Here is a 66,460-nt window from a genome sequence, read left to right on the forward strand (position 1 = left end):
CTACTACATGATCATATCCATAATACTTGTAGGCAACTTTGTGACTGGTTGCAAGGTGCCTAGCTTTTATCACGATGCATGTATATCCATAGATATGTTTGTGCATGATCTCTCCCTCCTCTATAAAGAGATGTTTTCCAGTCAGAAAATTCCCAGAATTCATAGCCGTCCCATGCATAATCCATCAACACCATATTGCTTGTCCATCCCCCCAAAAATGGGATTGCCCGGCTATTCATATCTAGTCGCCACCAACGGATCAATACTTCTGTACCATACCAATCATCGTCCTTTTGCCTACCATATCATCACTATTTATATTTGAGTTGGTGAAAGATCATTGTCTTCCAACTTCCACGACCATTGTCTTCCAACTTCCATGACGTACCAAGTCATATTTGAGAACTCCCGCGGAGGATAGGCGCTTCCATGTGGCTATAGCGCTTCTAGACCTGAGCATTTTGAGCTCGGCCCATGAGCCTAGCCGAGCTTGGTGGGTTTCGGCCCGCCCACGCTAGCTGCCGGGCCGGACGTGGTCAGCGAAAACCAAACCCGAGAAAAATCGGACTGGCCTGAGCCTGCACAAACAATTAATTTTATTTATTTTTCAACTAAAAAACGGGAAGCTCGAGCCCATCCTGGGTCCGACCTCAAAACCTGTCTCGGCAATACCCATAGGACTGTTATGGGCACAAAAAAATCGGCCCAAAATAAATCGGGAATTTTTCAGCCCTATCCGAGCCCGACCCGACCTGCAAAATGCTCATGTCTAAGTTCTTCATGTGACTGCAACTTCAGATGTTACCATTGTTCCCGTCGTCCACGCTTAGATATGAGAAGCGAAAGCGGGATATATTGGCACTTACATGCAGCAGGAACTCGCAATTGAAGCTAGTCGAATCATCCTGTCCACGCTTTCCTCAAACGTTGACGGTCTCCTCGATCTACTTTTCTCACACTAGTTGATGGTAGTTGCTGGGCAAAACGATTTCGATTGATGACTTCCCAATAGCGACATAATTGGGCAGAATTAAATCAAAGATATCTTTAGTAGTTTGAAACGGGCTCAAACAATAACTACACACAGTTTAGTATCACATATGGATTCTTTTTCTTGATATATTGTTTTGTTTCCCTTCCAAGACACGTCATGCATGCTTTGTCTTTCTTATTTCCCCCTTTATGTGTGTGTTTCTTTTATTTGTCGTCCATGTTGTTTTCCTTCGTTTTTTCCCTTCACGTGAGATTGATTTTTAATAGTACTACTCACTTAATTTAGGTAACACCGATATTTAGCTTTATATATTTGGTGTGTTTATTAATTGTTTATAACATGAACTTTTTAGATTAATCTAAACCGTGATCATCATAAAATCCAACAATAAAATCCAACATTGTATATTCTTTTCTTTTTCGATTAATGTGCTAATATCTAACATTCTCGGCGAAAACGTATGGAATTTATTATGCACTACATAAATGATATTGACATGTATGGATATGGTTACTTTTATAAAAAAAAGATAAATGATACGTGGCAACTGGTTTGATTAATTATGATTAAATATATATTTACGTTTTCCCTTAAGCTAATATGTTAGAGTTGTATTAGCTTATGTTACCTTAAAACCTGTAAATATTCCATCACATGATGTTTTATGTCCGTTTTGAATTCCAACGGAAAGGATTCCATACTTATTTTATCAATCTTTAGACTAAATCTACAGCACGTTAAATTGTGGGGTAGACCTTCTTTTTTTTTCAACCAGTTAAATTCCTTTTTATGAATTTGATTTTTTATATTTATTAGTCTTATTTGAGTGGGACTCTTTGGGTTAGTTTAAGCCGTTAGATCTTCATCAAACCTGACGGTGCGTATTTTTTTTCTTTTTAGATTAACGTGGTAATTTCTAGACGAACATGGTGTCTTCTTTTAACATTATTGTATTAAGATAATAGATAACATCATCGATCGATCATTGCAGTAAGAATGTAATGTGTTTCTGTTAAATTATTATTGACAGTGTAGGCTTATGGCTGTATTTGTATCCAGCACTTTTAAGTCTGCTAAAAATGCACTTCAACACACATTGTACGCAGCCCACTTTAGCAGAGCTTATCACCGCCGGCCGCCCGCCGCTCCTCCGGCTGCTGCCGCTGGCGCACAGCCTCAGCTGGGACGCCATCGCCTCTCGATCGCTTACACACTTCTCACAAAGTCGCGGACGCCGCAAACTAGCTGCCCCGTTTTGTTCCGAGCGCTAGCTACCTCTGCAGCCGGTAGATTCTGAAGGTCCTGTGAAGAAGAAACCACCCATTGTGAAGGTCCTGTGAAGGTCTAGTCCGCCATCAAAGCCAGCTCTTGATCACGCGGGGCATCCGCGGCCCTCTCCTCTCTTCGCCCCTGCAGGCCGCGGTGCCGTGCCAGCCATGCGCATCTTCGTGCTCTCCGGCCAGAGCAACATGGCCGGCCGCGGCGGCGTGCACCACCGGCGCTGGGACGGCGTGGTGCCGCCGGAGGCCGCGCCGGACCCGTCCATCCAGCGCCTCTCCGCGGCGCTGGACTGGGAGGAGGCCCGGGAGCCGCTCCACGCCGACATCGACACCGCCAAGACCTGCGGCGTCGGGCCCGGGATGGTCTTCGCCCGCACCGTGCTCCCGTGCCTGCAGGAGGACAATCCCGGAAAGGGGGCCCGGACCGGCATCGGCCTCGTGCCGTGCGCCGTCGGCGGGACGGCCATCCGGGAGTGGGCTCGCGGGGAGTTCCTGTACGAGCAGATGGTGTGCCGGGCGCGCGTCGCGGCCGGGTACGGCGAGATCGAGGCCGTGCTGTGGTACCAGGGGGAGAGCGATGCGGAGTCCGACGCCGCAACGGCGGCTTACAACGGGAACATCGAGAGGCTCATCACCAATGTCAGGGCAGATCTTGAGATGCCGCAGTTGCCTTTTATTCAGGTGATGTCTTAGTTCCTACTCCCACTTTGGTGTAATTTAGCTGGGTTCTTGGCGTAATTGCTGTTCTATTCTTGCTAAATGCAGATGGAATTAAACTGCATGCATTGATCTCAACTTTGTGGTAGAAATTCTTGTGCTGATTTAACCAAATCTGATTGACAGACATGGTAGGGAAGACCAGAAAAAAGAGGATGAAAGTTCTCAATTTTACTTCCATAGTCTTTCGGTATCATCTTTCGTCTTGATGCTTTCAAGTTTCAACTAACGCTTGGTAGGCTGGGTGCTGATAAAGTGATAAGGAAGTGAGGAAAGGGGAAATTGTTGAGGGCTGGAAGCAAAATTAGTTATTTGCCCCCATTTCTGATAATTGCTCATAGTGCTGAAGTTTTTTATACTCTGTACCATTTCTTGTTGTTAATATTGCTTAGAATTGAGCAGACACTCACCATTGTTCAACATAATGTAATATTCACATTGCTGTGACTATTTGGTATTTGGATTGCATCTATATTGTTTCTTCATTATAATAAGACTAAATTCTAGAGATCACATGTTTTATGGTAAATATAAGATGCACATGTTTGTTGCCTAGTTACATTCATGGGCGGATCCAGGACCTTGGCTGGGTGAGCTGCAGCCAGGGTCCAGCCCCTATAGCCCCCCTTGCACAACCATGCAGAGGCCATAAATTCACCTAAACTCTGTGATCCTTACTCAAGCAAAAAGTCCCAGCAGGCTGATATATCAGGCTAATTCACGAAACGTTATGTCTGCTGGCTCGTTACCCTCGTGATTTGATCTTCCTGCATGAACACCGACAGCTCACACTAGTCCAGGCTGGGCCATGGTTGATTTCTGGGTCCGCCCATGGTTACATTTAACTCCAGATTTTCTAGTCACAAGGTTTTAGAATTCACCACCCTAACCAAATTGAAGGCCAGGGGGAGGTCCTTCAATCTTCTTGGCTCATGATCCTCTCCATTCATTAGAGTGTGGTTTGTTGAATCTTCTTATATTTCAGTTTTGAAAATTTAAGCTAGGTTTAGATGCCAGTTGCTAACAAATTTATATTATATGATAAACATAAAACCAGGTTAACTGTCATTGACCAAAATGAGAATTGTGGAGTTTTCTGTAACTATAACTGTAAAACCTCCAGCCGACATTTTGGGTTGCGAGCAGCCAGTTACTTTTTGTACGTTGAGATTGAACTTTTGAAAATGGTACAGATAGGGTTGGGTTGTCTAACATTTTTTATAGTAATGTAATTTTGCTGTGGTTTGTAGATATAGTAGGAAACTGGGAATTAGTAGTCAATATCGTGTTTTGAGGTTGTACCAATGCCTTTTGTGAGTTGAGGGAGTAATAACAAGTGAACCTGTTCCCAACCACATAATAGTTATTAGCAAAATTGATAAAATTCCTCTTAAAAGGATGGCACCCTTAATAGAATTTCACTCAAAACATTGAAATTGGTAAAAATGCAACAGTGCACATCAGTTGTGCAGGATCCAAGCAGCTTGTACGGTGTCAGAGTTCATCTCTGGATTTTAGTAGCTATTCAATATTTTTAAAATAATAATTTCCTGGTCATTTTAAATCAAGACACGATTTTCCCCATATTTTGTAGTGTGCCATCAAATTTTGTTTCATCCGTCATCAATAAAGAAAAACTCTTAATTCTGACTGGTAAAGTAATATGTTACTTGGTACTTATAATATTTAAACGCTTGACATTATTGCTTGTATTGTTTAAGTATAAAATGCAGAAGTTGATTTCACAGTTGATATCTCAGTCTTTTCATATTAAGAAATCATCCTTTATGCTCCTAGATATCACCTGCAGTATCTGCTACCAATTTTATCAAGATTGTATATGATGTCAACAGGTTGCTCTTGCATCCGGTGATAAAAGGAACATTGACAAAGTGAGAAGTGCTCAATTTAGTGTTAACCTGCCCAATGTTGTAACTGTGGATGCAATGGGTCTGGCGTTGAAAGAAGACAACATGCATCTTACCACCGAGTCACAAGTAAAGCTTGGTAAAATGCTTGCAGAAGCCTACATTGAGAACTTCTTAACACCAACTTGTTAGGTGAATACAATTAGGTAAATTCTTCGAGGCTCTTATTCATACCGTGACCTGTCTGACCATTTATTTCAATTATATATCATGATCCATCCGTGCAAGTGCTTGGAGATAAGGAGTAAATGAGGCACATCTGTCTCTTAGAGAAGAGTCTATAGCGTATTGACTGAATCATGACTGTTGTCAACAATACAAAGCCTTGGCCCTTGTTTCATTGGTTCTGTACTTTTGCAGGCTGTTCCCATCTTCTTTCCACAGTAAATATGTTTGACAAGGGCACTGCGTTACAAGAGGGTCATGTGCTCGAGCACTTGATCAAAGGCATTGTGGCATCTTATATTCGGGAATTCACCCTAAGCCTCAAATTCATGTATGAAGTCAGTCCTGTATGAAGTGTATAACATTTCAAGTTAAGTTCAGAACGTTTCCCTCCCTATGTAATGATAATTGCTACCCGTTGAGTTTCAAGTGAATGGGAAAGGCAAAAGCCGTTTTCAAGCAACCTGTTTGTGCTTTTGATCCTTTTGCTGTCGAGCCGTGACGGCGACATGCCCTATGGTTTCACCAGTCTTGACTCTTGAGATGATGAGTGGATATACGACTGCGTGCGTAATTAGTTTGAGGCGCTTTCACGCGGGTGCAGTAAGATGAAAAGAAATGGGACTCGTAGATGGATCAGGATTCAGGATATAGGATGCCTGTGGCAGATTGCCGCCTGCAGTGATGATGGACCGACGCAATGAACAGCGTTTTTAGTTCAAAAAAGCATGGATTGGATAACATATTGCTAGGCTTTTGTTAAGGTCTGTTTGAGAGAAAAGGATTTTTTCTTATAAAAGGACTGGAGACCTGAAGGAATTTGACCTATGGACCTGTGTCGTGTGAGTGTGAGCTTCTACTCATCTACTGTTCTAGACTTCTAGTACAGTTCACCTTTTTCAGTGCGGGTTGGAGGTAAGTTTTGGGTTGGCAAAACACGAACAAAAATCGTCGTGCAAACGTGTGTGTATTGGGCTCAGGCAGTATGCGCTCCACCCCTTCCCATAAAGCCCAGAAGGTTGAGAAGGCCGAAATCAGACAGTGGCCCTGGCTGTCATCACCCCAACCAAAGCCTAGGCCCAACTACCACCTCGCTCTCTTCCCCCTATAAGTAATGAGCCAGCGCAAACCCTAGCCGACCCCTTCTCCTCGCGCCGCCGCCGCTCGAAGCGCCGCCGTCGCCATGTCGAAGCGCGGTACGTGTCGCCAAGCTCCATCCGCCATCCCACCCATCCGGTTCCTTCCTCCGTTGCTCCCTTCTCATCTTCGCTAACCCAGCCGTCTTCTGTGTCGGAATGGAACGCGTGCAGGGAGGGGAGGGACGGCGGGGAACAAGTTCCGCATGTCGCTGGGTCTGCCGGTGGCGGCGACCGTGAACTGCGCGGACAACACGGGCGCCAAAAACCTCTACATCATCTCCGTCAAGGGCATCAAGGGCAGGCTCAACCGTCTGCCGTCCGCCTGCGTCGGCGACATGGTCATGGCTACCGTCAAGAAGGGGAAGCCCGACCTCAGGAAGAAGGTCATGCCCGCCGTCATCGTCCGCCAGCGCAAGCCGTGGCGCCGCAAGGACGGAGTCTACATGTACTTCGAAGGTAACTAATGACGCCTCCTGCTATCGCTCGATCTCGATGTGCCCAACTGGATTCGTAGTGGTTTCTGCTTTGATGCCTAGTTGCTTGGTTTCTGATTTGTGATGTGCCTCTTTGCCGTTTGGTTGTTTGTAGTGTATTGCATAGAACGACCATGCGTGTGAATATCAGTCCAGCCCTAGATTGTGTAATTTGGCGAAGACCATACCTATCTCCTTTTATGATCAGAAGCAGTATAGGAAAGGTGTTTGATTGGTTCATCCGGGATCTGAAAGCGGCTGCCGATGATTGTAGTGATTCGATATTTGCTATGCTTGATTTGTCAATACTACTCTTGCTAGCTTGATAAGGATTTTTAACCTCCTGCATTGTGTTGTCATGATCCTAGGGAATACATAGATGCTTTTCCTTAATTACTCGTTCACAAAGAGCTTACCATTATGAATTTAACTCATCTCTTAGTTTCTTCTACTCGAATGTGTTCCTAACTCACAAACGTGCTTATACCTCATTGTCTCATAGCTTGCTCTGCTTGGTGCTCACACTTCATTGCTTGTTTAATTCTTCTCTGGATTTCAGTAGTATGCATTAAATAACTCGATGGAAGGACCATGAGGTTCTTCAGCTTTACATGGAGCAAACTTGCCATGTTTGCATATTCCCAAGCAAACATCATAAAGGGGGTGTTTGGGAGGGGGGTGCTAAATTTTAGCACCCCCATTTTAGTCACTTTTAGCCCCTCCTCCTCCCAAACACCTAGGCTAAAATGGAGGGGCTAAATTTTAGCCCCCCATAATCCATTAGCCCTCCAAGAGGTGCTAAAATTGACTAGAAGTGCTAAAAGTGGTCCCCCTCCTCCATTTTTCCACCGGTACCCTCCCCTCTTTCCTCCCCCGCGCTCCTCTCTCTCCTCCACGCCCGGCCTCTGTGCCCCGCGCCGCTCGCCCGCTGCGCCGCCGCCCAGCCTCCGCCGCCCGGCCTCGGCGCCCCGCGCCGCCGCCCGGCCTCCGCCACCCGCGCCGCCCGCCCGCCCGCCGCCCGCCTCCGGCCGGCCCCGCCCGCCCCCGTCGCCTCCGCGCCAACCCCCGCCTCCTCCAGCCGGATCCGGCGGTTGCTGCTGCTGTTGCCGGTGGCGGCGCTCTTGACGGCGGAGAAGAATCCGCCTCCACCTCCACCGGGAACGTCGTGCGGGCGGCGCTTCTTGTTCTTGGCATCGCCGTCGTCCCGCTGGACGGACGTGCACAGCGCCCTCCGCCGCCGCCTCCGCCCGCCGCTGCCGCCGCCGGCCGGCCCCGCCCGCCCCCGTCGCCTCCGCGCCAACCCCCGCCTCCTCCAGCCGGATCCGGCGGTGGCCATGCCGGCACTGGCCATGGCGCCGGCGCCCGCGGCCACGGCGACCGGCGCCTCACCGGAGGGCAAGCAGCAGGCCGGCACCCTTCTGCGACCCGGGGAGCGCTTCGGCTCATGCCCTGCCCTGCCGCCGCGTTCCGCCGCCTCCTCGACGCGCTGGCCGGCTGAGAGGGAAATGGTAGGAGGGGCAGCACAGCAGGGGCATAAGGGACATTTTACAGAAGAGGTGCTAAACTTTAGCCCTCTTCCCAAACACCCAATGTGCTAAAGTTTAGCCCTTTCATTTGAGAGGGTTAAAGTTTTAGCCAGGGCTAAATTTTAGCCCCTTCCTCCCAAACAGGGCCTTAAAGAAGCTTCTTTATGTTGAGGCATTCTTCTCTGTAAGAATATCTCCATCTGGAAGTGGTCTCATATTCCATCGCCTTAGGTAGCGGTGTTGCTGCCATAAAACTTTGGGACTGGCCATGAGACATATATTTCTTATACGCCACTATATGGTGCCTCTTTCAGTTGGTATATATATTATTTAGTTACAAAATTCTTGTGATATTGCTGTTGTCTGTGCATTTAGGACATTTTGATTAGCTTATTGCCAATCCACAATCTGCCTGATTGTGTATGTTTCTTTGTGAATGCGATTTTCTTGATTATTTGGTTAGTAGCAAGCACTTTAGTTCTTGTTTCGTTCATTTTCCTGTTGGCTTTCATTTGTCGATAACATTCAATGACGGGAGGACTGAGGTTCTTCAGCTTTATATGGAGCAAACATTCAATGTTTGCATATTCCTAAGCAAACGTCATAAAAGAAACTTCTTGGTGTTGAGGTTTTCTTCTTGTAAGAATTTCTCCATCTGGAAGTGGTCTCATATTCCATTGCCCTAGGTAGCAGCGTTGCTGCCATGAAACTTTGGGACTGGCCATGAGACATATATTTCTTATATTCCACTATCGGTTGTTTGTGCATGCATTACTTCTTTTTAGCTTATTGTTAATCTGCAGCCCCTTGATTGTGCATGTTTGGACATTTTTCTTTGTGAATGTGAATTGCTTGATGTACTATTGGCTAGTACCAAGTACTTCATTGCTGTTTTGTTGTTTCTTGTTGGCTTTACTTTAGCAGTATGGATTCGGTGACAGTCAATGACGGGGACCATGAGGTTCTTCAGCTTTGTATGGAGCAAACTTTGCATGTTTGCATATTTCTAAGCAAACGTCATATATGAAGCTTCTTGGTGTTGAGACTTTCTTTTTTTAAGAATTTCTCTGTCTGGATGTGGTCTCATATTCCATCGCCTTAGGTTGTGGCATTGCTGCCATGAAACTTTGGGACTGGCCATGAGACATATATTTCTATTATTTCAGTGTATGATGTCTCCTTAGGTTTTGACTAGTTACACAAAATGTTAGATATCTGTACTATCTAGGACATTTTGTTAAGATTCTTGTTGATGGTCTGCCTGATAGTGCAAAATGTCAGATATTGTATGACATTTGGATTAGCATTTTGTTGATCTGTGGTCTGCCTGATCGTGCATGTTCTGTTTAAATGCCTACCAAGCTTCATCTTAGCTATATCCTTTTTTTCATCTTTTTATAGATGTTTTAGTTGTGCCTGAATGTATTACACCCATCACAGTTGTGATTTTAGTGATGATCTCATGTGGATCATGTTAGAGCCGAAAATGCACTCTTTATGGAATGTGTATTCTCGTGACTGTGGTACTTGTCTCCCATATGGACAAGTATCAATCATGTTGTGGTTTATTGTAGCTATTAATTCCATATTGTGCTATATGACTTAAGAACTTAACAGTTGTTGTAAATTTCTTTTGCAGATAATGCTGGAGTGATCGTCAACCCCAAAGGCGAGATGAAAGGTAAGAGTGGCATGCTTCTCCATTCAGTGACTTAATTCCGGAGGCTCTGCGTTGCTGAACACATGGTTTTCCTTTTGCAGGATCTGCTATCACTGGACCCATTGGCAAGGAGTGTGCTGACCTTTGGCCTAGGATTGCTAGCGCAGCCAACGCCATTGTCTGATATCATGATGGGGCAAGGTTGAGAGTTTCGTGTGCTCCTTATTTAGGTCTATTCGATGCAGTTTTGTACCTGAACATCTGTGGTGATGTACTGTTCCTGGAAATGTTTTATGATAATTGAACTCAAGGAAAAGCACACAAGTAAGGGCAAGAAAGTATAAACTTATGTTTGGCAATGGGTTGGCAGGTGTTGTGACTCTGATCCTTTTTTTTTCTCGTTCAAGCCGAGGCTCGGAGCCACTTGAGCATTTGTGTTTTCATGTTCCTTTCAATTTGCGCTTTGTCCGTCCCCGCAAAAAAGAACAGTGCGCTCTGTACGTTTGTTTTCAGCAATGTGTGTTTGGGCAGCTCCAGTGTAGAATTTCAGAGGAGAGGAGAAAGAATCTTTATATTTGTTAGTGTGCCTCTGGGAAATGGTGCTCGCTGCTGCAACCTGCTGCAATAGTTGCAGTAGCAGTGGCTACTGCATCTGATCTCGGTTCCAATCAATTTTCTAGCACCAGTAGCAGTGGCTGCTGCATTTGATCTCGGTCCCAATTTTTGATAAGCTAGCACCCCGTGCGTGGGCCTCATCTTAGCGCAACAGAGAGTGCATTCGTGCAATGTTCTAGAGCTGCCCTTAATCACAGCAGAAGGCTGTCCTTCTACTTGAAAAAAAAAACATGTGATCCCATTAATTTGTACTTGTAAAAACATGTGATCCGAAGCTCTCTTTCTATTAAGAAGGTATATATATCCTCAACACATGCGTTATTTTCTTCAAAACTCTGAACCACCCTGGTTCTTTTGCATGATGCAAACTACGGGCTATTGTAAGTTTGTAACAGGGTGAAATCAGATTGGCATACTGTAACAAGTAGATCTATAGCAACTCAAAGCTGAGCACTGCACTTTATAACCTATACAAGATCAATTATTCCATGGCACCAAATAACCAAAAGGCTCTGTTGAAATCTGCACAAAATTAGGAAACCAAAACGGAAACATTAGCCATCGTCCTGCATGCTCTACATCCAGGATTCAACCGTGTGGTTGTACATGTAGGAGTTCATCCCGCTGAGGTGCGCCTGCAGGGCGTCAGGGTCGAGCATGTCTTCTCCCTTCAAGCCGGCCTGAAAACAGTTAAACAAAGCAATGCAATCAGGTTCTACGTCGTCCAGAATTGCATCGCGTTCGTGTAGTTTTGTAATATTTTATTACTCGGATCACTTACAATCTGATCATACTCGTCGTGGTTCTGCATCGCCCTCGACGGCTCGCCGTAGTCGTCGTTCTTGGCGAATCTGCCGCGCACGCGGGGCCTGCTGTCCGCCAGGGTCTTCCTGCAAGCGTACTGCCATTGTTGGGGGCGCAGGCAGCAAGAACACAATGCCGTCAGAACCATGCATGGCTCGATCTGAATCTGAATCCACAGAATGCTGTTCGTGTTCGTGGCGTCACCTTGATCTTCTTGCTGAAGTTGCGCTCGTTCCGCTTCTTGATGTACCTGTGGATCTTCTCCCGTCTCTCCTCCGTCGAGATGCGGGCGCTCTTGAAGCTCGCGTCCTCCAGGCTCGACGCCTCCGTCACCGCCCCGGCCGCCGGCAGCTGCCCCGGGCTCATGCCGCCGCCCATCTGGCGCGCACCACCAAGAAACGGGTCATGCCTCATGCGCGGGTTCGGTTCATCATGCCGTGTGCTCTGGCGCTGAACTCTACCTGCATTTCCCCGGCGCTGCCGCCGAACGCCGCCATCTGCGCCGCGGCGGCTGAGTCCGCGTCGGCGCTGTGCGTGGCGGACAGCGCGGCGCTGGCGCTCTCCATCATCCGCTGGTACTCGCCGATCTCCTCCATCCCCATCATGGACATCACCATGCCGGTGCAGCCGGCCCCGAAGAAGCCGCCTTGCGCCACCGCGTACCCCTGCGCCGCGGTGTCCATGACGCCGGGCGGGAGCAACGCGCCGGGCTGCAGCGGCGGCTGCGGCTGCTGCTGGCACAGGGCCTCGTCCAGGCCCACGTACCCTCCTCCGGCCATCGCCGCCGCGAAGCACTCGTCGCTGTACCCGGAGGAGGTGAGGTGCATGAGCTCGGACGCCGTGCTGCTCATCTGCGTCTGCAGAGCTGGCTGTTCCGCCGCCGCGGCGGCCACCGGGAGCGCCACCGGGACCTGGTCGAACTGCTGCTCCGGCTGAGGCTCGTCCCCGGCGACCGCTGCCGCAAACTGGTAATCGATGGGGAGGAAGAGTTCGGTGTCGGGAACTGGTGGATCGTCTTCCTCGAGGAGAGCCGATAAGGTGGAGTCCAGCGACGCCATGGGGGAGAAGGCCGAGGCAGCGGCCGCGGCGCCCGACGACACGTTGTCGCCGTGGCTGCAGGGCGCGGGAGGCGTCGTCACGGACGACGACGAGGCATCCTCTGAGGACGCCGTGAACATGTCCGAGGCCGCGTTCACGGCCGCGAACAGGTCTCCGCCGCTGCCATCGTCGCAGAAGTCTAGGATGTGCGCCGCGATGGGGCTCGAGATGCCATCCTGCGAAAATTCAGAGGTTAATCAAGAACATGTCAGCAACATCAGTTTCAGACCAATCTTCTTTCTTTTTTTTATCAATATAAACAACTGCGTATTGCAAACCTGTAGGGTACAAATACTAATCATCATGTAAATTCTAAATTGAGAAATTTTTTCAAGGATACACAAAGATTTGCATGATCCTAAATTGCAAATCGCTAACTGCTAGCCATTCTGTATTGTGAAAACATTTCCTCGATTCTTTTATAGTCTTTCTTTCCAGGGAATCAAATGCTGTACAGTTGTATTTGTAACAGTAATGTTCTATTTGCCATCTCTCTGGGGATGGCAGGAACAGTATAGGGTACGTATGATGGCGAATGTTACTATTGGGATTAGGGAATTCAAGCAAAAGAAATGTCCCAATAATCAAAATTCTCGGCGAAATGGATATAAAGTTCATCGAGACCAACAAGCTAAAACAATCAAGTCGAGGCATCTATTCTCTTGGTACCGCAGGGGGTCCAAAAGCTAAAAGATTTCTTCCCGATCTTGCTTCTTTTTTGCTTTTCTAGGATAGCCACCAGACAATTATTGCACCACATACCCATTGGTCTCTCAAGATCAAAGTGTGCGTGGCATTGCCGATCCAATGGAATCCTGATCAAGAACAAGCATGGGCAACAAGGGGAAAAAATGGCATGCACGCATCAAACCATGCATCGACCAAAAACCCGTTGAAGAAAGGCCTGAAAACACCTTTCTCAGAGATTCTGAAACTCTCAAACAATTCCAGGGAGCACATTGAATTGAGCCTAATGGTAGTCCAGGAGATTTACGGCGAAGGGATGGTCGTCGTCGAGCATGATGGATCGCCAACTCCAGAACCGCTAGGGTGAAGAATTGTGCTTCTCCCTTTCGTTGTTGTTGATGGAGGGTGATCAGATTGGAGAGGATTGAAGACAAGAAAGGGTACGAAAAACTCGTAGATCATGCAAATGGCAACAGCTTCTATTTATAATGACGAGAAGGCGAAGCAACAGAAAGTTTACAGGCTATTTATAGCCCATAAGAGACGGCAAGAACTTTGGATTCAACAAGCAAACAATACTACTTGCTTATTTGGGAGAAGGGTTTACAGACATGTCATATTATTGTCGAAATCTTAATCTGCATGATCTTTCAGCAAAAAACATAGATGGGAAAATAGCTATTTTTGTGCATGCTATGTGTTGTAATTTAGCTCATGAACAACTACTTAACCACCTCGCTGCCTATCCAAGATTAGTTTCCCATACTCCTAGCTCGGTTTTGACCGAGACATTGTTTTATTTTGTTTCACCCTCTGCGAGTAAAAATCGTCAATTTTTTTTTACTCATGATCATTGACAAAGAAAAAAGATGCTTAATTAAGCTATGCATCACCATGCCTCGAGCTAGCAGCCCGCGGTGATGATTGCCACCATCTGGAAGTTTTCATGAGAGGTGATATTCAAAGATCCTACATATCAATGATAACTTTCAAATATACATTGCTTTCAATAAAATAGCATAAAACTCTTCCTGTCCGGGTATAATTTTCCAAAGTATATGTTTCATATTTTTCAAATAATTCTTTGTTATATTTATTGTATAGTAAGCTACAAATATCAACGGAAATCTTGTGTACAAAGACATAGCTAGAGAAGAAAACTGAAAAGACATTCTTGCTTTAGCGTGAGCATCAGCAACCCCTTGGTTGGTGACATATCAAGCCAAGCCATCAGTTTTGGCAGATGCTTCTAAAGAACTAGATGCCGGACGTCACAAAAAGCAGTAAAGAGTATATATGATGTGTACGTGATTATGCAGAAAATCGTAGGTGACTCCATCTCCGGATTTCTTTCATGTAATATGTAACAAGATTCTCTAATAGGTCTCGGGATTTCGACGAATAACCTAATCCTTCAATGCAAAAAAAAAAAGTATGCACAAGACATGAACTGGTCATTGATGGTCACAAAGATAGAATAGAACTACAAAGAAGTGCACGCATACAGTTGCAAAAATTGCATGTTGTCTTCTGAACCAAGGTGCAACGTCGATAATGGTGATGCCATAGAGAGATGCCTAAAGCAAGAATTTGTTCCTGCTCCCGAGCTAAGTGAGACAAAACTTCATAGTACGTGTTAATTAGTTCAAACAAAAACATTTAGATATATGAACATGATATGCACCTTAATGAATTATAAATGCCACAGAAAGTTATAAACAAGCATGCATCTAAATTTCAATAAAATAAAAAACATTGTAGTTGATAACATCATAGTGACATTCAAACTAGGAGATAAAGCCAAAACCAAAGAAGATGTTGGAGTGAATTACACTGCATATTTCATTTGAAGGTGTCTTGATCCTGTTCATCACAAACATCATCCTCACCTAGCAAGAGTGACCACTAGATCTTGTTACCGATGATGTAAATAAGCTAGAGAGAAGGTAGAACATATGGAAAGTGGTGGAAATGAGGAAGTGTTGGAGACAAGTGTTTATACGAGAACACAACCAACTATATATAGGGTTTAGGTACATGCCTTAGGTGGAGCTACCACTGATACCATGGCTCGTAGGTTGCATCTCTAGCATTGATGTGTGCGTGAGGTGGCTGAATTTACATCAACTAGATATTTTACTCCATTAAGTCACCTGGTTAAGTCACTCGATATCAATATGTTATGCTTGATAACAACTGTCAATTTGTGTTTTAGTATATGACTATTGTGACAACATGGTATGCTAATGATTTAATAGACTTTACTTTATAATAGAATTTTATGCTATTTTTTAATCAATTAGTTATATATGATTTACTTCATCAATGCACAAATAGAGTTACGCTCAATATGATATATTTTCATTTTTTTTAATTGTCGGTAAGTGTCGGATTTAGTGACTGGCAGTCCACCAGGGATTACCCACGTAGTAGATTTATAGGCGATTTATAGGCGGGGGAGATCGCAAGACCAAGAACTAGAATGGTAACATAGAGACGCAAGGTTTAGACAGGTTAGGGCCTCCAGAGAGTAATACCCTACGTCCTGTGTTCTGGTGGATTGTATTGTTGGTATGGGATGTGAAAAGTTGAGGTGCCCTCGGGGGTGCCCCTGGCCGTTTTATATAGGCTGACGACCTAGGGTTACAAGTCGGATAGGATCTAATCCTAATCGGTTGTTACATGGAAAGCAATCTTAGTCGGACTACAACATGAATCCCACGATATCCGAGCGGAATCTGTTCGCCCAGCCTCCAAGCTTGTGCTCCACGCATCTTCATGCCTTGCCTCACACGCCATAGTCGGGGCAGGACCCACTTGTCAGACCGGCTAGTATCATGATCGATGGAAACCCATGGGTACCCTTATCCCTCAGTAAATTCACATATAACCTAAGATACATGTATTTAGTTTACTACTACTACAACACAGTTAGTAGGTATAATGATATAAATAAAACATAATCTAATTTTATTTTGTAGCAAAACATATCCAAAACTTGAATGTTGGTGTCTTAGATCTGTGCTATAGGAATAAAATTACCTAAATACCCATTTATGCTTTTAATTTATATTGTAATTTATATTACTTTACATATTTGTTGCAATTACTTCTTTTATGTAAAAAAACTTTTAAAGGTATCTGAGACACCAATAGCAATTCATTTTATTTGTTAGTACAGTGCTTTGAAGTTAGATGGCTTAACAACTGAGCATTAGAAGACTTTGAAACAAATGTTATATAGACATACTCTAGGATCTAATGATCTCTGTGTGAATCTCCATATTCAAATAGTAAGTTCAATTTAAACATTTAACATGCTTTAAAAAGTTAGGTATGGTCAAATGACACTTGGCCAAACTTGCCCACCCATGTTTTTTTTACAGTTGCTAGATACTTCAATAGCACACTTTGAACTTTGAAATGTCATTTGTGGTCCGAATGTAGAATAGCTTGTTGAGGGCGTATCAGGTACTCCTGCACTCTCACATACTCCCGTGCTCCCATGATTAGTAAAACAAAAAAAAGTATGAAAAATTAAACCAAAAATTTGAACGGGTAGAGGATGCAATGATCTATATTCATACAAAGTTTGAAGTAAAAAAAAATGTACAAGGAGAAGCAAAAGAGACCATTTCAGCATGTAATTGGGTTGGATGCACTTTTCATGCAAAATCCACTTCTATTCATATTAATATTTGTCTTTTCTGTTTCTTCTTACACAAACTTTTATTTATCCTGAAACTTTGTATGAATATGAATTATTGCATTATCTATCCATTCATATTTTTCTCGATTCTTTCATACACTTTTTGGTAGATTAGCACGTGGAAGGTTCGGAGCTAATATGTATCCATAGTTCCTAATTACAATGGGGATATCTCCTTCATTGCTAATGAAAATAAGATATCTCCTCCGTAGTTAATAAAAGCAAAGAAGAGTGCTATCTTTATTTGATACTGATTCAAGCCCATCTCCCGTTCCTTTTACACTTGCATGCAAAGTGCTCGTCATCAACATGCACACACGTGTCGCAGATTCTTACCATATCTCTGCTCAAGATATTTGCAGCCGAGACACGGCTCCAGCTTCTACGCGTACATCCTACTTCAGATATATTTTCATTTTTTTTCTAATGGTTGGTAAGTTCATATATGAGCTTAGATACATATATTTAGTTGACTACTACTATAACATAACATAGTTAGTAAGTATAACGATTTGTCCACTTAAATAAAACATAATCTAATTTTATTTTGTAGAAAAATATATTCAATTATATGATACCATGATAGTTTAAAAATGTACGAAACCAAATCTCCAAAACTTGAATATTAGCGTTTTAGATTTGTGCTATAGGAATAAAATTAACTAAATAAATATTTATGCCTTTAATTTATATTGGAATTTCTATTACTTTTACATATGTTACAATCACTTCTTTTGTGAAAAAAACTTTTAAGGGTATTCGAGCAACCAATAGCAATTAATTTTATTTGTTAATACAGTTCTTTGAAGTTGGATGGCTTAACAATCGAGCATTAGAAGACTTTGAAACAAATGTTATATAGATAGCATCTAAGGATCTAATAATCTCCATATTCAAATAGTAAGTTCAATTTAAACATTTAACCACATGCTTTAAAAAATTAGGTATGGTCAAATCGCAAATTTAAGGATCGGGTTCGATAAGAGCCGGGTTATAATAATATATGATTTTGAGCTAAAAATAGACATGACTGAGTTGGATTGTGAAGGAGGCATGAGGGTTATGATCCATTACCACCCCTACCCATATCTTTTATAGTTGCTAGATACTTCAATAGTACACTTTGAACTTGTGTAGTAGGCAAGTTAAGGGTAAAGGCATACCTTCTTGAGGAACTATTGAGGACCTATCAGATACTCCCGCACTCTAACACACTTCTGTGCTCCCACAACTAATAACTAAAAAATGTATGAAAAATCCAACAAAAATATGAATAGACAGAGCTCGCCATTAACGTGCAAACACGCGTCGCGGAATCTTATCATGTGTCCGTCCAAGATATTTGCAGCGGATACACGCCCTAACTTCTACGGGTACATACACGTCCTGCTTGGATATTTGGAGCAGACAGCAAGAGGCATCGATCTCTCTTCCTCCTCGGGGGTCAGACGATTGGATCGACGCCGACGCGTCTCGGATGGCCGGGCGCACGCGCTGCTCGACACCTCGGCTCCGGTACGTGCACACACTGACACACACCCTGCTGGAAAGTGGTCGCGAAAGCGCGGGCGGTGATGATGGAGATGGACGCGGACACCCGGCTGGGAATTGGAATGGAGTGACCCGGCGCCGTCGCGATCGATCGATGGCTCCTGGCTTGCATGAACCCAGGCGATCTCCGATCCCGGCGGCGTCGCTGTTGGGCGATCTCCGGGGTCTGAGACCGGCCAACCAGCGCGCGACATGCCCCTGCGCGAATGGAACCCGGGTCGGCCTCCGCCGCCGTGCCTCGGAGCGATTTTTCAAACCAAAAGCTCGTACGGCGGCGGGTACGTACGTGCGCTTTACGCGTTCGCCCCCACTGGCCGGAGGCGGCGAGGTCGACCGGAAACATGATCAGAGACAGAGATCTTCACCCAGGGATGCAGAAAGGCCGTGACATCCGATTCGATTCCTCATCGCCAATGGATCGGAGGTCGACTTGGGGAGATATCATTGCTGGACCGGATCAGATCATCAGAGTGTTGTGTCCAGGCAAACGGATTGGAGAAGCTAGCATGCGTAGCAGGTAGCACGATGCGCGGTGTTCATGTGCTTATACCACCAAGGAAAGACGAATCGATGCCTTTTCGAAGGATAAAGGATCCTGTAGTAATCTTTGTTTGAATGAAACCCGAAAGAAAAAAAAAAGAAAAGATTACTCCAGCAACGGAGGGCAGCAGCCTGCATATGCAAGTACACCACCAAACGGAACCAATGCCGGCCCTGCTGCCCGTCTGTGTCGTCGTCCGGGCCGGCCTTATCTCTTCCGATACTTGGCCATGCATTGCACGCAAGGATCACGCAACTCCTCAAAATTACCGTTTGGAACGTACGTTATCAGCGGTGTCTATCTTCGCCGGCCATTTCGCGACATGGGATCCGTGCCACACTCTCTCATCTCATGTATTCCCTTTGTATTTTTCTTTTCTGTCCAGGTATAGTTGCAACGTGGGCCACACTCTCATTTTTCTCTCCCCCTCCACCGTCTGCACCGCACTCCGCCGGGCCCCGCTACCGCCGCCTCGCCGTGCACTCCATGTCCAACGATGTCGACCCGCCAGAGCTCCATCCTCACGCTCCCCCATGCAGGGCAGCACTCGTCGCGTCTCTTCAGTCTCCGTATCCAGGGTATTTCTCTCGCTCTTCACGCTGCCTCTCTGCTGCAGTTCTTGCGTGCCCACCCCGTTCCCCTTCATGATCTTCTCGTCATCAGTGGTAGCACATGGTGCTCTATCATGTTGAAATCTGAATCATTCACTTGGAAAACTGCATTCCACGAAGTGTCCTATTGCTCATGGCATTCTGATTCAGAGTCGGCGAGCGGCGAAGGGAGCGGCGGCGGCGGCGCAGGTCTGGGAGGCGAGCGAGGAGGAAGAAGCGAGGAGGGAGAGGACGAGAGACAGGGGATAAAAAGATAAGGCACAGGAAACAAGGATACGTATATGGAAGTATATGTGAAGCGTATATGTAGAAACAAAGAAATACAACATTCCCTTCACTCTGACAACATCTGACATATCTGGAGCACCGTACGCCCGCGGACGGTCTGGATAGCACCTGCTCGGAACGTGCGAACCAAAAACCCGAGTTACACAACTCCTAGCTCAAAGCGCCATGCGCACGCCCGTGCCGGGCATAGCCGGCTAGCTCCGGCCGGGGAATCTGTGTCTGCATGACTAGGCCAAGTCCCCGTGGGCCGTGGCCCAGGACATGTTCAAAGCGAGAGGCGACCTTTTCCGTTATACTGCGACTAACTTGCACGTATAATGCACGCAAGTAGCTCGCGGCATGGGATCCATCCAACTTCGTTCCGTCAAATTTGAGATGAAAGGTGAGAGCCGTCGTACGTTGCTGGCTTGCTGCAAAGTTCAAAGATGCATGTGTATCGATTGTAGGCTAGTGCCTAGCTAAGGCTAAGGGCTAAGGCCACCCAGCTGAAAGATACGCGTGCGCCTTCCCCTGCTTCTTCTCATGCTGCCTGGTGCCGCGGAACTTGGGCGTAGTCGCGTCGTCTCGGCCTCACTCTCGCGCCGGGGCGATGGGAGGTGGGAACGGAGCCGCCGTTCGATCCGGGCTAGCGGGAGGGCCACGATTTTCCGAAACGTGGGTGGGTGTTCACATGTTTGGGAGTCATCGATGAGACGCCCCTGTTAGTGATAACATGTGAGCAATCAAATGCTTGATAAAAATTCTAAAAAAGATATGTACACCCGTGCGTATTTAAAAAAAATCTAAAAAGTATTTTTACGTGCAAACGTTGGTAAAATATGCATCTCATACAGAATTTGGTGCAAAAAATAAATTACACATGTGCAGATTAAGTTTCTCGGAGTAGAATGGAGGGGGTGGCGCGTTTTCGCTGGAAACCTGTCGGAAGCGCGGGGTCGGCACACGCGCACCCCGGGGCCCTGCGCAACGTGCTCCACATATTCCGTTCACGCGATCGAGTGCTGGCTCCGACTTGTCAATTTTGCCTGCGCGCGGGTGTCGATCGCCGGGAGGGGGAGGGACGATGCGCGGGCGTACGGCGGCGGCCGGTTCGTTCCTGCGTGGGACTGGGTTGCTGTCACCACAGTGTACAACGGCAAGGCACAAGGCATGCGTGGTTATCAGATGCTACATTGCCACCAGGGTTTTTTTTTTTTTGGGGGGGGGGGGGGGGGGGGGGTAAAAGTGTGGCAGATTTTGGCGGATAACGATAAATTATGCTGTTCTTTAGCATCCCGGAGTTCCTGACTCTCTCCGCTGTCTTCCCGACAGAATCACGGTTAACAGTAGTGAACGTGGGTTAATCAGGGTGTAACTGTAGGAGTCGTGCGGCCGTACGTGCAGGGGCTCCCTGTTTCCATGTTAGGAGTATATGGAGTATGGAAGCACAAGCACTCGACGAGCACGCTAGAATATATGTAGATGCTGGGTGGCGTGGCATCTTCGTGGTCCCCCTTTCGCCTTTCGGTCACGACGCTTGTCAAAACCGTGGTGGGAACGTGCCCGCTGCACGCCGGATCCGGTCCGGCGGCCGCCGTGGCAAGAACGACGACGGCGACCGGACGGACGATGCGGCGGCGATGGGGACGGCCGGTTTGAACTCAGACGCAGCTTTTGAGTGAGCGAGTTGTTTGAGCTCATCAGAATGCCACGCCGAAGGAAGGAGTCAAACAGGAATTGGCCCAAGGTGTCGTGCATTTCAGCCCACTCTTGCAGCCCTTTAACGGGCGGGCCAGCAGCAGATCAGGCCTACGAAGCCCAACAAAAATTGTCCAGCCTTTTGCCACGAAAAGGACCGCGAAAATTCGAGGGCATGCTTGGGAATTTGCCAGAAGTTGAGAGCGCTCACGTCAATTTGGCGCCGCCACGGGCGCCAACTAGGAGGGCTAAAACGAAAAAGAACACCGGATGACAAAATTTCCCACTCCACTCGAATTAAAACCCTAGCGGCAAAAACCTTTTGCTCCCCGCCGCAGCCGAATCCTCCCGCCCCGCCGCCGGCGCCGCCAACCGCTTCCCGCCGAGGTGGTCGCCGTCCGGGGGGACTCAGCCGCGGCGCCGCGCTCTCTTTCCGCGCCGACCGTCCTTCGCCCTCCCCCGCCGCTATGATCTGCGCGAGTAATGCCCCCCCCCCCTCCCCCCTCCTAACCCTAGCTTATCTGATCCGTCGCCTCTTGAGCTAACTCGTCCAGTGTTGCTTCCCTGTAGTCTCCGGCGAGGTGCCGGACGAGCCGGTGGTGTCCAAGAAGTCGGGGCTCCTCTTCGAGCGGCGGCTCATCGAGCGCTACGTTGAGGTCCGTAGCTTCGTCCCAGATCTCGCGCCGCAATTTTTTATTCGGAAAATTGTTTCCGCTAAATTCGTGTCGTGGCGGTCGCGTTGCAGGACCATGGCAAGTGTCCGGTCACCAAGGAGGAGCTCACCATGGACGATATTGTGCCGGTCAAGACCAACAAGGTAAGGCTTCTCTGGTATGCTAACAAGTTGTTGAAGCAACAGTTTCCAGTAGCATATATGGTGTGGACTGTAGAGTATCACAGTAGCCAATTTATGTCTCGTAAGGTTGCTTGCGATATTTTTGAGCAAGGTAGAGTGGAGATCCTCTAGCATCATATGAAGAAACCAAATTACGCCACAAGGTTCTTGTGCATTAACACACTAACAAGGTGGCACATTGTCAGTATAACTCCCACTACTTTAGTAGGTAAAAGCCTACAAATCATACATCTGAGATTCAAAAGAAAATACAAAAGATTGTGAGGTTAGTGATCAATTTGTAGCCGCCGCATAACCTTTTACCTATCGATATTTTCCTTGGTTATGTGATGTGTTCACTTCAGCTGCCCAGATACAAGTGGGAAAAAGATGATGTTAGGGTTTTAGTTTACCTTCGTAGGAGACTCTATACATGGTCATTCCTAGATCCATATAGGGTTCTTTAATGTTTCTTTTCGCATGATGCTATTGCAACACCCTATCCAGTAGCTGAAAAGGAACATACATATGCTGAAGTTGTAGTTCTACTGCTATTTGCAATGCAAAAATACTTTCTAAAAAATCGAACTTATGAAATCCATGAAATTTCATCAATTCTTTTTTCTGGGCACTTAAAACATTAGATTACTCTTCTGAAGTTTCATGAACTAATTGATATGCTTTTGGAATCAACAGTGGGGTTTGATTTTGTGTACTCTTGATATTTTGCATTTGCATTAATTGCTGTATTTCATTAGGACCCAGTTGTTGTATCACTCATTAGTTTATTGACTCTGGTAGTCTTGTGTAATCCGTAAATATTTTATTACTGCTGGTCCAATCTGCCAAAACTTTTGAAGAACTCTATCCTTCGCAGGTTGTGAAGCCTAGGCCTTTGCAGGCTGCAAGCATTCCAGGACTCCTTGGGATTTTTCAAAATGTAAGGGTTCCAATCTTTGCCAGTAATTTCTACCAGGCTTATTTAGCATATTAAAATTTGATCTGAGCTATCGATAACATTTCTTCAATTGTTAGTGTTAACATTTGTATCCCATAGTGCAAGAAATGTGTGCCTGGATACAGCGCAGCATGACCACCTGCTGCTCCAGGCCCAGTGCGCATTTGCGCAGGTGCACGCCTTTTTGGGCTTAAGCGCAAAGTGGCAGGGTGCAAAGTCTATGACCCACACGTGCCTGGGCATTTCTTTTAACTAATCTGTGACATGTATGCTGTTGAGATTAACTACACACGTGCCTTTTAAGCTTGCACAAGTCTGCCCCCTTATATCCTTATTATCAAGGTTTTAAATAGCGTTTGTAGCAGCATAGCAGCGTGGTGCCAAAATAGACCGTACCACTTATAGTGGCATGTGTAGCTAGCTATAGTGTATCTACAGTATCTACAGCTAGCTATTTAGAACCCTGTTATATATATATGTGTATATATATATATTCAACAGCTGCAGATTAGATATCCCATTGCATCCATCTGTCCTCATTCAAACCATGCATCCATGCTACTGTTAAAGTCTGTGGAGTCTAGCCTAAAGTTAATATCAACAGCAGGTTACAAAAGTTTTAGCTCTCATCATCTACGTCCTAGTAGAAAGCTATTTTCTAAATAAAATGCTAGCTACTGATCCATAATTGTTGTGTAGGAGGCAATTCTACATGTTAGTGTGTGTGCACAAATTGAAGCACTGATTGCTATATTTGGAAGTGAATCTGACAGTTGATCTTATTTTAAGAATAAACTTGTAATAGTTTGCTGGTTCTTTACTTCCATGATTGTGCTGAATCAGCATGGAACTTGGTATCTTTATGTGATCCATATCATATTACTATGGCCTTTCCAAAAATTTTGAATCACGATCCACTCTAGCTCTAAGCAGAACTTGTTTTTCCTGAACTTTGCAGGAGTGGGATGCTCTCATGCTTTCTAATTATTCTTTGGAGCAGCAGCTTCACACAGCAAGACAAGAACTTAGTCATGCGCTCTACCAGGTCTTTCAATCACCTATTCATTTTCCCCATATCCTGTTTAAGCAATATGTTCTAGTTTGCTTGGAACAATATACCAATGTTTATGTTTAGGGTAATATAAGTCTGTAACTTTGGTTGATTAATGGTCTGTTTGGCTGTACTTGAGCTTCTCCATAGCTTTGTAGCTGGAGCGCGGTAGATTCATGTTGAGCATACAACTTCAATTGACGAAACTGACTTTCCCTCCTTATGGTAACACTAGATGTGCTAAGATGCCAAATCATTCTGTAGCTCAACAATGTTTGCTTGCTCCTCTATTTATTTATATTTAATGGCTTATATACTCTTATTTGAATATGTAACCTTTGTTTTAAGATGACTTTTTGAATCAAATTGATGGCCCTGAATTACGATTTATATTTAGATCTATATAATAAGCATTACTCCCTCTGATGATGAAAAAGGTGTAGTTTTGGACATTACCACAAGCCCATCTAGTAGTTTCTACTAGATGTATTTTTTTAATATTTTAAAATTATAATGTTGTGAAACTACTTTTATATTGTATATTTCAGTTGTGCATGTGCTGGAGGATGCTTTGTGTAATGGCTGTTGATTTAATGGCACTCCACATTTATTTCTGGTTTTGAAATTGGTCAGCTGATTATGTTCCTGTATGCTGAACTGTTGGTGTGGAATTCTATTTTTTGTTTCCTTTGCATAATAAGATATACGAAATGTCGAAATGATGATAATGGCTTGGTCTGCAATAATGCTAATAAGCTGAATCTAGGAAACAACTAAATGATAGATATTATTAGCGCTAAACTGCTAAGTCATTTTTAAGGAAGCATGTCTATTGGTCTACAAGCTTTTTGGTAAAGAACTATATTTACCTTGGTTTCTTTGATTTTCAATAAAAAAACTGTGTATGCTATATGCTTCTTTCTTATTACTGCTAGAATTTTCTGCTGTATTGAAGTTCATATGTTAAACTCTTTTCTCAACTAAATGGTTTTGGTTATATATTTTTTCGGAAAAAAGTGAAAAAATAATCTATCTAGCCAATGATGTTTACTTGCCCTTTTTTTTGTCCCTTCCAGCATGATGCCGCCTGCCGTGTTATAGCCAGATTAAAGAAGGAAAGAGATGAGGCTAGAACACTTTTGGCTCAAGCTGAGAGACAGATTCCTGCATCAGTTGCAGCAGCTGCTCCTGCAGCTGTTGTTTCCAACGGAAAAAGAGGTATCAGCTGATTGGTCTTCTCTGTGTAAATTGATAGTTCAGGTTCTAGGTAAAATGATTCATCTTTGTTTGATACAGCAACGGAAGATGAAATTGGCCCTGACGGGAAGAAGATTCGTCCTGGTATCAACCCTGTCATGATTGATGAACTTACAGAGTGTAATACCATGCTTTCAGCACAGCGTAAGAAAAGACAGGTATGCACTATCCTTAGCAGCGTTAAAAAGTAGAACAAGGTTGAAAACATTCATTGTGGTAGTTAATCATGTTCTCCAGATTTAGCTTGTTTCAAGTTCATGTCATGGTGCAAGTTACTTTAAATCTGACACGCTAATGCACTAGTTCCAGACCCTTCCGCTGTAGGTTAAGCTTTAGCTGTGTTTTATTCTTCACTTTGTGACTAATTCTTTCTGTTTTGTCTCAGGTTCCGCCAACTCTGGCGCCGATTGATGCACTTGAGAGATATACTCAAATCAGTAGTCATCCCCTTCATAAGACAAACAAACCAGGCATTTTGTCCATGGACATTCATCCTTCAAAGGTTAGTTTGTTACCGCAACTTGTTCGATACTGTATATATGAACCTACCGAATCACACATTTTTGCTACTGGACATAAGGCTGTACATTGCTTGTATCTGGCAATGTGATGCATTTTGTTGCACCTGGATAAGCAATTATGGACAAATTAGTGGCCCATACAGGGCTCTGTATGCTGCAAATTCATTGTTTTAGCTGACGTAGTTGACTTTAAGCCTGATTTCCCGTGGCACTCCCTGTAAACAATCATTGATAGGGCAGCATTCCATGACACCTCTTGTCATTTTGTTGCCCATTCGGCCATTCCCCTTGTGTCAAAGCGCTTGGAGTGTACTTTGCCTTGATGCGGTATATCCTTGAACAGGGAAATAGTGATGCAAGAACCTTCTGAGAAAATGTTGATATGCTGTGTTAAATTCACTAGTTTTCAGTTATCATCATGATTAATTGATTATCGATGCAATTTTAATTGGAGCATTGCTTATTTCAACGTTAGTTTAGTTAAATTAATGGAGAGTTTTGTTCAATTTATTCAGTTACTTTGTTCTTATCATGGATTCACAGGACATTGTTGCAACTGGGGGTATCGACACAAATGCAGTGCTGTTTGATCGGCCATCTGGTCAAATCTTGTGCACGCTTACTGGTCACTCAAAGAAGGTATTTCTCCACGTGCTTTTGAATTTTACGGTATCTTCTATAGTTGCCGCCAAATATCTTTCTAAGGCTTGTTTGACACTATCCATTCCACAGATAACCACTTTGAAGTTTGTTCCACGGGATGGACTCTTTGTAACTGGATCTGCAGATAAGGTGATTCCCATTTGTTATGGGTTTAAGTAATTGCAAAAAATAATGTCGTCATAGTAACTGGATTACTGATTTATTTGCAAATGCTGCAGACTGTTCGCATTTGGCAAGAGAGCGAGAATGGAAACTATAACTGCATCCATACATTGAAAGATCATACTGCTGAGGTTAGTATTTTGGTGGTCTGATTTCTGTAATGGTTCTTGCATTCTTAATTCCACAATTTCCCCAAGCATAGTTTCCTCGGACATCTATTTGTATGCTCTATGCACACATCCATATTCCTTTCTTTGCATTCAGATTGCCATTGCTGTAAATTTGGCAAGGCTTACAAATATGATATTATTACTTTGTATATCTGATGGAATGACTTATGGTTTGAGGTAACAATAAACTTCTGAGGTGAAATTTGTAATGTAAATTATAGTTTGCAAAATATTTTCTGATGGATATATCTGATATGCTTCTATCACAAAGTCTTGAAATATGATGGTTTTCGATCAAGTTTTCTTGATTGCTGCACTATAAACTGTTTTAGCTGTTTTAATTACAGAAATGTGAAAATGCACCCTTTCTTTTTTCATTTACCATACTTCTATACTACAGCAGTGCTTGGCACCTTTTTATTAGACAGGAACTATAGCTGGACTTGTATTAATCCTTGTCTAATTTTTAGTCACTTTGTTATTAAAAAGCCTATGGTTCCTTTTTGTATTCCTTAGGTTGAAGCTGTTACAGTCCATGCAACTCAAAAGTATTTCGTGACTGCTTCCAAGGATAACTCCTGGTGCTTCTATGATATATCAACAGGATCTTGCCTCACACAGGTCAACTCTTCACTCTTCACACATGAACATAGCACTAACACATTCTATGAATATGCATACCAAATTACCAATACGTGTGATTATTACTTCAGGTTGGCGAGGCTTCAGGACAAGAGGGATATACATCTGCATCTTTCCATCCAGATGGTCTTATCCTTGGAACAGGAACTACTGATGCTGTTGTTAAAATTTGGGACGTGAAGACTCAGGTATGGTTTGTGTTATGTATCACTTTATTCAAGAATATCTTTAGGTGATTGTGCTCTTGAAACATGTCTGATAATGACTATATCTGTAGTCAAATGTTGCAAAGTTTGAGGGGCATGTTGGACCAGTCACTGCTATGTCCTTCTCTGAAAATGGTTACTTCCTTGCTGTAAGTACTTTCCCATAAAAGCAATGCGCACAATGTTGAATTTATTTGGTTTCTAATATTCTCCCACCACTTTGCAGACTGCTGCTCATGATGGTGTCAAGCTTTGGGATCTTCGGAAATTGAGGAATTTTAGGACCTTCTCTCCCTATGATTCAGACACGCCGACGAATGCTGGTAAGTAGCTTACTAGGTTGTGAACAGCGAATGTTGCACATGCTTGCATATTTATAGTTAGAGCTAACTTTACAGGGTTATTTGATTTATGAAATTCACTATCGGCATGTTACCTTGATACTTTATTGCCCTTTGTGGAATTCAGAATGTGCCTGTTTCCTGTAGAATTCATTCGTTCTTTTGTAAATGAAAATTTTCATTCTTTAAAATCAGTTTAAAAATCTGATCTATTACTCTTTTGTCTTGCAGTGGAATTTGATTTTAGCGGAAACTATCTTGCCATTGGTGGTTCAGACATAAGGTAAGTTTCATTAACTTGTAATTACTGGTATTTGAGAGTTCATGTTCCTGACAATGTTATTTGGGGATTCCTTTTGTAATCTAGACAAGTTAGACGGACCTCCAGTTTGCAGGCTGGCTACTTGATCACCTAGTGGCCTCTGAGCACTTTTAGATGGTTTTGCTATACTGCATATTATTTCTTTAAATGTTGTATACTTTTACATTTGTTGCTTTTGATGTGTTTTTGTATAGTACAATCATGCTTATTACACAAGAGACTTCTTGAAATGCCAGAGTTTCTTCCATCGAGATTCATCATTTGTTCGGTTTCTGGCTAGACATTTGCATCGAGATGTTAAACTTGATAGACAATGTTAGACCACATGTGTATCTGCATCATAATATTTCTGTTGCACAAAGAATATAAACTTCATGGCTCCATAGGTAACTTGACAAATATGAAATATTTGAATTGTGCTGTCAGTATTATATACATAATATAATAATATAAGGCTTGTGTTATACAGAAGAATAATCGCTCCTGATAGTGGTAGTCATATTATTATTGTGAAACTGAAGGACTGCCTTCTGATTGTGTCTGTAGGGTTCACCAAGTAGCTAATGTTAAGGTTGAGTGGAATCTTATCAAGACGTTACCGGATTTATCAGGAACTGGTATATCCCTCACTCCCTCTTTTGTCGATGTCTTTGATTACCATCTCATCTTTTAGCACTGATTGACTTAGTGTTGTGGCATTCTTCCATAGGTAAAGTAACTTCTGTGAAGTTTGGAGCCGATGCTAAGTACATTGCCGTAGGTTCTATGGACCGCAACCTACGGATATTTGGACTCCCTGGAGATGACCAAATGGAGGAATCAAACACAGCAGCTGAGTGAGGAAATCCATTGTACTTGATTTATTTCTTTTTTGCGATGCTCCCAATGTCATTTGATGATGGATAGACTGCGTGCCCATGGATACATCAACACAAGAGGGAAGGAAGATCCTGGCGGGGAGCCTGGTCTGGACTACGGTCGGTGTAAACAAGCTTGTGACATTATTGTATTGTAGGGCTTACTAATTTATCTGATGAGGATATGATTTGTTTTGTTCTGAAGACGAGTACGATGCTAAAGTTCCGCGCAAAGTTCAGCGATTCAAAACAAGTTCCTTGTTTCTGTTTCAGTGTCTGTCAGCGAGTGTGACCCAGGTAGTCTCTTCCGTAACGGACTCTAGGGCAGAGATTATCCGCCGTCACCAACGTGCCGGTGTCACTGTCAGTGCTTTTCTTTATAGCGATTTTTGTACGCTATTAGTTGTGCTCGGGTACGGGGAATTTGAAAGCAAGGCTACAACATTTCTATGTTTCTTTTATTTTTAGGAGCCTATAAAGAATAGTTCTTTGCGCTAAATACGGAGGTCCCACAGTGGTCCGCAATGGCTATCAGAAAGCACTCGTTTTAAAGCATCTCTAAAAATGTCTAGAATATGTTCCTAAAAATCTGTTTTGAAAACGAACCAGGAAAATCCAGCTCCAATAGTGTCCCAATCTGTGTTTGACCAGGCTTGGGCTTTGTATGTCAGCATCCTGCAAATTGCCTGTCGTAAATATTGCAAAGTGGTTCATTTGATAGGTGTAGCTGTAGATAATGGTCACTCAGTAAAATTTCGTGTCACATTAGCCGGCTGTTTCACGGCCACATCACTCTAGGATGTTGTTCTGATTAGCTATGAATCAATCACCTATATGCCTGGAAGGTCATGATATTATACGTCCCGATACACGTATGATTAATTCGATTTAAAAATAATAGTTTAATTCGCGATACGATTCCGATACCCAGCGATACGTCGATCTGATACGTTAACAACTCATTTTGAAGCCATTCGCAAAAAAAGAGAGAGAAAAACTCATTCTGAAGCCCAGTTGACGTTGAAGCCCATCTCCACTAGGCCCATCCTAAACCCCTCTCGCTCTCTCAACAAGCTCGGCAGGCAGGAGGGGGGAGACGAGTCGACGAGACACCGGCGGCCGCCCCTATCCCTCTTCTCGAGTTCTTGCTCTCGTCTCCTGCGCCGCCGCCGGGAGGGAGCGCGCCGCTCTCATCCTCTTGCGCCGTCTCTTTGCGCCGCCGCTGGGACGAGCGCGCCGCCGGGATCGAGCGCCTCCGCTGGATCTAAAGCCGCCGGGAGTAGGTAACTTGTGAACTGAAACTCCGTCCCTCTGCATTTCGTCCGTCTTGCTCGTTTGTTTTGCTGCTAGCCTGCGATTGAACTGCTGCTATGTCGTTGCTATTGCTAGTCCTGGACGGCTGGACGTTTTCCACCTATATCATCGTCTTGCATATTGAGATATTGTATTTCGAGGGAAATTTTAATACTTATTTATGTATACTAGACGTATCGGTGGATACGTAGCGAGTGATTAGCCGGGGAGCTTGCATGTTACTGTCCATCAAATTTCCTGCCTGAAATATCATATGATTTTTGGATCATGATCCATGTATGTCTGGGTACTGCTTCTTCTTAGAGAGTTCAGTCCTTGAGTGCAAATGTGGCCAGATGTCATACCTTTGTTGGCATTCCTGTTATTTTCATCTGTTTCAAAATGTCTCCTTTTCTTTCCTTTTCTCTTTCTTGTAGAAAAATAAAACGATTATGCTGCTGCTGAGAGAGAAAAGCTGTGTCACTGGCTAACTCATGTTGCAAATTCGACATAGGTCTCTCCTAGATGTCCTTTGGCTCTGCCCGGGGTCATGTATATACTCAGTAAATTCATCAAGCCAAGTTACATTACTATTTGATCGAACAGTTGTTATATATTTGAAGAATAGCATCTTTCCCTTGAAGGTTAGAATAAGATTTCTGTTTTGAAGGTTTTTTTGAGTGATTGCTCTCTGTGCTTACCATGCAGTGTTCTTGAAGATTCACTGTAGTAGATGATTCCAGTGTTCTTGAAGGTTCACTGTAGTAGATGATTCCAGTGTTCTTGAAGGTTGATTGTAGTAGATGTTTTTTTTTAATCTGTTCCTGAAACATGACTAGTTACACTAGTCATTTTCAGCTACTGCTTCGTTGACTCTGAATGATGATGAATTGATGGAACATCTTGTTATAATGCAGGTATTACTCTGAATGATGGCAGCAACTCTGAAAGATGCTGCAGCAAGGAAACCTGTACTGGCAACAATCCGTCTTATTGTTCCAGCTGGTGCTGCCCGTCCTGCACCTCCAGTTGGTCCAGCACTGGGTTTCTATCGGCTCAATTTGATGGCTTTCTGCAAGGATTTCAATGCCAGGACCCAGAAGTACAAGGCAGAGACTCCAATGCAAGTGACCTTAACTGCTTATAAGGATAGCACCTTCGAGTTTGTGGTCAAGTCACCCTCAGTATCATGGTTCCTCAAGAAGGCTGCAGGAATAGAAACAGCCAGCAGTCGCCCAGGCCACAGCAATGTGTCTTCGCTCACTCTCCGCCACGTGTACGAGATCGCGAAATTGAAACAGGCTGACCCCTTCTGCAAGCACATGTCGCTTGAGGCGCTGTGCAAGTCCATCATTGGCACAGCTAACTCCATGGGCATTGAGATTGTTAAAGATCTATGAGAAGCATGGCTAGCCTAAGTCAGGAAGAATTCCGTGACATTTGCGTGTTCCTAGTTTTGAGTTCGTTCTGGAGAGGTAGAACCGTGTCTCACAGAGCTTTCTACCATCGTGATGTCTGATGCCCTGGCATAGCCTTTGGTTCAGCCTTTTTTTTTGTCCTTTGTTATTTTCTTGGCAGCTTAACTTATGTGGTTTCGCGACGTTGTTTTAAATAATATACATTGCAATGTCTTCCACATCTTTTTTTTAGTTACGTCTTCCACATGGTATGTTATACTTTGCAAATGGTCGAAAGCTCCAGATTGATAAGCTCATCAGGTTCTTGCGCCATAAGTGAGATGCAATTTTTTACGGTTGAGCCGTGATGCGTCAGATGTCATGGCGACCTTGCACTATATTTTCTTGACGTACTTTACTAGCCGTTTTCATAAAGCGTTCGATGCAAAAGCATACACAGAATGAAGAACTCACAGGAAGAGCAAAGGCAAATAAAATAGTTAATAGAAATACACCTGAAACTCAATACATTGATCTGAATAGAAATGGTGAAGTTGACTACTCAGTTATCACTTTGCTCGTGCCAAGGATGTTCCTAAAAGGCTCCCTTGCTACTTCGTTAAGTAGTTGTCAGGCACTAGTAAGCAATCCAGCCCAGCAACTAGAACAGTTCCTGAGCTTCCGGAAAGATGAGGACATTGGAAATCTGTCAGCGCTCAGCACAACATACTTGCTGTCGTTCAATACAACATAAACCAGGTTGCTGGTTGGTGCACATGTAAAAGTCAAATATCAACTAGGGATGCAAATTTTCATTTACAACCAACTCATATGCACCAAGTGCAACTGGTAGAAATCTGAATACTAAACTAGCTGTTGGCTGCTCTGATAGGTAACTTCTCCACAGTCTTGGGCACTCAAGTGTAATAAAAAAAGAGAGAGGAGTCTTAATTGCTGATCTCTTCAAGAACAAGATATTGTAGCGCTACTGAGTACTTAGCTTTTCTTGCTTTCTTGGATTCGCTTTCTGAACTGCCAATATTCTTAAGTATGTAGGATCCTGTGCCGTCACCTACAAAAGGACAAGAAATTAAATTGTGTAAACATGCTAACTCAAGCAATATTAAACATGTATTGAGTCATGAACAAAGTAACTGGAGCTATTATTAAATAAAAGAAAAGGTCATTTGGTTCAAAACAATAATCTGCATTCTGAAGACTATTTGACAGGTAGTTTGACATGTTCACCTGGGCATTTTAAGTTGGATACATATTAACATTATGCCCCAACATGACTTCCAATCTATGTGAATGCAAACAGCTCTACCATCTCAACCATTGAAACTTTTGAGATGATGAGTGGCAACACAAAAGGATTTGCATAATACAAGTAAGAATTGAATGAACAAGAAATAATGTCTACTACAGGATTTACCTCGTATTGCATATATGGAATTTATCCATCTTTTGTAAATGAACAGCGATCTTGGGGTATCACCTTGCAGTACATCAGATAGTAATAGATTGCAAGAACCAAGGGTTCCCAGCTTTGCACTATGAATGAGATTTAGATGGTTACTCCAAACAACATACTGGTACTAAGATATATCAAGATTTAGCACTGACTACATCACTTACTTTGCATGCCCAATAGCATTGTGGCACAAAGCTAACACGCGGACCATCGCAAGATCTCGAGCCCTAGTAGTCCCATATCTTTGTTGGCAGCTCCTATTACAGTTTCAGCAAGGTCAGAACTACATATATAGAAAAATAAAGGCTGCAAGTCTAGAATTTAATTTTTTGTGCACTGGTGCATAACTTTTTTGTATAGCGGAAAGTGGAATCAGACAAAAATGCTTGTTAAGTAGGTTATATTATCCATAAAACATAGTGAAGTAGTTTCTGCTATAAGGAAATGCTTAAGTAAACAACTGATGACAGTATTCTAAAATGAAATATGCTCAGCTATGAGATAATATGAAACTCAAGTGATATGTACAAATGATTGAGCACATAACATTAACAATTCAAGACAGAGTGCACAACAAAATATCTGATTTTCAGGGATCAGTGCCCTTAAATCCATCATTTAAGTTTTACTTAGAAGAAACATAGAAGGAGGGACATTGCAAGGTTGCTGCATATTAGGGATTTAGGGTGTTTATGTACAAATGCTGAATCATATTTGCATGCCATAGCATGAAGTTCGCAATCTTTTGTAGACAAATATCATTAAAGTCACAGGACAGAACAGAAGTGACACCTTTCAGAGAAGAAATCTGCAAAATCATCAACAATGACTGCAGCGGGGAAGTTGTCAAGAAGGTGAAATGCAGCAAAGTACTTTCTGATCTCGTCACCATCTTCAACGTATCTATGAGCAGACAACACATAATTTGAGCATAAATTAGCCATAGCTACTTGAAACAGCCACCGTTTTAGCAAAATTTTAAACCATAAACCGAGCAGAAAGAAAAACCAGCATCACAATCTATCAAATACACAACATTGCACAATCTTACACCATTCAGAATTTCAAATCATGGGATCACCTCATCACTATGCAGAACAAGGACCACATCCATGAGTCAGAGATCTCTTACTTGATTTGTATCCTCTGAAGTAAGCTCATCGATGGGTCAACACCCTGAAATCAAATTTGAAGGCGTGGCATCGGAAGTAAGGAACATCGGTCCAGCACGTGCAACCTCTGCAGGTTGCTCCCTTCCCCATAAGCAACGTTGCCAAGCAAACGAAGGCTCCTCACCTGGGACAAGAAAGGGGGGTTGTTCTCCATCCTCCCCTTGCTGCAGATGAACACCACGCCGCGGCCGCTCTCCGCGGTGCGGTTCACCGCGAACTGGAAGAGGAGCGAGGTCTTCCCGCTGGCCTTGCAGAAAAACAAGAGCACGGGGGGTGACGATCCCGGTTTGCTGCGATTCGATCCCGGCGCGGCGCGTGCGCAAACGGGCCTAGTTTGAGCAACGAAGGTGAGGACGAGGCGCGTTACCAGCACGGAGGGCCCGAGAGCAGGGTGATGCCGGCGTTCTCATCCCGCCGTGGGGCGTTAGAGGTGTAGGAGAAAAACTTCTCCATCTCCTCCGGGGATCAGCCGGCGGGGATGCGGAGAAGACAGCGGTGCCGCCGTGCCGGCGAGGTGTTCGACGGAATGACTGCGTGGGGGTGGGGTGGTCCGTCAAGTGCCAATGAGCAGAGCCCGAGCGTGCCCAGGTGCCCAAGCTACAGCACGACACCGCCTTGAGCCGAGCTCGAGCGAGCTCGGGTTGGTGTTCGAGACCGGCGCGGACAAAGCTGCTTACCTTGGAGGCTTGGAGCTCGAGCTCGGCTCGTATCGGATCAGCTAGATGGCCCAAAGAGAAGAGAGTCGAGGGGAACGGTGTTCAAGGTGTTGAATCTTAACATCACTAGCTCTAGCTAGAACACCAAAAATTTGATTAAATCCATAAACACATATCATCGTTCGATGAATAGCCCTAGCGGCTCGCTAACGACCATGTGCCTGCTTGGTGCTCTAGTTGATGTAGATGCCCTAGCATAACTCTTCCCAATGCTCCACCATCAGCTTTGATTTGCGAGTGAGCTCACCCTTCCTGAGTCGCTAGTGAGCTCTGCCCCCTCCGCTCTGCGCCAGTGACCACTCTGGTCCCAACAGCCACAGCCACCCGCCGGCTGCCACTCTGGTGCTAGCGGCCAGCCCTCCGCACCTCCTCCGCCCCTTCCCCACCCTCCCTCCCACTCGCGTCTCGCTGCTATGCCCGAGCTCACCTCGCTGGAGCTAGATCTAGATCCGGAGGATCTCCACCCCTCCCCCTGCGCCACACCTACCTTCGGCGGTCTAGGAGGGTCGCCAGGGCCCGGCTCTTTGGAGGCGGGACCCTCAATCTCGTCGATCCGCGAGATCTGGGCATACTCTCGCGTTCGGGTCGCCGTCCCTCTCCGCATCGGGCCGATCGCCATCCCCAACCTTCAGGGAGGTCCTCCGTGGATCCGGCGTCCCTATTCCAGAACACACGCCCTCACCCTCGCCAGCGCTCCTGCGGTGTGCCCCTCCGCCGGTGGCACTCGCTCCGAAGGCCACGCCCACCACCTCACCAACGCTCTTGCGGTGCCCCCCCCCCCCCGCTTGCTCGGAACGGTCGCTCAACACTCCCTAGGGCGGGGCCCTTCCGACCTTTCATTGCGTCCGACCATCGGTCACCGCCCACCCCCCCACCCACAAAATGCTCCCTCACGGCACAATCACACCGCGCCTAACCCCCCTACTCGCCTCGACGGGCTCCAAGGTCGCATCTTTTCACCCTAGGTCACCTCCAAGCCCATGGCCATTCGATGCTCCCGCCTCGATGAGCTCCATGGTCGCTGCATCCCACCACAGGTCGCCTCCCAGCCCACGGCCGACTGATGCTCGGGTGCTGTCGGTGGCCGGCGGATTCATGGCGGACGCCCGATGAGCTAGCCCCATTCAGGTGGGCACAATCGTCATCATCCCGACCGTGGAGGAGGAAGGGGATGAGGCCGCGGAAGAGGGTTGGGAGGTCGCTGGCCCCAGCAAACACCGATGTCCCGCTCCCCGCCACGCCCGCGCAGACCGGTGACGTCGGACCTCGTGGGACTCTGCTTCAATTGCTTTGGCGAGGACTATGTCGCCGCCAGGTGCCCCAATGCCGCATGGTGCTTTCGTTGCCACCAGGTGGGCCATCGCGTTGAAGACTGCTGGCGGTCGAGGGTCCTGTGCCACACCTCAGCAGGCCTTGGCGTCGCAGCGCCCCATCTTCGTGGCGCTGTTGGCCTAGGGAGGGCTTCGCGCCGGGCACCTCCTTGCGTGGTACCGCCACCCCCACCGCCACCGGTCGATAAGAAACCACAAGCGCCATTGAGGCAACAACACCCCGCATCCACCACCTACCGGCAGGCAACCCCAGGTGCTGCCGGGGCAACTCCATCAGCACTAGCCTCACGCGTCCGGGGCTAGGGTGGACCGCTCGTCATCTTCTACTTCGACTGTGACCGGCTCCGACGCAGTCTGCGCCACACCCTCGCTGACAAGTTCCCACCCTTGTCGTCTGGAAACTATGGCCAGCCTAGCTCCAGAGGTGGTCTCCTCTCCCCCGCCTCTTGGTGCTCCTTGTCGGAGGCCGAGAATCGAGTTGTGTGTCATCCCGCATACTGTGGAGGTGGTCGCCAATGAGGTCGCGCTCGAGAGAGCTTTGGTCGCGAGCAGCCGGTCGGCTTCTTCTATGGCTGATGTCAAAGAGTACCTGCATGGTCGCTTTGGGGTTGAACCGGGCTCTTTCCTAGTTCACCCCTATTACCCTGAAGAATTCCTCATCATGTTCAGGGACTTCCACACCATGATCCGGGTCCTCCATGCCCCGGTGCCGGAGGGAGAGATGCAGTTCGTCTTCCGTTGATGGTGACACGAGAACTGGGCCAGTGCTGCGTCCATGGACTACCGGCTTCGGATCGGCATTGTGAGGGGTGCCAGTACACCTTTGGATGCATAGCACGACCCAGGAAATTCTTGGGTCTTCTTGCTGGGTCATTTCCCTAACACCGGAGATGGAATCAAAAGGCAACCTCAAGGAATTCTTCCTTACGGCTAATTGCATCCACTAGCGGGCGGTTATTAACATTCTAGAAGTTACTGACCTGCGGGTGGTCGCAGCGAACTCCTCGGCCCCCACACGTGATGGTGCGGCCATGCGGGTCAGCATGCCGCAAGGTCCTGGTGCAGGTCCTGGACCGAGAGGTGGCGGGCCTCCTCCCGAAGGCGCGCCTCCCGGACCTGGCATGGTGCGGGAACTGCCTTCGTTGGATTGTGCATCCTCGGTGGGTCACCCTTTGGGTCGCCAATTCTTCCCATTGTAGCTCGCCCCGGCCATGCTCCATTCCACCATGGGCCTCCCAAGGAATTTATCGCCCGATGCCGGTGGCTGGTCGCAGCAGCCTCCTGTTCGCAGCCGCGCTGCCGTTCAATCCACCACCCTCGACGGCGACCTCTTCGCCATCACCTGGGAGGGACGGATCACCTACGACGGCCCACCACACACCGTGTCGCCGCTTTCCAGCCCCTTCGACGGTGGAGCCGGACGGCTTCCCGTAGCGGGCCCAGGCGCCTGTGAGAGGACCCAACCCCATGGTCTGGGAAGCTGATTGCGCGGCCCGCCCCGCCCAACGCGCGACCGCCACACCGGTACAGGCTGGGTGACGCAGGGAGCGCAGCTCCTCCACACGACCCATTCCCGTTCGATTGGTGTTCTGCACCATTCTGGCACCCCTCCAGCCGCCCCCTAGAGGGCTCACCTTTCAATGGCGGGGCCAACCCTAGAGGCCTTCTACTTTCCTGGGGTCGCACTTCCGCTTGGTGGCCTTGCAAGACAAATGGTCGAGGTGTCACCGGGCGTGATCTCTGAGGCTGCCCCTATCGTTGTGCCATTGGTCGTGGGACCTGCGGCTGCGGCCTTCCCGATGGCTACTCCAGATGTGGATTCCCCACCTCCTTCCCAGGTCACTAAGGTCGATAACGTCACCACCACAAGGGGCGGTTCGCCTGGAAGTTTAGGCCCTCTGGTCGCAGATTTCTGCTCCTCCCTGTAGAAAGTGATTAGAGTGCCAGTCGTTACAACAAAGCCACGAGTTAGACGTGCCAAGGCACTGCCTCCCATCACTTCTCTCCACTGGAGCAATCGCATTGCGGCTTTCTCCAAGGGACGTCGCACAAACCCAGAGACGGTGGTCCAAAACGTGATTATGCATTAACTTGGGCTTATTGCTCACGACAAGGCACCCGACACCGCCTCATTTCAGGAGTACTTGAAGCTGTTCGTGTTGGGCCTCTTTGATGAGCACTATCTTGCCATCCAGGAGCTCTTCGGCATCAAGATCGACGGGTCATTTTAGGGCGCCATCTTGGAGGATGACGAACTCATGCTGTGACTAAGGTGCTATTTCCAGATGAGCATTTGATTAGGGAAGGGTGCCTGTAGCAGCCCTTGCGTTCCCCTTGGTCGTTCCTATTGATTTGTGTTTCTTATGGATGTAAACTTAAGTGTATGGAATGTTCACAGTCTCAACCGCCGTGCTAGACATACTGTTGTTCGCGAACTTGTAAGGTCAGAGAAGGTTTCACTCCTGTGTCTACAGGAAACAAAACTAGATGTTGTAAATAGCAACATTATTTTGGATATGCTAGGCTTGGACTTTGACTATTTTGCGCTTCCTGCTACTCATACGTGTGGGGGTATCTTGGTCACTTGAGATACCAATGTTTGGAATATCTCCTGTCCCACTATGGGCACTCACTCTATCATTGTTAAGGTCGCTGCTTAGGATGTGCTGCTACAACATTGGTGGCTAACCACGGTGTATGGGCCGCAGGACGAGCCTGATAAGGTCGCCTTCTTGCAGGAGCTCCGTTCCCTCCATGGAACGCTAACTGGCCCATGGATGCTCTGCGGGGATTTCCACCTAATATATCAAGCGGCGGATAAAAATAATGGTCGTCTATCCAGACGCATGATGGGTCACTTTTGGAGGATCTTTAACGATCTAGAACTATTGGAGCTCCACCTGCATGGTCGCATCTTCACCTGGAGCAACGAGCGACTATATCCCACAATCAAATGCATTGATCGGGTGTTGTCTCCACAGATTAGGAGCAGCTCTTTTCCAGGTGTTCGCTACAGGCACTCACGATGCGATGCTCAGATCACGCACCTGTACTACTCCAGTTTGATGATGGGTTCCACCTAAAGCGTCGATTCCGGTTTGAAGCATATTGGCCACAATTTGATGGGTTTTTGGAGGCGGTAGAGGGGGTATGGAATGGTCTGAGGCCGATGGAGGACCCTCTCCGAACCATTGACCACCTCCTGCGTGAAATAGCCAAAGGGCTTAAGAAGTGGAGTGCCAAAGGGGTTGGTAGCATACAAACACAGATCCAGGTCGCCAAGGAAGTTATTTTCAGGTTGGAGGCTGTGCGAGACTCTAGGTTGCTCTCCCCTGCAGAACTGTCTCTACGACATTTCCTCAAAATTAGATACCTCGGACTCACTTCTCTCGAGCGGACCATCGCTAGACAGAAATCCAGCATTAGGTCTCTACATGAGGGTGATGCTAACACCAAATTCTTCCATCTTCACGCGAACCACCAATGTTGTAAGAACCGCATTGCTTCGCTCGAGGTCGCGGGAGTTACGTTGGTTGATGAATCCGACAAAGCAGACGCAACCTTTAACCACTTTGAGACAAATTCTAGGGACCAGCCATGACAGAGGTTGTGCTCTCAACTTCCAAGCGCTAGGCCTTCCCCAGTTGGACCTCTCCGACCTTGGTCATCCTTTAATGACCTCCCTTCTGACAAGGCACCTGGTCCCGACTGATTTACTGGTTGCTTCTATAGGTCAACTTGGTTGATAATAAAAGAGGATATCATTAGAGCCTTAAATTCCCTCTCCTCGATGGATTGCCGAAACTTCCATCACCTCAATGAGGCGCTGCTAATCCTTATACTAAAGAAGATGGAGCCAACCACCTTGGGGGATTACCGCCCCATTAGTCTCATTCATAGCTTTGGAAAAATCGTTTTCCAAAGTAATGGCTAAGTGCTTCGCGCCGCACCTACATGAACTGATTTCGCCAAACCAAAGTGCTTTCATTAAATGTCGCCAGATACATGATAACTTTCGCTATGTGCTCGGAGTGGCAAAGATGCTCGCTAGGAGGAAGCTACCAAGGATAATGTTCAAGATCGACCTTGCAAAAGTTTTTGACTCCGTTAACTGGGTCTTCCTCATCGAGCTCCTTTCGGCGATCGGATGTCGACGCACATGGACTAACTGGATATCAACTATTCTAGCCACGTCGAGCACCAAGATACTTCTAAATGGAGTCCTGGGGAGAAGAATTTGTCATGGTCGTGGGTTGAGACAAGGCGACCCACTCTTGCCAATGCTCTTCGTTCTTGTCATGGAGTGCTTTCAAGCGATGATCAACACGGTGGATGATCATGGGATGTTCGAGCCTCTCGGTCGTGATTCAATAAAATTTCGTGTGTCCTTATACGCGGATGATGTGGTCGCCTTTTTCTCCCCGATCACCAAGTATCTCTTCATGATCAAGGAGATTCTTTCACTATTTGAGAAGGCCACAGGACTTGCAGCTAACTATGATAAAAGCCAAGTTTTCCTTATCCATTGCTCGGATGAACATATCTGCCTTGTCTGAGACATTCTTGGTTGTCAGCTCGCAGAGTTTCTGTGCACCTATCTTGGTGAGCCGCTCTCAATCCACAAGCTGACCAAGGCAGCGATGCAACCTCTGGTGGATAAGTTCGCGAGACGTCTCCCACCATGGAAGGACAGGATGCTCAATAGGAGTAGGCGCTTAGTCCTTGCGAGGTCAACTCTGGCGGCCATCCCGGTTCACATCTCCATAGTTGTTGCCGTCGCACCGTGGGCCATCAAAGCCATTGAGACCCTAATTAGAGGCTTCCTTTGGTACGGATCTGAGGCTACATTTGGAGGAAAATGTGCGTTCGCATGGGTTAACATCTCCTGGCCCACTAACCTTGAGGGTTTGGGCATCCCCAACCTTCAACTTTTGGGGATGGCTCTTAGATTGCGATGGCTTTGGCTTGCACGTACTGATACGATGAAGGCTTGGTCGGCCCTGAGATTCCCACAGGGTAAGCTGGAGAAATCCTTTTTCGAGGCTTCTATTTCGGTCATGGTGGGCAACGGTGAGCATGCCCTATTTTGGTTAGATAATTGGATTGACGAATGCTCCATAAAGACATTGGAATCAAACCTTTGGGCAGCTGTACCTGCACGTACTAGAAACTCTAGAACAGTGCGGGATGGGCTGATTAGACAATGATGGGTGAGAGACATCACCCATGCCTGTACAGGTCGTGACCCAATACCTACGTACATGGGATCAGATACACAGTTGTTCGCTAACCCAAGAGCAGGATATATTCATTTGGAAGTGGTCGCCCTCAGGAGAATTCTCCTCTGCGTCACCATACCAAGCTCTTTTCCTGGGACGCACGCAAATGTTGGGAGCCGACCAGCTTTGGAAACTGCAAATCTCAGGGAAATTTTGCTTCTTTGGATGGTTGGTTCTACATGGTTGTTGTTGGAGTTCCAATAGACTTTGACGCCATGGACTTCCAATAGACTTCGCCGCCATGGACTATGAGATAGAGATGACTGCGCATTATGTGCCCAGGAAGTTGAAATGTTGGACCACCTTCTCATTGGTTGCGCCTTTAGTCAAGAAACATGGTTCCGCGTTCTAAGGTATTTTCAACTGGAAGTGATGGCCCCACAAGTGGAGCAGCCTTTTGCTGAATGGTAGACCCATGCTCGGAAGAGGATCACGAAGGTTAGACGCAAAGGTTTCGACTCCTTATCTTGGTTGGTCGCTATGGCGGGAGAGGAACCAAAGGGTCCTTGAGTGTTCGGCATTGCAGCCAGTGGCTCTTGCTCCGACTACCTTGGAGGAGGCAAGATTATGGGCTAGGGTTGGATTTGTCGGGCTGGCTTCTTTGGTTGCCTTCAGACCTCCATAGCTTGCTTTCTTTCTCTTCTTTCTTCTTCTTTTTGTAATATGTGTTAGGTCGTTTTGTTTTCCTTCTCGTGCAATTTTGTGCCTGTTTGTACATTAACACTTTCCTCCCTTCTTAATGAAAAATGTGCTATACACGTCTTAAATTGATTGGTAGCTTAGGGTTCTTAGATAATCTTAAGGTCTAAGGGGTCCTCTCCTTATATAGTATTGGGAGGTCTCCTTTAGATGTGTTTAGGTGCTTCTGGAGCCTCCAATCAAGGCACAAATGCAAATTGGTTTTGATTACTAACAACTAGATGTTTGTTGTCACTAGCACAAGCCAACTTGGTTTTTGCTACCTTGAGCTCACAATCCATTAAGTGCTTTCACACTTGAGCATTCACATGATCAATCCAACACAATCAAGGGGATCAGTCGAGCACACGCTGGCGGCGGCAGAGCTGGTGAAGAAAGACATGATGCTCGTGGTAGTCAAGGAGATGGTTGGACGATGAGTCATTGGCGCCGCTGCTAGGTCTTGGACTTGGCTCTTGCCCACTTCTGTGCCGATAAGGGCAGAGCAATGTATCTAAACCAACAAAACTACTGATGAAGTTTATTTTCCACCTCCAACAAAAAAAAGATTTTTATCCTTGTCTTTTAAAACTATATTTTCTCCCTTGTATGATTTTGATGGCAGTTAGTAGCTGGAGGGTAAATTAGGCCTAGTTAATAGTTTAGGAATCAAATGAATATTTTTCCAAGCATAACATATAAGTTATCATAATATTATTCAAAAAGTTGTCCAAATTTTTGCTCAAAAAGTTACATACGTACGTACGTACGTACGTAAAAAAAGTCCCATCATCGTAAAAAAGGTAGGTCCTGGCGGGTGAGCCGTTGGTACCACTCCTCACATATTGTTCCTTTTATTTTCTATTTTTCTATAAAGTATTATGATAAAGTATTTTGAAGATATTTTTAGAAAAAATATTGATAATTTTTTTTGTTGAAAAACATTTGGTTCTGTGTTATGGTGAGGAAAAGTATATTTGACGCCTACGACATCGCGTAGGTTAAAACCGTTGTCAAAATCATACAGGTGGCAAAACTGGACCGCTTCAAAATTTGACGAAAATGAAAATCATATTTCTTGATTGGAGGTGAAAATCAACTTCATCAAAGATGAAAAAGGGTGGAGTTTTCCTGAAGCGAAGCACAAACAACTGAACTTAGGATGGGAAACTTTAGAGTGAGCTTGATCGCTTGATATTTGTCTTACTTAGGCCTTGACCATTGAGTAACAATTAACCACCATCCATGATCCTATTTTTTAGTCCATCGATTTTGCAGCTTGATCCTAATTGGGCTTGTGTTGGTACACTACTATGGACATGACACGAACGATTGTGATGCAATAAACATATTAGGTATGTGAACCTTGTAATAATTCAATATTTGGTACAACTATTTTTGGAAGCTCCATAATAAAATAGTAGAATATATTTGAAAAATATAAATCATTCCATGCATGTGAACTATACAGTTTTTGAATAATTGGGACAACTAATTTTGGAAGCTTTATATTAAAGTAGTAGAATATATTTGGAGAAAATATAAATCATTACCGTGTATGTGAGCCTCATAGTAGTTGAATAATTGGCATAACTAATTTTGGAAGCTTTATAGTAAACAAGTAGTAGCATATATTTTGGATGATAAATTGTTGTGATGCATGTGCACCTTACAGTAGTTGAATATTTGGTACAACTGGTAAAGTAATAGAAGATATTTGGAATGTGAATCTCAAGATAATTAGATACTTCTTTTTAAGGAATCGGTAGGGGAAGTCCCCACCCCTATTTTTGTATACACATAAAAGAATATTTACATGACACAAAACCTTAGGTTCAAGGGGGGAGAGGAGGGTGGGGGAGGGGAGGTACTACATGAGACTATTCATCTAGAGTTTTATATTGTCACCTATAGATAGTTTGGTCCTAAGAATAACCATTTTCAACTCTTCCACAAAACAAGATCTCCATCTAGCAAATGAGAGATATTTGGATACTTGGTGCATCTAATTTTGGAAGCTTCACAGTAAATTAAATGAAGATATTCGGAAGATATAAATCGTTGCTATGCATGTAAATCTCAAAGTAATTGGATACTTGGTGTAACTAATTTTGGAAGCTTTACAGTCAAGTAATTGAAAATATTTGGAAGCTATAAATTGTTGCCATGCATGTGAATCTCACAACAGTTAAATATTTGGTAGATCTAATGGTAATAAGCTTGAGTAAAGTAGTAAAAGATATTGAGAAGATATGCATTAAATGCTTAATATCTTCTTGGCAAGAAAATATCTTCTTAAAGATTTTGCGCATCTTCTTTAGTTTTCAATAAATACTATAATTTTAACAAAATACACTTGTTAAACCATATCAACAACAAATGTGTTGCCTGCATGCATGAAACAACTTGTGTGAGGATGCCACGTGCGTTGGACCATGATATGCGGGTTGTGCCTGCTATGGAGAAAGATAAAAAAATATCGAAATCACACAGTTGGATTTTTACTGTTACAATGAGAGATGTAACAATAAAAACCAAGTATCAAATGTACATGTAATAAGTTGTTCTTTGGTGAGATCATTATATGACTTGGATCCAAACATCAACGTCTTCAACCCCTATCATACAGCGGCCTCCGCACCTAAGTGTCACTCCAAATATTTAGATTCAAACATAAATATCTCAACAACAAAAAAATAATACAACTATGCTTTGTTTTTAATGAATAAAAACTTTGAACTCATAAATCTAACCCTAAACTTGTAAAGTACAACTTGCGGTTGCAAGTTTGGGCTCAAAATGTTGGCGATGATATTAGGACTAAAATCTCAATCCAAACAAGTTGAAACATTTGAATATATACATTAACTTTGTAATAAGAAAATATACTTTAAAATCATATGCATATAAGTTCAACTTGGAGTAGCAAAGTTTGAATTCATTTCGTATTTAGTCGTTTGTGAGAATAAGGTAGGGCGTTAGAGGTAGACAATACAACAACCAAGATAGAAGATAGGGGAAATATGGCATGTAGGATGTCCGAATGTGTATCCAGTACACACATAAAATGAAAAATAGTGACAGGTGGAGCAAAATGATGATTTCCTATGTGCTATTAGTTCATATAACTCACCACAATGAGTCTAATGAGTTAATACATCGAAATAGACAAACTGACAAAGCTAAGACACTTAGAAATCCAACAATTGAAGTAGAGAAGATAGTTTAAGAAAAAGTGGGAAAAATTCTCCTTACGATGCCAAAGGGACATTGGCATGAATGCTTTAAATATCGCCTCCCTTCAATCGTTAAGAAAAAACATTCTAACAAAGCCCTAATTGTTTTTGGATGGAGCTTCTCAAACTTGCAACCACATCATCCAACCAAATGTATAACACAAATACACGATGCACTGTATTCATTTCACCATCAAGCTAATTTGCTCAAATATTTGAAGCTTCCATTTAATTCTTATCAAGGGCAGCGGCCATTTGAGACTAGAGACATTTGGAGGTTATTGAGTCAAGCCAAGTGAGGATGCCGGTGTGACGGGCTCGCTGGAGGAGGCCACCGAAGGACTGGCTCAAGGTTAATACTGACGCGTCTTATATGATGACTTCTGCATCAGGAGCAAGCAGTGCAGTACTAAGAAACTCCCGAGGTGAGGTGCTGGCGGTGATGGCGCGAGCCTATACCAACGTCGCGGATGTGATCACAGTAGAAGCATTGGCGCGCGCGGGATGGAGTGTTGTTGGCTCTTGAGCAAGGAGCAACGAGGGTGATCTTGGAGATGGATAACACCCAGGTGGTGAACCTCCTACTTTCAAATGAAGGGATTCGCAGTGCTATTTCGGGTGTTTGGCACGAAATCACGGAGCTTTGTAGTTTGTTTGTTGCTTTTGATATTTCTTTTGTTTCCAGAGGGGGCAATGAGGCAGCTCACAGGTGTGCGAGTATGCCATCGGAGTCCTCCCCTTCTCTTAGTTGGGTCGGCTCTCTCCTAGTTGGCTTATGGAGATTGCTGCCAAAGACTGTAATGATACTATGAATCAATAGAAGCTCTTGTGAGTTGCCCTGAAAAAAAAGTCAAGCCAAGTCAATCCCCAAGTGGATCCGACTCCACAACCCGTAACCCGCTCCCCTGCCTCAACGGACCACGGGGCGGCCACCTGCACGGGACGGGAGCGCTATATCAGAGGGCCTGCAATTCTCTGCCATGGCCCATAGGAAGATCGTTAGAGCGATGCACAGTAGCGGCGGAATGAATTAACAGCAGCATCTCTAGGGAGATTTTCGGCAGAGGTGATGAACTGCTTCGCCTGCTATCTCCCCGGGACGCCAGAAAGAAGTGATCTTTCTCTTCTCCCCTCTCCCTCTCCACCGAGGGGAGAGAGGACTGCTTAAGGTTTGCACACTTCTCCTCCCCCTGTGCGCGTTTGTGTTTGCTGTTGTTAATCGTAGCATCTGCGGTTCTGAATCGGCTTCCTCCAGCGATGTTGATGGTTTGGTGTGGTTCTTCTCTGAATCTGTTGGTTTCACCGTTTCAGGCACTTTCCCCACCCCATCGCCGCCGGATTTCGCCGTTATGCGGTGACGCCCTTTGCGTCGACGAGCAAATCGGCTGCCGGATGAACTAAGATTTGCGTTCTGATGGGATAGGGGATGCCCCTGGTCAAGTTTCTTGGGAACCCTCTCCGGTTCTTGATCCATGGCGGCTGGTGACATGTCGAGCTCACCTTTCCCCGGCTAGCTTTGTGTCGGGGGAGTGTTTCTTGGTCCCTCGGGACCTCGTTAAGTTGTTCATTTAGGGGGAAATCTGTGGGGCGGCTTAAGGATTTCTGATTCGCGGTTCGGATGGCGCCGGTGGGGGGTGTTGTGGACATCAGCTCCGATGAGGAGGACTTCCTCATCAGCGACGCCCTCGGGTCCATCGACCCCGCCGGATGGACGGCAGACCTTTTCGATGTGGATGATGATGCAACCGGGGAGGATTTCGATGACCTCATGGTTATGAGTGAGATATCTGCTCCACCGGTGCTGCAGCAGACAGCCAAGCCTGATGACCTTGTGTTTATGAGTGAGTTGTCCAAGCCTGCGCTGCAGAAGAAGGCCAATGCTGATGGTGGTTGTGATGAGGATGATGATGACTGCGTCGTCCTAGATGGTGACCCTGATAAGGCGGTTACCCTTGCCGATGAGGAGGGTAGCGCGGGAGATGGCAGCTCGGATGAATTGCAGATAGTTGCGGAGAAAGGCCCGGTATTTGATTCCTTCCTTTTTTATATGTAGCACTAGCACTGCATTTTGTACATTCCATAAAAGACCTTTTTATATTTTACAGCATGTATAGAGAGTTGAAATGTTGAATCATTGAGTTGCATTCATGTATTAGTAGAAGCTTTGCATAAAAGGCTAATGATTCCCTATGTTTTAAGCTATGTGTGTTGTAGTTATCTTCTGCTGATTTCTTGTTATGTCTATGTGTGGCTGAGAAGGTGGTTAGTTTCCGGCAGCATGTAGTACTTTGATTGCATGTTGTTAATGTTGTGGGATGTACCCTGAGGTGCATATAATGTGGAAGTGCTTGAACATTCATTACTCTAATGTGGAATGATGTACTTAAGTGCATATGTATTTCTGTCTATATCGGTTCATATTGATATTGCCGGGCTTTGTTCATGTCAAGTCTTTTCGTAGAAACTAATCTATCTTCACTAGTATTCTTTTATTATTTATTTTTAACAATTGTCTATTCTTTTGCAGATAGCATGCAGGGACTTCCCTCATTCACGCCATTTATGTTCAAACTTGCCATTCAGCACTACTTCTCATGCAAAGCATTGTGGCATGGTCAGTAACAAACATTTTTCACTCCCTGACATTGTTGGCAACATAATTAGTTAAACATGCTAGCAGAGTAACCAATAAATGTCTTTAATGCAATTGTATGGTTGTTTTCTCAAATGCAGTGCCACTGTTTTGTATGTGACGCTCCAGCTCCATGCAAATATTGGGGTAACAGTACATCATCTAATGATCATTGCCATGCTACGGATAAGGAGCCGAAATGGAAACTGATGAGGCAAGTATTCAGGAGCACCCAGCTGCCAGCATCTGCTCCAGAAAAACTCCCCAATGACTTGTACTCAGCAAGGCATTTTGCAGCCCCTCAATTGCCTCCGTCTTCTGTATTGCATGCGGGTCACCCTCCTCTTGCCATCCAAAGCCCTCTTCTTAATGAAGGGAGCCAAAACCAACAAAGGCATCACTCAGTAAGAGTCTCACTGAGCGTAGGTGGAACAGTCAGTTCACCAAGGGCTGGAAGAGGTACTTGCAATGCTCATATTACTCAAAATACTCATTCACGTGCAATTTTCAAAAGAGCAGGGGCTGTTTCTCCAGGCTTTGCATCCAAAAATGCTAGCCAATTTGGTGCTGCTTGTCCAGATAATTCCCTGATGGACCAGGCATTGCCGCATGTATCTCAGGCAGCTCATGTGGCACCGACAACCAATGCTTTCACTGGAACTGCTCAGAACAATCCTTTCCAGAGATCTTTCAGTGCACCAACAGCATATCAGGTGCAGCAAGGTCAGCCAGCGGCATATTATCAGGTTGCCACAAACGGGATGGATGTCATAGAGCCACAACTTTCGCGGTGCACCTCGCTGATAACTGAGAGAACACCATGCCTACCAGAACCAGTAACAGATGTTGGCACTAAAAGCTGGGAAGACATACTTGCTACCGTGGCATCTGATCTGGGGGTAGCAGATTACGATATCAGCACCACTGAGTCTCCACATGTAATGACCGACTCTCAACCTGTGCATTCCCCAGCAAACCAGGGGTTCAGTCTTCAGCATGAGTCTGTTGCTGCAATGGAGAACTTGATGTCTTCTCATATGCATGACTTATCCAGTCACACAACAGTTAGCAATGTTCAGGCAAATAGTCCCTTGGAAATAACAGAGAATTGGGGCATTAGTGGAAGCAGTCCTGTTCCTAACGAAGCTCGCCTGAATGATTTTGCTAGTGCCCCTGCTGATGTGTTATCGGTAGAAGCTGCTACTCATCAGCTTGAGGTGTCAAGGCTGGAATCTGCAGACATACTGTTTGAGTTTGATTGGAGTTAAGCAGTGTCTGGCTGCACTTGCATTTCATGGGCACCATGAAACAATTGATTGGAGTTAAGCGGTGTCTGGCTGCACTTGCATTTCATGGGCACCATGAAACAATAAAATCGATGGCACCAACGTGCCTCTCTAGGTTTCCTTCATAGGAGACAGAGTACATGTTCCTTGTACAGTATGTAGAATCTGTGGTAGGAGTGTCTTGCTATCTATGCTGCTGTTAACATGTCGCCATGTCAGTCGAACTTGTGTCTTAGCCTCTTTAGGGGTTAGATGTTACGCCTAGTACGGCTTTAGATGTTAACAGCTATCCCCCCTGAAGTTGTGGGGGGCCAGAATTTCAATCCTCGTATTGCTCGTCATATATCTATGGTTCATACTTCATAATCTGTTGCCAAAATGTGTTCGAGGTAGTACCCTCAACCGTAGCTACCTCCTTATAATCTGAATGAACTTTTCAGGTACAAAATGGGTGAGTTGGATATCAATCCCTTTGCTGGTGGATGATATATCCAGGTACAGAGAGTTGAGTTGGATATGCAGGGCCCAGGAGCTGGAATTAGACGCAAATGCTTGGTTTTGCTGATCCTTTATCAACAGCACTTGTTCTGTTCTTCAGTTTTACAGTTTTTCACATTTCAGTCTGTGTGCATAGAGCAAGCCCTTGGTTCCTTCCTGTCACTGTCTGGAATCAGGATGGATCGAAGGCGTAGTGCATGTCGACGGCGGAGACGATGTGCCAGGTGCACCGCGTCCCCCTGGAGAAGACGGACGAGGTCACCGGCGCCGAACTGGACGGCGCCGTCCGGCGAGCCCTCCACGGTGGCGCTCACCCTCCCCCTCACGACGTAGCACGTCTGCCGCGCGCCGTAGCTCACCGCCCCACCTGCAACGTGTTCCAACAACCGCAGGTGACGTCACGTGTTTCCTAACAGCGTTATCGTGCCGTCTCAGGGCGTGTTCTCTCAGCAGCTTCGGTTCCTCTTGACACCCACCTAACGCGTTAATGTAGAAGCACTGTTCATCATTCCGATGAACAGGTACGCTCTCCCCCTTCCTCCCCTCACAGCCGTCGGAGGAGCTGGAAATTGTGACTCCTTCAACTCCAGCTTGCTACTGTGGCCGGTATCAGGTGGAGCCGGAGCAAGGAGCCCAACCAAATCACTTGGGCAAGGACCTAACGCCGAGCTCCTTCAGGCAAGCCGGCGGCGGCCTCCGCTCGACGGTGACCGTGACCGTGACCGTGGCGGCGCGCGTCGACGGCGTCCGCGCCTAGCGCTGCGGAGCCGGAGCTCGAGGCCATCGACACTGCAGAGAAGCAATCAGACGAGGCGGAACGAAGCCGTTCTCGCTGCAGTGCTGCGATCCGATTCAGTTGGGTTCGGTTTGGTTTATATCAACATGACGGCAGAAGAGGGGAAGTTGCAACTTGCAAGCTGATTTGGAGTTGGGCTCTCCCCAAGCCCACGCACATTCCACGACTTGCCGCCGCCGTGCACCGCACCTCGTCACGTCGGCGGCGGGCGCCGGGGTCGCTTGTCCGTCGCGTTGACCCAAGCGCCCGGTCCACGACGTGGCGAAATCGGATTGGGCCCAGCAATACAACCCCAAGTGTTGACCGCATACAAGTTCACAATTCTCTTTATAAAAAAAAGTTCAAAATTCGGAGGCTGCTACGGTCTCCTTTTGCAACCACCGTCCTTGATGGTGACCAGTTCTGAATTTTTAAATAGCATTCAACTCAACTCACACATTCACCTGTTCTGCACATCCGAATTTCAGAGGGTTTGCCCTGGTCTATTTTATTCAACCAAACAGTACTTCTAGAAACACATATTCAAGTGGCCAAAAATCAAATAAAAAAAGAGGGAGAAACTTCCAATTTCTTGTGCTGAATGATACTGTAGCTCACCAGTCACCATGTATCAACCTGTGGACTTCTGAACAAGGCGGCGGTTCTTCTATTCCGGGTCATTTTTCTATAACTGACAACACAAATGGCCAGCCAGGGTAGAGGTAGACCAGCCCAGCACCGATGCTTGATGCCCGCCTGAAACATGAACAGAAGGACAGCATGATCAGCTCAACCAGGGCCAGCGGCAACTGTGAGTAAAGCTGAGGATAGCCCTGTGGAGGATGAACAACAGAAAGGTGAGCTCACAAAGGTAAAAAGAAGTATTATATCGGATGGTTTAAAAGGTGATACAGTCATAAGTGATTGTTGGATATGTATGCGCATAAATCATGTAGGACACATACTCTTAGTATCAATCAAACCTAGCAATTCCAGCAGAAGCAAAACGGTTTTGGTATTTTGTAAGCTAAGAAGGATAGACATAATGCAGAAAAGGTTCAAGATAGAAAGGCATTCTTGAGGGAGCTGCAATTCCTCACCGTGAAGTACTACTCCTATGAATGCATCCCCACAACCAGTGGTATCAACAAGCTCTGAAGCGGAATGGTCTCTGCTGTTCCTATCAGAAGTCTTCCGAATACTGTCCCAAGCCCTCTTGCAGAAAAACTCAAGAACTAGAATTTGAGCAAAATAGAAAAGAGAAAAGAGTAAAAGAGGTGCCGGGGCAATTTATCACAGTTTGGACGAGTCAATAATCTGAAAAACAGAAGCATTCTTAGACCTTGAAAAACAGACAAGTCGGCAGGATGCCATCTCTTTTTGTACTTCCATCTTTAGGGACTCTGCAACCTTTTCTATATCTGATGCACCTATTCCAGAATCATCACCTATTTAATATACAACATCAGGTAAATAAATTGAAGTCTCAAAGCAAACATGTGCCCATTACTGGATCCTAGCTGTTGTTAAATTCATCCTGGGAAAACCAATATTGACCACCTTTGCTCCTCTCAAGCATTGTGCAGCCAATTACCCCAAGGGTTAAAAATACAAATTTTGCACGAGGAAATTGGAGAAGGGTCTCTAGTAGTGCGCATGGTACAGATGAGGTTGATGTTCACTTCCTAAAATAGGAAAGTCACTTTAATTAGCATGTGGGCAAAAACTAATGCAGCCGCACTAAAATCCAATTTAAACAAGGATATTCATGTCTTTTGAAATTTATTCTGACCTCACAATATTTACCTTTGGAAATTTCCCCAAGCAAACAGTGCAGCTCGCTAGATTGAGATCTTCCAATTCTGCCTTTGTTCTTTCTGGATCCACATCAACCAAAATTGGAATATTCATCTCATCAGCCTGTACATTTCTGGTTTATATCAAGCAACAAATTAAAATATGATTTGTAGTGTTTGGAAGGTTCACTTGTGTAACAGAGTAATTCTGCGAAACTTATATTAGTTTGGTATCAAAGTATATATTAGCCAAATGTTAGAAGCACTGTTTATTGTAATTAGAGAGGTGGGATGGTAAAATTAGGCAGGAAGTTGTACGATTTACTCTACAAGTCTACATAGCTCTCCCTCTCTCTCTGTGCCTCTTTCTTCTTAAGCATATATTTGCAGCAAGCACTAGGTTTACAGACCAAACTATGCCTATTCTATCCAACCCAACCAAGCACCCCGACAGTTCAACCCAACAGTATATGCCCAATAGGACTCTATACTGAACAATCGAGACAACCTAGAAAAACATTAGCATTGTATGGTGTATCAATGAATTGATGTGGCAACACAATAAACAGTAGCTTACCCGCTTAGCAATAGCCAATGCCATATCGTGCCAATATCCATCTAGAAATAACAGGTTTACATGTAGAAGTTTTCCTGCAAGCGCAAAGAGTTATTCATGAAGATATGTTTTTGATGTCATAAAGAGATTTTGTAATATAAGAATGGCCAAATAAATCAATAATGCTATGCTCAAATAAAATCAATAGTTTCAGTTTGAAACTCATGAACTATGAACTATGGTGTTGAAATCTCTGATAAAAACAGAACTAACATTGTGAAGACGCTAAATGGAATGGATTAAATGCATAGATAACTGAAAGATTGATGACTACGCTAGGTTCTGTATATAATAAGATAGTTATTGTTACATTCAGATGAATAGGCCTAATAAATTGTTCGGGAAATCTGTTACCAAACTTTTATTTGAGAAATTTGGCTATGCTCCACATGAACCTTCAGAGAGGACAGAAACAAGGAGGCCATTTTTAATTGTCTCACTTACCTTTGTGGCCGCATAAAGATAATTTGCAAGTAATGACAAAGAGAAGTATTCTTACGTTTTGTTGTCAACAATGACAAAAGTAAATGTCGTGCACCCACCATCAGAAATCTGCAAGCACAAAAAGAATATGAGATAGAGGAGGAAGAAAATTCAGATATTTCACGTATATTGAACCAGAAGCTCTACAAGTCCATCCTTGAACACAAGAACAAACTACGTATTCTTCTAATCCCTTTTACGGGAAAGATGTAATCATCTATGTCATTGTCATCTTAATAGTGAAAGCCATCATCAAAGGTGGACGAAATTTCAGAAATTTCACAAACTTGATATATTGAGCCAGAAGCTCTACATGTTCATCCTTGAACACAAGAACAAGCTATGTACTCTTCAAAAACTTTTTACAGGAAGATGTAATCATCTATGCCATTGTCATCTTAATAGTGAAAGCCATCATCCAATATTTCAGTAATCAGGAAGTAGTTGCCATGATTATTATTAGTACTGAAACAAGGGATATTGCCAGCTTGACTGTTTGTTAAAAGAAAATGGTATCAGATGGGTACTTTTCCTTTTCGCGATCTGACTCGTTTCATTTGATCAACAAAGAGTCAAAGATGCTCAAACCCATCGTCGGCCACCTGAAGAAAACACATAGGCTGGGTGAAATGCATACCAACAGAAGATGAGTAGGTAAATTATACCCTGTGACTGAATGACTCTGTAAAGTCTAATTGGTGGAAGCAGAGTACCTTGGAGATGAGCCTCGTTGTTGAGGGATAGTCTGGCGGCGCGGGGAGGGGGGGTCCAACGAACCACGACGCGGTCGTTCGCAGAGAGGACGGCGGGGAGTCGGCGGCGCCCCGACCCCGAGGCGACGCGGAGGCCCAGGCCCAGGCTGGGAGGCGCGGAGCGGAGGAACCCATGGCGGCTGGGCACGGCGGAGGAGTGCGGCCGGAGAGGGGGCGCTGGTGGCGGCGAGCAGGAGCAGGGGAGCAGCGGCATGGTGGCATTGGGACACAGCCCTGCGCCCCTGCGAGGACGGATAGCGGCGCAGTTGGTGGGAGCGACCGAGCAATGATGGAGGAGTTCGTCTGCTGGCGCCGACCGCCCTCTCGCGCGCTGTCGTGCAGTCATGCTGTGAGCGCCGCGCGTCGAGAAATTCTCGCTCCTCGGAGGAGTCGTCTGGGCTCGTGATCCGAAAGCTCGGCGAACATCAGGATTGGGACAAGGAGCCGTCCGGCGCGACGTGATCACGTAACTGCGTTAACACGGTGGAATTTTCTGCCAATGTTTGGATAAATCTTCGAGTTCCAAAGCATGTAGGAGCAGTTTGTTACGCATGGTGTTTGTCTGGATGTTGAGCGCTGCGTTTCCAAGATGTCAGTATTAGAAGATATATTTGTAACGGATTCAAATGTAATCTATCTACGAGTTTAAACTACCTAGAGCTGATTAGCTGTAGGAGATAGAGTCCGTATCCATGTAAATAGGAGGATCGGCCAGGTGGTTTAGCGTGGGTTTGGTTTACTGAATCAATACGTACATGCACGACGCCATCCCGGATGAGCGGTTGTCCGCGTGTTTGATTTCCTGCATCGAACCAGATCATCCAGGACACATTCATCCAGGCTATAGGAATATGCCGTCCAGATGCTGAACCGTCCCGTGCGTCCAAAACTCCCGAACCATGCCATCCAGGACGGGCCGAGCGCGGTCGAGAGGAGAACGGTGCTGCCCTTTTGCCGAATCGTCGTCGCCATTCAGGTTCAGATTCAGGCAATCAACACATGAAGGTGTACCAACTCATGCAATTGCATATACAGCCAACTAAATAAAATAATTGTATCATTTAATTCAGAATCATTCCATCCAGGTGAACTATCTCATACATGATCAATTTGGTTCACTCGTCCAAACACATTAAACTCACATTAAACTCGTTAGTAATCCATGGTGGAGATTTCCACCTATATTAAGGTCCCGTTTGGCACAGCTCTGGCTCGTGAAAAAACAGCTCTGGCTCTAGCTCGTATGGAAAAGCAGCTTTTTCTGGCTCTAGCTTATTTTGTACGAAAACGTATGGCAAAACGGCTTCTCCTAGTGTAAAGAAGATGTCAAATGTCCAAAATACCCTTATATTTTTTTCTCTTTTCTTTTTCTTTTTTCTCTTCATTTTTCTTTTCTTTTTCTTTCCTTTATTTTTTTCTTTCCTTGTCCCCTTCTTTTCTTTTTCCTTCCCCTCTCCTTATCCGATCGACCGCTCCTCTCCTTATCCCGATCGGCTGCTCCTCTCCTATCCACTCACCCGCTCCCCCCTCTCCCCCTCCCTCTCTCTCTCTCTCTCGGGCGGAGCAGGAGGCTAGCCGCGGAGCCGGCGGGGCAGCACAGGAGGCTGCCGGCGGGGCGGAGCCAGAGGCTGGCGGGCAGAGCAGGGAGTCCGGCGGGGCGGAGCAGGGAGTCCGGCTGCCCCGACCGCGCCTGCGTGCCGCCAGCTGCCCCGACCGCGCCTGCGCGCCGCCGCGCCGCCAGCTGCCCCGACCGTGCCTAGCCCCATGGCCGCCGCCGCGTCGCGCCGTCTGCGACAGCTGCGGCCCCGTAACGGTGCCGTCCACTGCTCCTCCTCCCGGGACAAAGATGGAAAATGAGATGTTGGGATGAGGAGAAGCCGGTATGAGCCGCTATTTTTGGCTTCTCCCTGGTGGAGAAATGTAGAGAGAGGGATTTTAGGGGCTTTTGCCGGCTTCCTCTTGTGAGCCATTTTGGTTTTATCCGTTTGGCACGGCTTCATCAAAAGCCGCTCGAGAAGCTGCTCAATGAGCCGTGCCAAAGGGACCCTAATACGCAGAGCGGCTCTAGCAGGGTTCAACGCTTCCACAAACTTTTACAGTCAGTGTCGTGGAGAGAGCCGTTCATCAGGAGAACAGTGATCAAATCTGAATGACGGTCCAGTCACGCTGAAATTCCTCCAAATCAGAGTCTTCTCGTCCGGGCTTAAATTGCTTTGTCCAACGAAACAGCGTACTTCTATCGGCTATACCACTGTATAGTACCGTCTACTGTACCACTCTATGAGCTATGATCAAGTCCAAGTGAGGCGTGCGTGTCGCTGATGCTCACGACAATGTCTGATTCTTCTCGCGCCATCTCGACACGCCGTGTATCACAGGTACTTGGCCAGCCGTTGGTCGGACCGCCACGGCAGGCCGGCCCGCGCGCCGATCGCTCGGCATTTGATGCCTGCCTGCAGCAACGTGAACATCTCAATCAGAATCAGGATCAGCCGACCGTCGTTGGCTGAATTTCCATGCCAAGGGGAAATTGGCTTACCACTTGAGAAGCAAACGGGAGCATCTTCTCGGTGGGAATCTCTGTTGACAGAGCTGTGCAGGACGGACAAAGAGAAGCGGTATCACGTCACACAAACACGGTACTCTGGAAAGGCGACAAACTGGTTTCTCGTGGATGTTTTCCGCTACTTATTCAGCAATAAAAGAGCTCCAAAATAGCTAGGGACACTGGGAGAATAGGTTGATTTCCTCACCGTGAAGCACTGCTCCTATGAATGCATCCCCACAGCCAGTGGTGTCAGCAAGCTCTGAAGCAGGGATAACCTCTGCTGTTCCTATCAGCAGCCGTCCAGATACTGTACCGAGCCCTCTTGCAGAAAGCCTCAAGGGCTATAAAACATGATTAAACAAAAGAAAGGTGAAAACACTATAAGAGATTGCATTTGGATGCACCAACAATCTAAATAAAATTTAAAATAAAACAGAAACACCCTCAGACCTTGGATGCTACACAAGTCGGGAAGATGCCATCTTTGTGCAGTTCCAACCTCAAGGAGTCGGCAACAGCCTCTATATCTGCTGCATCTACAACGGAATCGTCACCTATTTAAGATTACAAGTAAATAAATTAACATTCAATTTACAAAAGGCAGCATCTACATTACTTTGACTTGTCCTGAAAACATCTGAACTAACCAGCTTCACTCCTCTCAAGCATCATGCAACCTTTTTCTCCGAGGGTTGCAATGACAAATTTCGCACGAGGGTACTGCAGAAGGATCTCAAGCAGGGCACAGGGTAAGGATGGGATTGAGGTCCAGTTCTGTAAAAATAAGAATATCACTGTCATTAGTATGTCAGCAAACAATTTAATGCAAAGGTACCAAAACATACAATCTAATTAATTATCTAAGACGAGAATCTTCGTGTCTTTTGAAATGAAATATATCATGAATTAGTACCTTTGGAAATTTCCCTGAACAGACGATGTAGCTTGCTAGAATGAGCAAACCTTCTAATTCTTCCTTTGTTCTCTCTTGCTCGGCATCAACCAATATTGGAATATTCATCTGATCAGCCTGTATATTTCTGGTTTATATCAAGCAACTAATTAAGATATCAATTTTCAGCAGGGTTTTCGCATCGCTTCTGTAGCGCGCATGTTATTTTCAGACAGAGTTTTATGCCATAAATGCCTATTTTAGTATGACTGTAATGTATGTATTTATTAGTTACACAGAGCATGATATGATTTTTCAGTGAAATGGTGTTGCATCAAATGAGGTTTTTACCTGCTTAGCAACAGCCAGTGCCATTTCTGGTGAATATCCATCTAGATATAACAAGCTTACATCTTGCAATGCAGCTGATAAACATGACATCGGCAAGTCACTAGGAACCATTGGAGGATCGCCCGGTGTGAGTATACATGTACGAGTTTTCCTACAAAAGCAAAGTGTTGTTATACTACGGACATGTGCATGGTAACTTGTTTATGACGATGCCACAAGGCGATGTTTCAAAAGTTGAATGAGAGTGCCAATGGGCAAACAAACGTAAGTTTAAATGAAGCCACGTAGAAAAACTGAACCAGCAACCAGTAGGATGAATATTCTTACGTTTGCTTATCAATAATGATGTAGACAAATGTTGTGTTCCCACCATCAGAAATCTGCGAGTGTGATTGTTGCATGACGAGAGATATTAGGAACATGCATGGAAGAAAATTATCCGTTTCAGCTGGTGACCTGTTGTTACTTGTTTCTAGGAAATGGATACAGAGCAATTGTTCCTTGCAGATAGCATCACGACTACTGACAATTGATGAACAAAGTTGTGCAAGCTCGTCCTTAGTCCTTACTATGACATGAGATGTGTCAATCCCAGTTTCCTTGAGTTCTGAAAGAACAGTTCCTCCGGTTTCGTCATTGGCCACCTGATAAAAACAAATGAGGGTGAATCATCGAGTGAATTCATTCCTCCCTGTAATAACTGTGAGTGTTCCGGCAGAGTGTACGTGCTTGGTAACAGGCATAGCAGGTGGTGGAAGTAGAGCGGAGCAGTTTACCTTGGAGATCACCCTCGTGTTCAGGCCGAGGCGAGCCGCGGCCGTCAACGCGTTCCCGGCGTTCCCTCCGCCGGATTTCTGCAGCACGACGGCATTGCCAAAGAAAGCACGATGTTGATCAGAGGCCGACGATCGATGACTGGCGATGAGCTCACCTGCAGCTCCCCGGTGCGGATCTTGTCGTCGGGCCGCGGGTACGCGTCCACCGTGGCGAGGTAGTCCAGCGTCACCAGCCCGCACCCCAGCTGCAGCCAAGAAAGAAGAGGAGAGAAGCCGCCGATCAGCCGGCGAGTGTCAGAGGTTCGGAGCCAGAGAAGGCAGAGGTGTCGCCGAGCGGCGTACGCACCACGACGCGGTTGTCCGCGGCGAGGGCGGCGTGGAGCCGGCGCGCGCCAGCACGATGCCCGGAGCGGAGGAGGAAGCCCCCGAGCGCCGCGGCGGAGGAGGAAAGGACTCGGAGTGGCAACGGCGGCGGCGAGCGCGGGTTGGGGAGAAGGAGCGGCATGGCGGTGGCCGCCCGGCGCCCCGGCCGGCGATGGTACGTTGGAGACCTGAGCGGGCGGAGCTCGGCAATTGCAAAGTTTGCTTCGAATGCTGGTGGTGGGAGTGGGAGTGGAGCGGCCGAGAAAGGAGGAGGAGCAGGCCCCTTTTGGTTTGTGTTGGGCGCCGGCCGCCGCCGAGTGGTCCGCGTTGCTGGATCGGATGGGGTGGGTCGTCGAGCGGTGGCTCTCATGTATTAAAATTACGAAAGTCTCCATCTCTCCTCTCTTACCAAGTTGATGTCAGCAATTTTAATGATGTAATATAGAAGTCGATGTCAGCAATTTTGATGATGTGATATAGAAGTTAATGTTTATGAAACTCTCGCAGAAACCTCAATTGAAACTGACCTCATGCTAGACGCCGGTCGCCGTGCGCGTCCAAGGGATCGCCGCTCGGCGGGGAGCGGGCTCGTGGGTGAGTCGTGAAAGCTCGGCAAACGTCATTTCGTCCGACGCGTAGTTCTTCCCGAAATCGTGTACGGGGTCGAGCTACCATGCATAGAGTTTTCTGTGAATTTCTATAGGTCCGAGAGAAAAATCGTTGGTCTCGAGAACGGCTCAGAATCATATGGATTGTGCAAAGCAATCAGAGGAATCAGGATTTCAGGATTACACAAACAAGTGCAGCATGGGTACGTAAATGGCTCAACTATACGGCCCAACACGAGCCTGTTCGTACCACAAAGTCCAACACGTGCCACAGGTAGCCCACTCAAACTAGCCCAGCCCAACACCAGAACCGCATCCAGCCCGGAGCCATTCCCAGTCCCACCCCACCTATAAAACCGTCACCACCCCCAAACCCTCGCAAACCCTAAGCGCCCGCCTCCCACCCTCTCCCGCCGCCGCCACCGCCGCCGCCGCGCGAAGCAAGCAGGAGCAGCCAGGATGCCGGCCGGCCACGGGCTGCGCTCGCGGACGCGCGACCTCTTCGCGCGCCCCTTCCGCAAGAAGGGGTACATCCCGCTCACCACCTACCTCCGCACCTACAAGATCGGCGACTACGTCGACGTCAAGGTGAACGGCGCCGTCCACAAGGGGATGCCGCACAAGTTCTACCACGGCCGCACCGGCCGCGTCTGGAACGTCACCAAGCGCGCCATCGGCGTCGAGATCAACAAGCAGGTATACGACGCAGATCCCCTTTTCGCTCGCTCGCTCGCTCGCTACTGGGGTGATTGGGCGGCACCGCAGCTGCTCATCTGATTCTGTTGGGCTTTTGCCTTTTGTCGTTACCATTTAGGAATCGGAAAGTTCTGTATGATTTAGAATGGAGATAAGGCTGTGGTGGTATGTTGTAGGTTTACATTTGTAGAATTTGTGCATTTCATTGATTGGTTCAGCGTGACATTTGGTTGTAGTTGCTGAAATGGGCAGCTAGACGCCTAGACCCATTTCTTTTAAAGGCTGTGCGCAGATCTGTTTGCTTAAGTCCGCTTAGTATGGTCTGGTACTGGTATTATGTGGTAACGTGCTGATTCTAGTTACTTTATGTATGCTGGATTATGTGTGCAGGTTCAATGTGATTCTAGTTTGCCTAAATGTATGATGTTTCAACTAGGATGTTACAGCTTTGTTGTAGGTAGTTCTCTATTGTTGTGATGGAAGTTTTCACGCACTGTATGGATCAATATGTTTTTACAAATTACCAAGTTCGAGTGTTTTCCACTTCTATGCCAAGAGTTTCTTTTGCTTCCACATGGCAATGGATCAAAATACTTCTATCATAATTTGTGTGCATTTGTCTTGTGAACACAATGTTCATCTGGTCAAATCTGATCAGCTGAAGGTATTAATTGGTTGATTGTTGCATAATCACAATTGTTCCTGATTAACCCCTTCCAACACTTGGGACACTTATGCATTACCTCAGCAACATTTGTAGTATTGGTTTGTGTGCCTAGTTAACTCAGCAATTATCAGGCTGAATCTATGTATACATTCTTCTGATAAATTACTGCATTTTCAGGTTAATGGCCGCATCATCAGGAAGCGTATCCATGTCCGTGTGGAGCACGTCCAGCCGTCCCGCTGCACTGAGGAGTTCCGCCTGAGGAAGGCTAAGAATGACCAGCTGAAGGCAGACGCCAAGGTGCGTGGTGAGGTCATCAGCACCAAGAGGCAGCCGTTGGGTCCCAAGCCTGGCTTCATGGTCGAGGGTGCTACCATCGAGACTGTCACCCCCATCCCATACGACGTGGTCAATGATCTCAAGGGTGGTTACTAGGTTGTTTGGTTGGCCTATCTACCTGCACTATCAGTTCTATATCTGTGTTACTCTAGTGCGTACAATTTTGCTCGCTCCGAGCAGTAGTCTGGACCTATTCTGTCTGTTCCTGTTGAAAGATTTTCCATTCTAGGTGCAAACCTGAGTTCATCAGAACGCTCAATACTGTTATCTTTGCTTCTGAGAATGAAGATGTGCTTTCCTGAACCACTGCCTCTTGGAGAAGGTGCTGTTTTGCAGTAATGATCCATTGTTATGAGCACTCATGTCTGTTGGATCATGATAGTCGCTTGCATCTGGATCCATAGTGATCTCCATTCTTGTTTCCTCGTCAACGACTATTTGTTTGTTCTTGTGTATGTCCGAGTGCTGCAAGCTAACTGACTGACTATGGTTGTGTTAGTACCCATTTATGGTTTTGTAGTTACCCATAGCGTCGAAGTATGGATGATTGTCGATGATATGACGTAATTGTCTCCTAACCTATGGATGTGTTTAACTTTACCCAAGGAATCACTCTGCAATTCTGTGCGTCCCAAATAGCATTTCGTGTTAGGAAAATATTATTTAGGTTGGTATAGCAAGATAGGACATGATCAAATTGCGTGATTAGGGGTAGGTTCGTATAGCAAGATAGGACGTGATCATATTCAGTGATTAGGAAAATCTTGGGTAGTTTCAGATAGCAAGATAGGACATGATCATATCCAGTGATTAGTGCAACTGTGCAAGTGATATAACTCAGATCAAAGTAGATTCAGGCTAAATAAAATATAAAATAAAGACTTGGTACATATTTACACTAACTATCGCGGTCATCGTTTTTACAATCTCATCATGTGTTTTTGCGGGCAACCAACGAGTGTATTCTCAACCTCGCTGATAAGCACTTGAGCAGAATCATGTTCCAAGTGATCTCTATCTAGCTTGCTTACGGGTTTGGTTGCCCTCTCACAATGCGCCGAGAACTAAAGCAAAGATGGAGCATGATATGGGCCAAACAAATTTCAAATGCTCTAGATTTTTGAAGCTGCAAGTAGTGTGTAAGCTTGACGCGAGTTTATAGGAGACTTTGTATCAAACAGCCGCTTACATGAGTACCAAAATGGCAAAGTGAGCCAATTTGGCCGCAGCTACCATTTAGCATCTCCGATCAAAGTTCAGTTCCTGCATTTATAACACGACCTAAGTAGTTAACATTCTCGACGAAGATAATATATTTGGTCCTTTTCGTCAAAAAAATATATTTGGTCCTTGTAGGTGCCGTGGTACTGTATTCCTGGTTGCCGTTGCAGCGTTGCTCCATGAAGAACATACCACCGCATTCTGAGGCTCTGAGCCCAATATTAGAGACTTCCGCATTGTTTCTTCATGGACAATTTTACTAGTGCTATTAGAGACTCCAATGGAATGAATGCAATATGACTTCTATTGCAATAGTGATTTACAGACATCCATAAAAATGTTGCGGCCGGCTCAAACACGGGCCGTCGACCTCTAGCAGCCTATCGGCCGGCCAAGCAACAGGGCAGAGCAGAGCAGATGAGAGGAGAAAGAAGACTGGAAGCAGCACCGAATCAGCCAGTGCAAGAACACAGCGTTTTCTGCGGATTTCTGCAGAAACTTCTGGATATATTCCCCGAACAAGCCCCGGCGACGATCGTCGGAGCCTGAGAACGTGACAAAAAAAAACACCATTTTTTTTTGTCCTCCCCTCCCTTTCCCTCCCGCCTTGGTCACAATCTCGTCTACGCGTAACCGTACCCCGAGAGATCGCTCGCCGTCGACCTCCGAGCACCCTCCCTCCCAAAGAAAACCCCTACACAAAGCGATGGGAAACCTCAGGTCAGCTCCGCAGCGCGACGGCGGCCTCGTGCACCAGCGAGCCGGTGGCCTGCGCGACGCTTCGCGCCTCCCGCTCCGCGGCCTCCCGGCACGACCCGGCGCCGTCCATGCGGCGCACGAAGGCGGCGAACCGGTGCCAGTTGTCCGGGTGGAAGAGGTCGGCGCCCATGCGCAGGTACGTGAACGCCACCATCCGGTCCTCGGCGGCGCGCTCGGCGGCCGTGGACACCACCTGGTCGTGCGCCGCGCCGTCGTACCGTGGCAGCGCGTTCTCGCCCGCCAGGCCCACGCCGGCGGCGCGCGCCGCCGCGCCCACCTGCCGCACCAGCGCCTCGGGCATGCACTGCGCGTCCTGCGGCTGCTCGTGGTCCCGCATCTCGACGCAGGTGAAGTTGAGCACGGCGCCATGGCGGGCCAGCAGCCGCGCCACGGGGAGGTACCCGTCGTGGTGCCGGGTGTTGTAGTACCCCGCGGTGAGCTCCGGCGCGTGCGACCGGGTGCCGTAGTGCCAGTGGATGCCGGCGACCTTCACGGAGACCTCGACGGGGGAGGCGGAGAACACGGACGACGCGCCGGTGAGGATGCGGTCGCCGTGCTCCATGAGCATCTGCGAGTACCACGACAGGAAGAAGTCGCCGTACTCGGTGCTCCACCCGCCGTTCTCCCGGCGGAAGAAGATGGTGTCCTCCGGCCAGTTGTTGTAGCTGCCGGCGTCCGTCGGCCCGCCGTGGCCCCACTCCGGCTTGCCGGCCGCCTCCGCTGCCGCCTTCAGGCTGCTAAGCATGTACTGCACACGCCAAACATCATCCGTGTCAGAAATTCTTTTTTCATTTTGGTTGCGAATCCGACGTGTCAATCATCTGAAAACCATACCCTGTCGTTGCATTGGAAGGCGCCGATGCCGGGGAACCTCCAGGTGCCGTTGCTCTCCGGGTAGGACGGGTAGCGCAGCTCGCCGGCGGGGCCCATGCCGACTTGGATTTCCTTTAAATTTCCATGAAGATCCGGTAAGCAAGGCCAAAGCAGAATAGAAATCAGTTTGTGGTGATGAACGGAGAGGAAGCACGACGTACGACGATGGTGTTGCCGAGGTAGTCGGCGAAGTGGTCACGGAAGGCGCGCATGAAGTCGGTGTAGCACTCGACGGGCGTGCGGCCCTTGAGCACGGGCATGGCGTCGCATCCGAGCGAGACGTACTCGAAGTTGCGGCGGCCCCACTGGTCGGTGTAGCAGAGGTCCTGGTCCTTCTCCATCTCCTCCAGCGCCCAGCGCGGCAGCGGGATGTTGACGGAGTCGCCGACGTTCCCGCCGCACTGGTGGAAGGACATGACGGCCTGGACCTTGAGCCCCGTCTTGCGCGCCATCTCCATGAGCTCCGCGTACCCCGCGAAGTTGTACCTCCCGGGGCCGTCGCTCTCGGCGATTCCCCACCACACGTCCACCATGACGCCCTCCACGCCGGCGCTCTTGAGCGCCGCAAGGCTCGCCTGCACCGCCTTGCGCCGGTTCAGCGCGGTGCCGCACTTCTTGACGGTGTCGAGCGGCATCATCACGAACACAGGCACGCCCGCCCTCCTCCTCGAGGCGCGCTCGGCCGCCGCCGCCGCGGCGCGGCACGCCACCGGACGCGCCGGCGCCACCGACGGCTCGCAGCACGCCTGCCGCTGCAGCCTGAGGCCGCTCGACGATGGCGGCGCGCCGCCCGCCTTCCTCACGGAGACGGACGCGGGCGCCGCGGCCGCGTGGCGAGGGGTGCGGGGCGCGACGGACGCCGCGGCGGCGGTGCTCTGAGCAAGGTTGAAGGCCATGGTTTCAATCTGGGTGATTGCCAAACGACGATCGAAGTGAGAAAGTGTTGGGTTTTCTTTTCTTTTCTTGTTGTGGGATCGGATCGGATTTCGGAACGGCTTTGTTTTTTGTTTTGGTTTTGGCGCGGGAGTGATCGACCAGATTGTTGGGAGGAGGAGGGGAAATTGGGGGAATATATCCCAACAAGAATTTATTAAAATTCAATGGGTGGAGGTCGATGGAGGTAAGCGTCGCAGGTGGTGCTGTTCAAATAGGAGGCGAGGGCGGGGGAGGAGGAGGAGAGGAGGGAACGGTCACGAGCGGGGCGCGTGAGCGAGGGGGAGCGCAACACGTGTGTGGTGGCGGGGCTGTGAGGTCCGGATGGGGGCAGGACGGCGAGGGTGGACGGGCGGGATCGTCGGGGACGCGTGCCGCGGGCTTGTGGCCTGTGGGGCCGGGTCTTTGGTAATTCTATGAGGCCACGTGGATTCAGAACGGGATGGGAGAAAGGAATGGGGAGGATGAGGGATGGCCTGGAATTAATCCTGTTATTACGGTAGTACTTAAATTTAGACAAGAAAAAAAAAGTAAAGGAATTTTGAAGGATTTTAATCCAGTAGGAAAATTTC

At 46.6% G+C, this 66,460-nt stretch overlaps 10 protein-coding genes and 1 long non-coding RNA gene across 19 annotated transcripts; 6 read left to right on the forward strand and 5 right to left on the reverse strand.

Moving 5' to 3' along the window:
• Positions 1-2,081: 2,081 nt before the first annotated feature.
• Positions 2,082-5,547, forward strand: LOC101783100 (probable carbohydrate esterase At4g34215). Its single transcript, XM_004982868.4, has 3 exons — positions 2,082-2,955; positions 4,845-5,065; positions 5,280-5,547. The coding sequence occupies exons 1-2, from the start codon at positions 2,431-2,433 to the stop codon at positions 5,049-5,051; spliced, it is 732 nt and encodes a 243-aa protein (XP_004982925.1). The 5' UTR covers positions 2,082-2,430; the 3' UTR covers positions 5,052-5,065; positions 5,280-5,547.
• Positions 5,548-6,140: 593 nt separating this feature from the next.
• On the forward strand, positions 6,141-10,241 carry LOC101783504 (60S ribosomal protein L23). The gene is made up of 4 exons (XM_004982869.4): positions 6,141-6,280; positions 6,395-6,679; positions 9,862-9,903; positions 9,984-10,241. The coding sequence occupies exons 1-4, from the start codon at positions 6,268-6,270 to the stop codon at positions 10,064-10,066; spliced, it is 423 nt and encodes a 140-aa protein (XP_004982926.1). The 5' UTR covers positions 6,141-6,267; the 3' UTR covers positions 10,067-10,241.
• Positions 10,242-10,762: 521 nt separating this feature from the next.
• On the reverse strand, positions 10,763-15,062 carry LOC101783902. 3 transcript variants are annotated; one of them, XM_004982870.2, is made up of 5 exons: positions 14,919-15,062; positions 11,763-12,575; positions 11,506-11,679; positions 11,279-11,398; positions 10,763-11,177 (listed from the first exon to the last, which is right to left on the reverse strand). In XM_004982870.2, exons 1-5 carry the CDS (start codon positions 14,967-14,969, stop codon positions 11,073-11,075), a joined length of 1,263 nt encoding a protein of 420 aa, XP_004982927.1. In that variant the 5' UTR covers positions 14,970-15,062; the 3' UTR covers positions 10,763-11,072. The 3 variants fall into 3 exon arrangements, with proteins under 3 accessions (XP_004982927.1, XP_012704667.1, XP_004982928.1); XM_012849213.2 differs by lacking the exon at positions 14,919-15,062 and adding an exon at positions 13,394-13,556; XM_004982871.4 differs by lacking the exon at positions 14,919-15,062 and adding an exon at positions 12,678-13,072.
• A 6,686-nt stretch (positions 15,063-21,748) lies between these two features.
• On the forward strand, positions 21,749-29,720 carry LOC101784568 (pre-mRNA-processing factor 19). The gene is made up of 18 exons (XM_004982872.2): positions 21,749-21,943; positions 22,034-22,119; positions 22,209-22,280; positions 23,176-23,238; positions 24,215-24,301; positions 25,384-25,525; positions 25,604-25,722; positions 25,950-26,066; positions 26,629-26,724; positions 26,818-26,877; positions 26,967-27,041; positions 27,597-27,701; positions 27,794-27,910; positions 28,000-28,077; positions 28,155-28,251; positions 28,501-28,552; positions 29,138-29,208; positions 29,301-29,720. The coding sequence occupies exons 1-18, from the start codon at positions 21,931-21,933 to the stop codon at positions 29,429-29,431; spliced, it is 1,581 nt and encodes a 526-aa protein (XP_004982929.1). The 5' UTR covers positions 21,749-21,930; the 3' UTR covers positions 29,432-29,720.
• A 776-nt stretch (positions 29,721-30,496) lies between these two features.
• LOC101784969 (50S ribosomal protein L11) lies at positions 30,497-32,417 on the forward strand. 3 transcript variants are annotated; one of them, XM_004982873.2, is made up of 2 exons: positions 30,497-30,731; positions 31,659-32,390. In XM_004982873.2, the coding sequence occupies exon 2, from the start codon at positions 31,671-31,673 to the stop codon at positions 32,139-32,141; it is 471 nt and encodes a 156-aa protein (XP_004982930.1). In that variant the 5' UTR covers positions 30,497-30,731; positions 31,659-31,670; the 3' UTR covers positions 32,142-32,390. The 3 variants fall into 3 exon arrangements, with proteins under 3 accessions (XP_004982930.1, XP_004982931.1, XP_012704653.1); XM_004982874.3 differs by having other exon boundaries at positions 30,509-30,727; positions 31,659-32,417; XM_012849199.3 differs by lacking the exon at positions 30,497-30,731 and adding an exon at positions 31,444-31,530 and having other exon boundaries at positions 31,659-32,417.
• A 204-nt stretch (positions 32,418-32,621) lies between these two features.
• On the reverse strand, positions 32,622-35,531 carry LOC101785905. The gene is made up of 7 exons (XM_004982876.3): positions 35,152-35,531; positions 34,909-35,026; positions 34,745-34,788; positions 34,405-34,515; positions 33,777-33,869; positions 33,574-33,692; positions 32,622-33,210 (listed from the first exon to the last, which is right to left on the reverse strand). The coding sequence occupies exons 1-7, from the start codon at positions 35,235-35,237 to the stop codon at positions 33,086-33,088; spliced, it is 696 nt and encodes a 231-aa protein (XP_004982933.1). The 5' UTR covers positions 35,238-35,531; the 3' UTR covers positions 32,622-33,085.
• An 11,439-nt stretch (positions 35,532-46,970) lies between these two features.
• On the forward strand, positions 46,971-50,310 carry LOC101786314. Its single transcript, XM_004982877.3, has 4 exons — positions 46,971-47,193; positions 47,336-48,047; positions 48,552-48,638; positions 48,758-50,310. The coding sequence occupies exons 2-4, from the start codon at positions 47,643-47,645 to the stop codon at positions 49,922-49,924; spliced, it is 1,659 nt and encodes a 552-aa protein (XP_004982934.1). The 5' UTR covers positions 46,971-47,193; positions 47,336-47,642; the 3' UTR covers positions 49,925-50,310.
• Positions 50,311-51,643: 1,333 nt separating this feature from the next.
• LOC101786965 lies at positions 51,644-55,627 on the reverse strand. Of its 4 annotated transcripts, none has more exons than XR_002675844.1 (8): positions 54,824-55,614; positions 54,127-54,712; positions 53,589-53,662; positions 53,022-53,145; positions 52,776-52,900; positions 52,558-52,663; positions 52,316-52,450; positions 51,644-51,971 (listed from the first exon to the last, which is right to left on the reverse strand). It is a non-coding gene; the product is annotated as an uncharacterized LOC101786965 (long non-coding RNA). The 4 variants fall into 4 exon arrangements; XR_001162955.2 differs by having other exon boundaries at positions 52,558-52,900; positions 54,127-54,179; positions 54,638-54,712; positions 54,824-55,561; XR_002675845.1 differs by having other exon boundaries at positions 52,558-52,900; positions 53,008-53,145; positions 54,824-55,627.
• Positions 55,628-56,932: 1,305 nt separating this feature from the next.
• LOC101752828 (ketohexokinase) lies at positions 56,933-60,070 on the reverse strand. Of its 2 annotated transcripts, none has more exons than XM_014804567.2 (12): positions 59,776-60,070; positions 59,585-59,674; positions 59,430-59,507; positions 59,223-59,297; positions 58,981-59,033; positions 58,654-58,804; positions 58,324-58,440; positions 58,058-58,184; positions 57,861-57,946; positions 57,616-57,751; positions 57,402-57,454; positions 56,933-57,315 (listed from the first exon to the last, which is right to left on the reverse strand). In XM_014804567.2, exons 1-12 carry the CDS (start codon positions 59,932-59,934, stop codon positions 57,235-57,237), a joined length of 1,206 nt encoding a protein of 401 aa, XP_014660053.1. In that variant the 5' UTR covers positions 59,935-60,070; the 3' UTR covers positions 56,933-57,234. The 2 variants fall into 2 exon arrangements, with proteins under 2 accessions (XP_014660053.1, XP_014660052.1); XM_014804566.2 differs by having other exon boundaries at positions 57,861-57,964.
• Positions 60,071-60,774: 704 nt separating this feature from the next.
• LOC101753652 (60S ribosomal protein L21-2) lies at positions 60,775-62,408 on the forward strand. The gene is made up of 2 exons (XM_004982882.3): positions 60,775-61,096; positions 61,941-62,408. The coding sequence occupies exons 1-2, from the start codon at positions 60,860-60,862 to the stop codon at positions 62,196-62,198; spliced, it is 495 nt and encodes a 164-aa protein (XP_004982939.1). The 5' UTR covers positions 60,775-60,859; the 3' UTR covers positions 62,199-62,408.
• A 1,395-nt stretch (positions 62,409-63,803) lies between these two features.
• Positions 63,804-66,076, reverse strand: LOC106804122 (beta-amylase 1, chloroplastic). The gene is made up of 3 exons (XM_014804565.2): positions 65,117-66,076; positions 64,917-65,027; positions 63,804-64,830 (listed from the first exon to the last, which is right to left on the reverse strand). Exons 1-3 carry the CDS (start codon positions 65,849-65,851, stop codon positions 64,045-64,047), a joined length of 1,632 nt encoding a protein of 543 aa, XP_014660051.1. The 5' UTR covers positions 65,852-66,076; the 3' UTR covers positions 63,804-64,044.
• Positions 66,077-66,460: the final 384 nt, after the last annotated feature.

This window comes from Setaria italica, chromosome IX (genome assembly GCF_000263155.2).
Source record: "Setaria italica strain Yugu1 chromosome IX, Setaria_italica_v2.0, whole genome shotgun sequence".
NCBI lineage: Eukaryota > Viridiplantae > Streptophyta > Magnoliopsida > Poales > Poaceae > Setaria > Setaria italica.

Bases quoted from the DNA above. Each gene is read 5' to 3' on its own strand.
- LOC101786314 (XM_004982877.3), top strand. From the start codon at position 47,643: ATGGCGCCGGTGGGGGGTGTTGTGGACATCAGCTCCGATGAGGAGGAC. The intron at 48,048-48,551 runs GTATTTGATTCC...ATTCTTTTGCAG, and splicing joins TAGTTGCGGAGAAAGGCCCG to ATAGCATGCAGGGACTTCCC. The intron at 48,639-48,757 runs GTCAGTAACAAA...TCTCAAATGCAG, and splicing joins ATGCAAAGCATTGTGGCATG to TGCCACTGTTTTGTATGTGA.
- LOC101784969 (XM_004982873.2), top strand. From the start codon at position 31,671: ATGATGGCAGCAACTCTGAAAGATGCTGCAGCAAGGAAACCTGTACTG.
- LOC101783504 (XM_004982869.4), top strand. The intron at 6,680-9,861 runs GTAACTAATGAC...TTTCTTTTGCAG, and splicing joins AGTCTACATGTACTTCGAAG to ATAATGCTGGAGTGATCGTC. The intron at 9,904-9,983 runs GTAAGAGTGGCA...TTCCTTTTGCAG, and splicing joins CCCCAAAGGCGAGATGAAAG to GATCTGCTATCACTGGACCC.
- LOC101753652 (XM_004982882.3), top strand. From the start codon at position 60,860: ATGCCGGCCGGCCACGGGCTGCGCTCGCGGACGCGCGACCTCTTCGCG. The intron at 61,097-61,940 runs GTATACGACGCA...CTGCATTTTCAG, and splicing joins GCGTCGAGATCAACAAGCAG to GTTAATGGCCGCATCATCAG.
- LOC101785905 (XM_004982876.3), bottom strand. From the start codon at position 35,237: ATGGAGAAGTTTTTCTCCTACACCTCTAACGCCCCACGGCGGGATGAG. The intron at 34,516-34,744 runs GTAAGAGATCTC...GTCTGCTCATAG, and splicing joins CTTCAGAGGATACAAATCAA to ATACGTTGAAGATGGTGACG. The intron at 33,693-33,776 runs GTAAGTGATGTA...TCTCATTCATAG, and splicing joins AATGCTATTGGGCATGCAAA to TGCAAAGCTGGGAACCCTTG.
- LOC101752828 (XM_014804566.2), bottom strand. From the start codon at position 59,934: ATGCCGCTCCTTCTCCCCAACCCGCGCTCGCCGCCGCCGTTGCCACTC. The intron at 59,034-59,222 runs GTAAGGACTAAG...TCACACTCGCAG, and splicing joins TTGACACATCTCATGTCATA to ATTTCTGATGGTGGGAACAC. The intron at 58,441-58,653 runs GTAAAAACCTCA...AGAAATATACAG, and splicing joins CACTGGCTGTTGCTAAGCAG to GCTGATCAGATGAATATTCC.
- LOC106804122 (XM_014804565.2), bottom strand. From the start codon at position 65,851: ATGGCCTTCAACCTTGCTCAGAGCACCGCCGCCGCGGCGTCCGTCGCG. The intron at 65,028-65,116 runs GTACGTCGTGCT...GGAAATTTAAAG, and splicing joins ACCTCGGCAACACCATCGTC to GAAATCCAAGTCGGCATGGG. The intron at 64,831-64,916 runs GTATGGTTTTCA...TGGCGTGTGCAG, and splicing joins CCTTCCAATGCAACGACAGG to TACATGCTTAGCAGCCTGAA.
- LOC101783902 (XM_004982870.2), bottom strand. From the start codon at position 14,969: ATGATGTTTGTGATGAACAGGATCAAGACACCTTCAAATGAAATATGC. The intron at 11,680-11,762 runs GTAGAGTTCAGC...GGTGCGCGCCAG, and splicing joins GCAGCGCCGGGGAAATGCAG to ATGGGCGGCGGCATGAGCCC. The intron at 11,178-11,278 runs GTAAGTGATCCG...AACTGTTTTCAG, and splicing joins ACGACGAGTATGATCAGATT to GCCGGCTTGAAGGGAGAAGA.
- LOC101783100 (XM_004982868.4), top strand. From the start codon at position 2,431: ATGCGCATCTTCGTGCTCTCCGGCCAGAGCAACATGGCCGGCCGCGGC. The intron at 2,956-4,844 runs GTGATGTCTTAG...TGATGTCAACAG, and splicing joins CGCAGTTGCCTTTTATTCAG to GTTGCTCTTGCATCCGGTGA.
- LOC101784568 (XM_004982872.2), top strand. The intron at 22,120-22,208 runs GTCCGTAGCTTC...GTCGCGTTGCAG, and splicing joins TCATCGAGCGCTACGTTGAG to GACCATGGCAAGTGTCCGGT. The intron at 27,702-27,793 runs GTCAACTCTTCA...TTATTACTTCAG, and splicing joins CAGGATCTTGCCTCACACAG to GTTGGCGAGGCTTCAGGACA.